The sequence below is a fragment of the Phaseolus vulgaris genome, chromosome 2 (genome assembly GCF_000499845.2).
Source record: "Phaseolus vulgaris cultivar G19833 chromosome 2, P. vulgaris v2.0, whole genome shotgun sequence".
Taxonomy (NCBI): Eukaryota; Viridiplantae; Streptophyta; class Magnoliopsida; order Fabales; family Fabaceae; genus Phaseolus; species Phaseolus vulgaris.
Window position 1 is genome coordinate 45,271,847 of NC_023758.2, and position 69,175 is coordinate 45,341,021.

The following is a 69,175-nucleotide window of genomic DNA, read 5'->3' on the forward strand; positions in this document are numbered from 1 at the left end:
GTTATTTGATTAAGTTGAGTGATGGATGAATGAATATGAATGAAAGATTGAAGCATTTAATTCCATGAAAGGAGTTTCCATGGTTGACAATGAAGGGAAGGTGGGTGTGAACTGTGGAGCGTGTCTCCTGGGCGGGTCCATCCCCCATCATTGCTCAACACAAAAAGAGACTTCAAGCCATCATAATTGGGGCTAGGGTTTCACTTCCTTAATTCACTTTCCAATCATTTTTTTAAATTGTGGCTTTCGATTTTCCTTTTTAATCAAACTCAATATCAATCAATATTTGTGAATTTAATTTTTTTATAGGTCATATCCTACGGCTAGGCTGTATAGGCCTCTTTGATATGAGAACATACAATACAAGTTAATAAATGACAGGACTATAAATCTATAAATACATAAGTTTGTTTGGATTGGGAAGTAAAAAGTTGTTTGGATTGGGTTGTAAAAAGTTGAGGGTCTGAAGAAGTGAAAGTGTGAAGATTTGATAAGAAAGTTGAGCCAATTTGGGTTGAGTTTGACTTGAGTTTGCATTGTGATATGTTAGACTGGGTGTGTGAAGAAAATTTATTGTAATACATGAATGATGTGATGATTGTAAGAATATTTTAAATTTTAATTTTTTTTTAATCGTGTAAATTGTAAAATTACAAATATACAGTTGTATATAAAAAAATAGAAAAAATTAAATATTAATTAATTTAAAACACATTTTAGTTAATTAAAATAATTTGTATTATATTATTTAATTTATATTATATATATATATATATGAAATATATATTTTTTATTCATATAAGAATATTAATATTAATGGTAATTTTTATGATTATTATTATTATAAAAAAGTTAATATATTTTAAAATTTAAATCATTAAAATGAATTCTCATTATTAATAAAGATTCATAAAAAGGAATTACATAAATACTTTCAATTTAAATTAGTATCTTAATTCAATAGTATAATATAAAAAAAAATATATAATTATTCTAAATTTTCGATATTAAAATCGACACTCATTAATAAAACAAAAAATTAATAATTACATTAATAAAATAATTATATTATTACTATTTCTATTTATAGAATTTGAATATTCAAATTCTCGTTAATAAATCAATATATGAATTATTATAATATGTGAATTTAATTCTATTATTTATAATTTTAAAATTTAAATATTCAAATTGATTTTATATTCTCATTAATAAATCAAAATCTGAATATTATAATATATCAATTGAATTCTATTATTTATATTTTTAGAATTTAAATATTTAAATAGATTATGTATTCTCATTAATAAATCAAATCTGAAATACTACAATATATTAATAATTCTATAATTTATATTTTAATAATTTAAATATTTAAATAAATTTTGTATTCTCATTAATAAATCAAATCCGAATTACTATAATACATTAATTGAATTCTATAATTTATATTTTTAGAATTTAAATATTTAAATAGATTTTATATTTTCATTAATAAATCAAATATGAATTACTATAATATATCAATTGAATTCTATTATTTATATTTTTAGAATTTAAATATTTAGATGAATATTGGATTCTTATTAATAAATCTTATTATAATATATAATTTAATTCTATTATTTATATTTTTAGAATTAAATATTTAAATAAATTTTCTATTCTCATTAATAAATCAAAATTTAGATTATTATAATATATAATTGAATTTTGAATAATATAATATAAATAAAATTACTATAATAATAGCCTATAATTTCAAATAATATATTTTATTAATTATGATTAATAAGATTTTTTTAATATTTCTAAAAATAAATACAAATAGAATATTAAATTAGAAAAAAAAACATAAAAAATCATAAAACACAAAAATTGTAAAATTTGGAAAAAAAAATATGATTATGCTTTACCTTAAAAGAACAGAATCGATTACCCACTATTTTTAGGAGTCTAATCGACTATTTCTTTACTTAAGAAAAGAACCTAATCAATTATGTTGAATATCTAAATAGCATAATTGATTAGGTCTGTTTTAACACACATCACATAATCGATTATGCTCCTAAAAATAGAGATTAACAATTATGTTATATGCTTAATCAATTATCAACTCTTTTTTAGAACATAATTGATTAAATCTTATGTGATTTTTTATGCATAATCGATTAAATTCTATGTTAATTTTTTTAGTATAATAATAAATAATTATCTGATTTTCATGCTACAAATATTATTCTGATTTTCATACTACTTTCAATATTTTTTTTGCAAAGTGAATAGGCCAATCAATTTTTAATCTGTATACACACGACTTTCTCTCTATTGCATTATTACAGTGATTTTAGGACTGCTAACACTCTGTTTTAGGACTACATTTCATGTGTAAGGTTAAATGTATGAAGGAACATTAAGACAAAGTTTATTGATTACAATTAGGCTAACCAATCTACGCTTTAATAATTGTTTGTATAGGTTCTCTTTGTAAGGTTATATTATAATTGGTGTATACAATTCTTTTTGTAATTCCCAATAAAATAGATATATCTCGAACTATTTGTATAAAAGTTGAAGCGGTTGAAGATCACACATCGACTAGAGATTAGAGTCTTTCATTGTATATAAGTGGGTGTAAACCTCATCCTCATGAACTGATTTTATGGGGTTGGGTTAGCCTTAAAGTCCACTTTGTAACATAAGCACCCTTAAAATACTCTAATTTATTCATTTTATTTTTTACTGATAAAAAAAATTATGTTATTAATATTTTTGTTTGGATGATTGAACTTGGTGTAAATAATAATGAGTACATAATTTTTTAGGGTATAGAATTTAAATTAATTCAACTTAAGAAAACCAAATTATTAAGGTTAAATGTTTTTCGTCTACATACAAAATAGTTTACTTTCTATACAAGTATTTTGGAAAATCTAAAATTTGGATTAGGAAAAAAACGAATTTGATAAAGAAATAAAAAACATATTTAACTAAATTATTAAATAATGATTGTTTTTACCATATATTTTTGAATATTTATTTATACCTTTTTTTCTGTATATCTCTCTGGTTTCTTTGTCTAAGGTGTCAAATTACATCATGTGTGGATGCATGTTTATCCATAATTTTTGGCGAACAGGTATCGAAAATAATTTAGCAATTGAGTGATTGAGAATGTGAAGGGTCGCATTCTTTCACAGCACAGGGGAGAGCAGAAGAGTTGGAGTATTATTGCTTTGGTCAATTTTCATTTAAACCAATTCGTCCTATCCTAATTCTTTCACTATTTTTCCACCATATTCCAGATACCTACCCATTTCTTTCAAATACAAAAATAAAACCTCACGTATAGATATACATTTATAGAATATTAAAAGAAAATTTTCAAATATTTTTTAAATAAATAAATAATCTTAATTAGTACTTTTACTAAACTTACTCACTGTCTAGATGATGTTGGCTCAAATTAAGAGAATAAACATCATTATGCAAATATTTGATACGACGCTAATTGAGTATTAAAGTTAGTGAATTGAATTAATCTAGGTTTCATCCATATAAAAACCATTAATAAATAAGGTTAGGTATAGTGTTTATTGATTATGTAATTATTATGGTTGGAGAATACTTTTATAGTTATATTTACTGTGTCTGTTTGTTTAAAGTAATTATTGAATGATATTATACACAATTATATGTAATTTTAATTTAATAATAATAGAATATTATGATTAGTGAATTTTTATTTAATTAGTTAGTAATTTGAAAAGATAAAATCTTTCTACAAATAATTTTTATATATGGAGTGATATAAATAAAAAAAAATATACGAAATATTTTTTTCTTACCATATTTTTATATATAAGTTGTGTGATCTTTGTTTTGTTTGATGATATTTGTGTTTTAGTTGATGGAACAATTGAAGAGTATGTATAGACCTTGTTAGATTGTGAATGTAGTGAGCCTTTGTCAACTAACTAACTTTATAATATATTATTGACATTTAAAACTTTTAGTCATGAATATAGTGAGCCTTGTCATCTAACTAATTTTATAATATATTTTTAACATTTAAAACTTTTAGTTATGAATATAGTGAACCCGTGACTGCTAACTATTTATAATGTTGTCTTTCTTAAAGATAATACGGGATTTTTAAAAGAATAATATTGTCTATTAAAAAAATTAATGAAGTTGTTTATTTAAAAAAGGGTGTGAATATAATTACTCTAAAGCCGAGAATTTCTTTTCACATCCTCGTTTTCGCCCATGAATAGTCCTTCAGAAGAACATCTTTAAGAACTATTTAGACAAACCTCTTTCAGTTCTTTCCCATCTTCATTAGTAGACAAATTTTCTAAGTTCATAGTAGCCTAAAGTCAAAGAATCCTTAAAAATTTTTTAAATGAAAGATACAATAAAACTATTAAACATAAAATAATTTTTTTTTAAAAATAATAATTAATCATTATATTAACTAAATTAACTATTATTTTAAAAATTTAAAAAATATTGTTATTTAAAATAATTTTTATTATTAATAAAAAATTTCATTTTACTTTTTGGTTACGGAAGTTTTTAAGTAACATACATGTTAAAAACATTAGATTAAAAAAAGAAAATGAAAAATGGAGAGTAATTATTATCACTATTATTATGTTATATTATTATATATACATACATCATTATTGAGTTATAAAAACATATTATAGGAATTGTTAAAAAAAGAATATAACTGTAAAGCAAATAGAATTGAGCCATTTATTAATTATATGAAACCGGTAGCCGCTTAATAGTTGTTCGTGAGCAGACCGCATGCTGACACATTTAGGTTAATCACGAGGATAACTTTGACTTCTTCCATCACGTGTGACAGTCACAAACTGTATCATCCATTAACATGCTTTATAGCTGCATTTACATGCAAATAACAATAAATCTTCTTCTTTTATGTAATCCAAATTATATTAATATATACACTCTAAGTTCTTGCAATGCAACAGTCCATGGTGATCACCTCATTGTGACACGTGTATCCTCATCTCTGACTCATGAAAGATTGGTGACCTACCTGTGGCAATAATGGTGGTGAATCAGCAAGGGTTATTTGGCGGCGGATTGAACATCATCAAAATATGAAGGTACCAAGTCCCAACACAGCAACAAAATGAGTGACACTTACTGAATGTGTGAGGAGAGAGCAAATAATAGAGATGAGTCACGTGAGGGAAGGTTTTGCATTGGAAAAGATACAATAATAAGTCAAGCTAAGGTTGGCCCAACTATTAATTAAAGAACCACATCACACCAACTAATTACAATAATGTGTTGAGTTGGCACAAAAATCAGATGCATGCCCTTCAAACTAACTTAGAACTTGGTAGAATGCAACCTCTTGGATCTTATTCATCAATATCACTGATTGAACTCATTCTTGCATAATGTGTTTCACTATCCCTTCATGCATGAAAAAACTCCTACCCTATATATATAAGTGCTTTCATTTCCCTTTTCCTCCGTGGCACTCAAAACTAGAGCTACCTTCCTTTCTTCTCTCTTTTTTTCAATCAAGGGAATACTTCTCAGCCATATTCCGAAACCATGGCTAACGATGCCCCTTATGTTTTTGCTGTTGGAATTCTAGGTATTAAGGCTAAAAATAATCCACTAGTGATCAAATTTAGTGGCAGAAAATTATTATGTTTAGTTTCAATCCTTTTCATTATTGATTTTCTATACATGTCTTAATCTTTTCAAGAGATGAACTGATATAACTTTCTGAATTTGTGAACGTTGGTTGTAGGTAACCTAGTCTCCTTCTGTTGCTTTCTAGCACCAGTGTAAGTAAAACACATGTTGGTTGGTTTACATTTGTCTGTGAATTTTGATGAAGCTATATATAGAACTAGTACTATAGTTCAGATAAAAATTGAATCATCACTTGCATATGGGTTTTGCAGACCAACATTTTATCGAGTTTGTAAGAAGAAAACCACCGAAAGTTTCCAATCACTTCCTTACGTTGCTGCACTCTTCACTTCAATGCTTTGGATTTTTTATGCTTACATAAAGACAGGAGAAATACTTCTTATCACCATCAACGCATTTGGTTGTTTCATAGAGACAGTTTACCTTATCATCTATATAACTTATTGTCCCAAGAAAGCTAGGGTGCGTATAAATATGTTATTACATTTATCCTTATCACACTTATTATGTCTCTGCCATTGATTCATTTGACACTATGATTGGACTTGCAGTATTTCACTTTCAAGATGATTTTCTTGTTCAACGTTGGAGTGATTTTCTTGGTTGTTCTTCTTACGCACGTCCTAGCAAAAGAACGAACAGCCCGTATTGAGCTTCTTGGATGGATTTGTGTAGTTCTTTCTACCAGTGTGTTTGCAGCACCTTTGAGCATCATTGTGAGTATATATATAGGATGATGAGTTTGATATTGTGAAATTTATTAGCTATAAAAAAAACAACTTTTCAAACATAGTTTAGTTATTTTCTGTCATGATTTACTGAATTCTTCTTTTCATTTGTATGTCTGTTATATACTTACTAGAAAAGAATAGTTATGACCATCTACTTATTTTTTTCCTTCGATTTCGTTCATACTTGATTTCATTAAAAAGTGTTTGTACAAATAGCAATGGTATACCTACTGATCAATCACAAACCATGCATGGTTGATCTTGCTGAATTCCAGAAAGTGGTTATTCGCACCAAAAGTGTAGAGTTCATGCCTATTACTCTGTCAGTGCTTCTCACAGTGAGTGCAATTATGTGGATGGCATACGGTATTCTCCTGAGGGACATCTATGTTACAGTAAGTACTCAAAAAATCCAACGTATAAAAATGACAACTCGTTCTGATTTCAGGGATATGCTGCATCTTTATTGATAAATAGTATTACTGTGTAACAATTCTTTCTTTTCTCTTATTTTATTTTTCTGCGACAGCTTCCGAACTTCGTGGGTATCACATTTGGAACAATTCAGATAGTGCTCTATTTTATATACAGAAAGCACAAGCCAGTTAAGGATCAAAAGCTGGCAGAACACAAAGACAATGTGACGAATGAAGAAAACGCCAACACAGCTGTGAGAAGTGTGAATCAGGGAGCAAACGCTGTTGCATTTGTTGACGTTGAGTTTGGAGAGAAGAAGGAAGTGAAGAAAGTTGAGGAAGCAGAGAAAAAACAGGACCAAGTTGGTAATTCTCGTGACAGAACAGAACACAACAACAATAGCAACAAAACAAGGGAAGCTAGCACTCAACTACAACACAGGGAGGGTTGAGAAGTTTAATGAAGGATACATGAGCACGTGTTATGCCTCTTTCTCTCTCTGCCACCATGTGTCGATGTTCAAACTGATGCAAAAAAACTTGAAGGGCTAATGGGAGCAGAAGATATAAGTCATACAATATACATCAATGTCTCTCTATATTTCTCTTTGCCTAGTTTCTGTTTTGTGTGATTTCTGTTCTGTTTTCTTTGTGTTACAATAATAAATAATAAAATAGAAGGTGTTCCCAAATGTTGTTCCAAGGAGATATTGCAGGAACCGATTGAATCTGCATACTGATTGATTACTGAATTTCTGTTTTTTCTTATTAGTGAATAAATTTTGTGGTGTTAAAGGGGCATTGGTGCAATAAATCAGCATAAGGATGCAGCAATGGCTAGAATAACTCATGATTGGAAGAATAGATTTAGTCCATGAAGAATTTGAAGCCCAGAATTCCAGCCACTAACCTTCCCAAGGAATCATTCAACATATTAGTATATCAGTGTGTGACTCACTATTAAACTTAAACCTTATTCATAGATATTAATAATGTTTGTTTGTTTACCTCATAGTGAGATATTTATAATAATAAACATTTTGTTTTTGTTAAATTAAAAATATTAATAAAAATAATAAAATAATTCATATTTTAGTATATATTTTCTTTAATCAGCAATAAAAATTTAATAAATAGGAGTACTCGGGTTACTCCAACCTATGTACAAAAATTTCGAGGTTTCCATATAAAATACCAAAACATAGCCGACATATAATTTTGATAAGCTTAAACCTCTTTAAAAAACATATGGATGTCAATACATAAATCAAATTATCTATCAAGGAATACAACAACTTAGTCCAATTCATATACATTAATACACCAATCAGAATTAGAGAAATTTGACTTTGGAAATTTATAACTTACCCATGTCCACGCCTTTACTTGGGCAAAGCAAACACGCCATATTTTAAAAGTTTATATTACTTTTTATTTATATAAATAAAGGCTCTATATATATATTTGTTTTTTTCTTGCAATATGTTAATATAAGGAGTGTGCCTTGGTAATTCCAGGACAATGCATGTAGATAATGTTACTAAAACAAACAATTATAGCGTAACATGTTAACATATTTAGTTTTTCTGTTTTAAGTTATTGGCCTTTGTTTGTTTGGCCCAATTTTCTTTTTCTGTTTCAGCTAGGTCTTAGTCTTTTCTTATATAAACACCATGTATTTTACTCTCTAATACATAAGTAAATAAGAATTTCTTTTGTATTTTTTTTTCTCTACTTTTTTCTCTTTTATGCTTAAGTCATTGTCTCTTTTTCATTTGCAATTAGGGTTCATCAGACCTTCCTTTCTCCATTGTGATTTCGTGTGATTACATGCGCTCCATTTGATGCACCACATCAGACAAGGAATATTCATCTTCATTAACTGTAATAGAACAAGTTAAAAAAAAATGAAAGAAAGGGTGAGTACTAAGCCTAAATTGTTTAGTAAGTTACCGACAAGAAAAATAAAGTAAAACAAATTTAGAATTAAACTTTGCCTTCCATCCCAAATATGATTACATTTTACAAGGGTATTTTTGCTTTTCCACATATGATGGAGGTGCATGTGAAAATTATGGGGTGCAAGAAGAAGAGCCCATAATGTATTGGATTTGAAAAGAAAATTTAAAATCAAAATAAAGTTACAATTTATGCTTAGTACTCAGGTGGTCTAAACTAGAAAAAGTAAATGAAATAAAATATAAAGAGAAGCAAAAAGTGTGAGTTGACCCAATCTAAATATGGATATGGTTCAAACAATGTTGAAGGAGATTAATAAGAGATCTTGTCATAATAACTCACTAAACTAAACTTTCGGGACACTTAAATTCAAACAATACCCTTAAAAATATTATTTAGTTAGTAATAAGTCAATTTATCTATAAAACGTGATTAAGGTATAATTGAGTCTTCTTTTGGACCTTATGCGGGGTTCATAATAACAAGGATTCAATCAAATATGTATAAATAATTATACACCCAAGTGACAGAGATAATTTTTTCACTCTTATGCCTACATATTCTACTCAAATTGATTTGAGCTTCGAAGTTTCTTTGTAGGTTCACTCCGTCATTTGGTAGAAGTGGAAGGACTAAAAAACTGAAAAACAAATAAAATTAAAACCGAGAAGACCAGAAACGGAAAGAAAAAAAGTTATTATAGAAAAAAATCCAGTTGTGAAATCAATTTTTTATGCTTTACAAAATAGTCAAAAAAAAATTATTTTGCATGTAATAAGTTATGTGGTATAGGAATAAGGATGAAAGATTATGGTGATAAAATAGTTGTTATATAGAGTAATTGAAGAGATGGAGGGGAAATGGATATGGATAAGAAGAGAGGATGGGAAAGGTGGTCCTTAGACTATTCATTCTCCTTCCAATTAAGTAAGCACAAGGATTTCTCCACCACAGACGTTTCATCTTCATCACCACCCTAAAAAGCTTCTGTGTGCAGTAGGATTTGGTCGCTATGTGAGTAGATGATATGATAAGATGAATAATCAGCAAACTTTATGCTGTGCCAACTATCGGATTTTGGTCTGATCATTGCTACAACTTTTAGGTTATTCTTTTACACATTCCACTTTCTACTTTTCAACTTCTACTATTTCGATATGTATACGTATGAGAACCACTTAGATTATACATATCAATTTTTTGTTTTATATTTAATATTCTTATTTATGATAAGGGACAAATCGTTATGAATAATAATATAAAGCATCTTTTTGTAGCTATTCTGCATCCAACTACTCTTTGTTATCTACCTTAACTTAAAAAGAGTGTACAATAATTTATAGACTAACATACACATATTGATATTCCAAGAGAGTAACATGACATTTTAAATAAGTTGTTTTATACCTTTGCAATCTATTCGGGGATACAAGTGTAACTTATTATTTAAATTTTTTAAAGAATTTAGTCCACACTTAATTTAATCCTTGAAATAAATAAAATGGGCACCATGTTTTCTAAAACTACAAATTATCAATAGATTTATTTTCTAAAATTATAATTGTCAATCAAATATTTTAGGATAATAAAGAGTGGCGAGTTGTGCGGGCTGGCTCGCAGCCAAAAGAGAAAAAATGTGGGACGAACTGTCTATTTCAACCCAGTGGTCCGTTTAGGGTCATTTTGCATAACCCACCGTTTGTGTTGGATAAGTGTGGGGCAGGCTAGCCCGCATAATCCCCATATTTTAAAACTTTAAAAGTTTCTTTCCCACCCTCATAATTTCTTCTTCATTCTCATATTCTCAAAATTTCTAAAGCTATTCATTTCAAATCCTATAATCTTGAATACAAATTTGTATTATGGATTATGCAATTTGAAAGATTCTGGAATTCATTTCGGGAATTCAAAACATTCTGGAATTAAAGAAAAAAATTCAATGAAAAATTTCGAAGGTTAATTTGAATATTTTTTGAAGTACGAGAAAAAGAAGAATAACTTGTTTTTATTTTTAGTGCAGAATAACTTGGTCTATATGGAGTCAATGTCTTGGCTTGGTGTGGCGTTAGTGAGTCACAATGATCCACTGTTAAATTTTTTTCAGTTTAGGCTGTGTAACGCCCTTGATTCTGTTAATGATGTTTGGAGAGCGATTTGGATTGCAGTAGTTAGTGAGATTTAGAAGCACAAGAATAATGTTATTTTCAAAGGGGGTGACTACAATATAGAATTGTTTGCTATGATTCAATTAAAGGTTTGATCTTGGGTTACCTCCAAGTCACACTCTGTTTTTTTTCTCTTACTCTGACTAGTGCTTTGATCCTTTGGTTTGTACGAGGTTGGTTAAGTGATGTAATTTTTGTTGGGTAGTACAAGAGTTGATTTTGTGAGGTTTGATAGGATCTGTATAAGGGTTGGACCACCCCTGAAGTGGTTTATATTTAATTTATTGTTTATTACTGATAAAAAAACGAGGGAAAAAAGAAATGGATGGAGGTGCAAGAAGAAACTATCCTCAATTTCTAACTCATAACACCTTCACGAGTCAATTTAAATGCAATAGTCAGACCTTAGTCTTTTCATACTAAAATTTAAATATTGTATTTTATATATATATATTATTTTTAAATTAAAAATAATAATAACATGTTTACATATATTATCTTAAAAAAAATATTTAATAAAATAATTTATTATTCAATTTATTAGTACGGTTAAAATTCTAATTATGGAAAATAAAAACATTATTATAATTTTTTTTAGTCATATCTTATTACTCATGTGTTTTTATTTCTAAAATTATTTTTTATTTAATATTTTTTTATTTATAAATATTTATGATACATAAATCTCAAAATTCCCTTGGATTTCAAAGGTGGGTGAATAAAAGAGATCTCACAATGATGGTTTAGAATGAGTTAATATATAGTAACCACACATTCAAAATGTGAAAATGATTTTGTAACCCTTTAAAACGATCATTATATACTTTTTCCCACTTTTTAAATTGTAGTAACTATTCTTTCTTACTGACTTTCCGCCTTGGTGACTTTACAGTGTGGTTAGTTCACACTCAAGACTTCAAGCTCTCCAAGTTTTCGAGATTTGTGTTTAAATAAAAATAAATATGAATAGAAATATTTTTTAGAACCATATAAAACAAATGTAGATAAATAGATAGAACGAACAATATTGATTTCATATCTTGTGTAAAAAAAATGTTATAGCTATATAATCAACTTTTTATATTATTTTGTTATTTTTATAAATAGACTAAACTTACTGATTAATTTTATTACATTTTTTTCAATTAAAAATGTCATTAAGTTACTTGTTAATTTTTTCCTATACGTTCTACTAATAAATCTGTTAAATAATTTTTAGTTTAATGTCGCACACTACTTAAAAAAAAATAATAAATAAAAAACAATTAAAAAAAAATAATTAATTGTTATATTGAATAAATTATATTTTATCTTAAAGATTATAAAAATTATTAATACCTAATATAGTTTTTGTTATTAATAAAATTTATAAAATAAACTATTTTTTAAATCGATATCTAATTAGCTGTCAAGTTTTAATTTTTTTTATAACACCAAGATTTTAGTTACCAATTAATTTAGATTATAAGATTGATAATTAAAATTGGTAGCTAATTAGATACCAATTTAAAAATTAATTGATAAACTAATTTTTATTATTAATAAATATTTTTTAAATTGATAAATTAATTATTTTGTGTTTTTAAAAATAGTCTCTATTTAATTATTTTTTAGTGAATATTTATTTATTTATTTTATGAAAAAAACATTTAGGAAAAAAATATTAAATATTAAAAACTATTAAAAATGATTATGTATATTTTTTGGATGCATCTTAAGTGGCAAAAAGATTGGTGGGACAAAATATGTTTGATATCTTTCTAAAAATTTTGAAGCCTTTAAATTGGGTAATACAATTTTGGAATGCATAACTTTAATTGCTTTAAATAAAACTTTATAAAATAGATAAATAATTTTTTAAGACAAGATGCAGAAGATAAAAAGTAATGCATTTGAAAATTAAAGGGAGACAAAATATATAATTTAAAAAATTAAATTAAATTTTAAATATTTTTTGAAAAGAAGAAAGATAGATATAAAATGAAAGATAAAATTTAGATGTAATATAAAGGAACACACGGAAACTTCTATTTATATAATTTTCTTTTTCAAATAAAAAGATAAAAAATAATTTGTATAAAATTAATATTTAAATTTATATATACATATGTCTGTGCTTTTTCTCTTTTTCTTTACATATATACAAATATTTATGTGTATATGATTTTTAAGGGAATTAAATGTTATCTTTTTGTAGATTTGCCAAAACTATATGTTATTTTTTTATAAAATATATTTTTTATGTTACTTAATGCCAGATAATCTTATTTATTGTCCCACTCCAAGATCATAAAAATCTTAGACTCGTTCCTTATATAAAGATAGAGCAAAAAACTGTAGAAGGATATCAAATGAAGATAATTGTCATCTTTTAAATACAAAAACTTTAAATACTAGTCTTATAACGTGTGAAATTTTTTAAATCTCGACTGTTCATATAGGATATAGTGATATATAATATATATTATAATATATATATATATATATATAATTTATCATATATTATTTTCTGTTAATCCAATAATCTAGTGGTAAAAATGAAGAAAATATTTAATTATTAGATAGAAACGTATATGAAAGGTGAAAATGTGAAATAACTCTTTCAAAGATATTTTTAGATTTATTTCATCATGCTTTATATACATAACATAACACAACATAATATAGTATAATAAAATATTATAAATTTAAATATTTAATTGTTGCTGTTTTGGATATGTAAGATCTCATTTTTTTTATTTTACTTTTTTTATTCGCATGTACATTTTGTTTGTTTTTTTTTTTTTAATTTTTCACTTTATCTTATCTGGATCTTCCCTTGAATTTTATTTTTGTTAAAAACTGGTAACGTTCACAGTACGTAGCTATTCTTGTGAAAAGTGTCGGTATCCAGTTAGTGATATGCAGTTTTGTGTTAGAGGGTGTGGCCACGGTAGGTATAACTGACAATAATGCTTCTAAATTGGGCTAAGCCTAGCTGGGTTTTTCGACGTAAATAAGAATTAGTGTCCAATAGTTTGTCTTGAAGGGGCAGTCTATTGGTGCTGTAATAGGTCTATGGGCAATGTGCTATATTTGTCTGTGTGTTTATGTATAATTTTATATACAAAAATTATTAATTTGTACGCTTGAATGACTATTGTTCTACGTGATTTATAATGTATACATATTGTGAATATTGTGAAGGTGAATGACATGTTATTTTATTGTATGTTGATTGATTTTGAGGTTACAAATTTGTGATGAAATATAAACTATGGAACGTTGGAATTAAGAAAAAAAAATCAATGTTGTAATAAAGATTTATAATTTTATTTTGATTTAAGTCAGGTCAACTAAGATATCGAGTGATGAGAAGTTAAAGAGAGGATTTATTGTATCATCATAACACATGTTGGATTTGAAAGAGTGAATTAGAATACATGTTGAGGTCTGGGTAGGGATAAATTTTAAACTCACCATAATCCATTTAAAAGAGACTTATATACCTGAGGTGTTAAAAGGGGTTAAGAGTTAAATTTTTTGTGGAGAATATTTAATATAAATCTTATGAAAGACGTCAATAGATATCAATGTGTTTAGCCTGTTTGAGGATTGAGAAATGACTAATCTTTAGAGAATCTGTAAAGAATTCAATGGTGGAAGAACTTTGAGATCAACTACTTTTTATTTTTTGCTTTAATAATTTATTTATGTTAAACAAATTAAAAAAACTCATTTTTATCTTTATTGTTATTGTTAACTTTCTTGCTTGCAGATAGATTATGAATATTGATTTACTGATTTCACTATTGGATTTATCGAGAGACAACTTGAAATCATATGACTACAATTATACTATCATCATTTTGAAGTTGGACGGTTTAGCACTGGTAAGATGGTGTATAGTGAAATCATTTTAATTTGACACAATACAAGACTAATTTTGGTTGGCTCTAAAAAAATGAGAAGATTATTGACAAAAAAATAACAAAGTTTAATGTGTTGATTTGATGATGCACGTCCCTCTTCATGATTGTTCCTCTCTTCATTGCTAATTATCTTAATATGATCAAAATGTAAAACATAAATCAATTTAAAATTTACATTGAAAAACTATTTTTTTTTAATCTTTGTAAACATAATAACCATAAATCCATTTCAAAATATTAAAAAGAAAAACATTCAAATTTTCTTATGAGATAACTAAGTGACTTTATCCAGAAGAGTTTTATGAGAGTATTATACATTGCATATTGGTTGAAAAAATTGTTCAATATTCATTAAAAAGAGGTATCAATAAATTTTTCACTATAATTATGTTACATTTTAACTAATATTTTCCTTTTCTTTTATAAATTATATTGTTGAACGAGTGTTGGATGTGTGTTGAAGTTAATTGAATGTTGTTAAATCTTCTTGAATTCAATAAATGGTTTGCTTGTATCATGAAATAAAAACCAATTTTTAGAGATAAAAAATAATTAATTGCTATAGTGACTAAATTAGAAATCGTTTAGAGACTACAAATATTTTGGTTTCTAAATTAATTTCTATGACTGATAAATGATAAATGGTTTCTAAATTTGTGTGTAATTAGCAACCAATGTTTTTGTTACCAAATTTAGAATATAAATAATTGGCAGCAAAAACCTTAGTTGCTAATTAGACACTAATTTAGAAATCATTTAACAATAATACAAACTCATTTAGAAACCAACATTTTTTTAGTATCTAAAGTGGTCTCTAATTTAGTCACTATAGCAACTAATTTATTTTTTGTCTCTAAAAAGTGTTTCATGTAATGGAATAATTCAAGATTTTTAATAGAAAAATTAATTAAAATCATTTGAATTAACTATAAATTTGAATAGAATCAAACTAGGATAAAATTTTATATCTTTAACTTTTATTGCTGTATCAAATTATAATTTAAGAAAAAAAGTTTAATGATTAAAAAGACATTTTCAAAACCATTTCATCCTTCATAATTGTATTATTAGCTATTAATTATTTAACATACTTGTTGATTCAAATATTAATTTCTATATATCCACATGAGGTTGGTTTGTCATTAACTTTTTGCTACATAAATATAACATACTTTATAATAAAATATTATTAAAATTAGTTATGTTCCTTAACTTTAAAATAAAAATAGATACTTTTATTTTTTAATTCGAAATAAATGATAAAATAATCCCTCAAGTTTCACGTACATTATAATGATAAGAACACTTTTGGGAATCATTGAATATTATGTTGCAATAATAATTCATATTTTCTTACATCATCGATGATCACGAATTAAAGCTAAACATGATCTTGTCTTCCACTCTTTTTTTGTTCTTTTAGCTGTTGCTTTGATAATTTTAAATGTGTCCTACCTCATAGAAGATTACATTCAATTAACTCTAGTGTAGGAACCACCCAACACTGTTTTTCACATGCTTCATATAACTTTGCAATGGCGATACACAAAAATGAAAAAAAAAAAAGTGTTTCTTTTTCTCCATTAAAATATTTTGCAGCCATGCACTCGTAGATAATATCATACCTTTCTTCATTATTGGTTCACTTAAAAACCAAGCTGACGTCATGAAAATTATTTCTGAAAATGAAAACCCTTACCAGTTCCATCGTACTGAACGCATAAACAGAGCAAAAAAAATCATCATTATCCTTTCCTTTTGGGGTGGAGGGTCTAACCCTACGTCACTTCCCTTCATCCATCAAAATTAACCCTTTATTCACACTTCCATTTCCCATTAGGAATAGAATCTAACACTAGCTTAAATTAAGTCTCTGGATTATTGAATTTTTTTCACCTAATTTAATTTATTTTATGCCGTGGCACTGTCCTTATCTTATATATTTTGTTGGGTATGATAACCATATATTTAATTATCCAAGAAAACTATAAGAAACCACAAAATCCCAAATATTGTACTTTAATTTTGCATTAATTAGTATATCTCTACACGTTTTTGAATTGGTCAGGAGTTAATTAATGTAGCTACTTTGATCCATGTTTTTGTGAAGGTGGAGAATATATAAAATGAGTGATATGGATAAGAGAGTGGAGCTTTTGGCACCAATATAATATCATTTATTTATTTATTATGAAAATATGAATAAATATAATAAAGAGGTAAATATATTTTTTATTGTTTTTAATTGTCTGATTCGTTTGAAACTATTGATATGATTGGTTAAAGTTGGCGTCGGTAGATCATCATGGTTCTTTTTCACATTTCCAACATTTCAAACTTGTTAATGTACATGTTTACGTCAATGTTGTTTGGAGAAGTGAGATTTAGAGACATAGGAATAAACATTTTTTTAAAGGTGGTGTAGTTGATCATCCTTAGTTCAATTAAAGATATGGTATTGGGTTACTTATAATTTTGCCTTCTGTGTTTTTTCTTATTTTGATTTGTGGGTTCTTGACTTGATCCTCTTGTTTGTATGTATTTGATCAAGAGACTTTGAAACTCTAGTCATTTGGTTTTTAGAAGGTTGGGATGAGGTGTTAGGTTATTTCTGATATGTCTTTATTTCGATATGTTGACTTGTTTTTTTTTTTTTGCTCAATTAGGATATTTGTGGTAAGCTTTAGGAAGGAGGGGTTGTACATTTCTCTCTTCTGTATAAGGATTTGATCATTCCTGAAGTGATTCATATTTATTTTTTTTCTTCCTAAAGTAACGTGAATGTTATAATATTCTAATATAATTTATGGCTAAAATTCATTTGTTATATAGAAAAAGATGATGGTTCATTTCTATAATTTTCTTACTACAAACATTTAGATTTGAATTAGGAAAAACAAATCTTGTATTATAGTCGCATAATAAAATATTTAATCCCATAATAAAATAGTAAGTTGAATTTACATTAAATTTGAATTTTGTGGGATTAATTTGAGAAGATGAGAAGTAGTAGTGTGCATTGCGGCTGATACCTAGGTCAACAAGCAAAGGCATTTCTGGTTTAAGTAAGACAGCATATTCTCCATAACAAAGCTGAGGTTATTTATGGACCGTTGAAATCCCTTCTTTATGCGAAAGGAGTGAAGATCTGAACTCTCAAATGTGATTACACATCAAAAAGAAGAAGATGCCCAATAGCTACTAAGCTAGTGCGCGCGATTCAAGATATTATGCCAATGGGAAGTATCTCTCAAACTTCTCCAGAATCCTTCAAAACACAAGGGGACATGCAAGTGGCTTCACTCTACATATAGTGCACACTTTCCTACAGTGCATTACAGTGCACCATCACAATTTTCCCTCTCTCAACTTGCCCATTTCTATATTGCCTTTTTTTTTTCTAAAATGGAAAGCTACAATTCATCCAATTTTCCAGTAATCATGCCTAATTTAACTGATAAAGGGTGATTTGCAGAGGACTTGGTGAAGAGAATTTGTTGCAGTAAAAGAAGATCGTGTAGTTATCTAAATAAGCAAGAGGAAGGTAAAGGGTTTTAAAAGAGAGTTGAATAATGTTACAAACTATGTTGGAAAGTGTGAGGAGTTTCTTTTTTAATTGTTGTGTCAATATTTAGTGACAGTGAGCATTGCGCTTTATCACTTCAGTTCACCCCCTAAAAGTTCAATCTTTAAGGTAGAAAGCTATGTAATAATGGTGATCAATAAGAAAAGAATAAAAAAACTGAGACTTCGTAGTAAAAGAATTAATATTTATATCCATTAAAAACATAAAAGGGTTATGTCAAATCCTTGAAATACGATTAATATCCCAACATATTAACCACCAAAGAACATAAAAAGTAAAAAGCAATATCTAAACTGAGCTATAATAAAAAGTTATTTATACTTTTTTTTTATTTATACTTTCATCCATAGAAAAAAAAAAGTTATAAGCTACTACAATATAATATAATATATAATTGATTTTCAACACACATCCTTATATTATATTGGTGATTCAACATTTCAAAGTATGAAACTATATTAGTAGATGAAAGACAAAACTTAACTCTTTATTAAAATAAATTCTAATATTATTTTAAAGTAATTGAATAAATCTAATTCATTCTTACAAAATTAAATTTTGAGAATATCAAGGATGAGAAAATACGTTGTAATAATAGATATCGTCAAATTATAATATATACACTGCAAGAAAACTATGAAATAGAAACTAATTTTTAAAGACAAAAAATAATTAGTTGTTATAGTGACTAAATTAAAGACCAATAGACTAAATTTTTTTTAAAAGGTTTATAAATTGGTATTTAATTAGCAACCAAGGTTTTTGCTACCAAATTTAGAAACTAAATAATTGGTAGTTATAACCTGGGTAGCTAATTAGATACCAATTTAGAAACCATTTAACCATAATACAAACTAAAAAAATTGGTTTCTATTTCATGTTTTTTTTGTAATGATATATATAGATACAATCATATTTCAATGAACAAAGTATATAAAATTGAATTAAAGTTAAACTTTTTTCACTCTAATAAGATAAAAGTAAAAAAAAAAAACATAAATTGATTCTTATGCATGCACACACCTGTGGGGTCAAACAACATACTCTTGGTATGGCACTTCCATGCAAGAAATTTCTCTTTACTAGTGTGCACCACACTTGGTGCTGTATTATTCTAGTTTCTATTTTCTTTATTTTCCAGTTTTGCCAATTGCTGGGATGCTTCCCACACCTTGGGTGTCAACTTTATCTTTCCCATCTCCTTTTCTCTTAGTCTAACTTCGCCATGTCTTCATAATTCAATCTCCAAAGCAAAACCACTCCCACAAATTTACTTTCCTCAAACTATAAGCACAGCAAGTAAAAACACCTAAAAAAGAAAAAAAAATTCTAATAGCAAAATCATTCACGTTGTTGGTGTTAAGATTCTTTCATGGATTACTTTCACTATTATTAGTTGTTGTAAAAAAATAGAATATATTGTCTAATATAGAATAATTTCGGTGAAGACACAAAAGGGTGAGGGTTTTATTCTTCTCAACAAGAAAAGTTATACTTTAAAGACGGGACACTACTTAATAAGAGATAATTTTTTTAACAATAAATAATTTTCAGTGAAAAAAAAAATATCACATTATTTTTTCAATCAAAAAATTATAATTGTAAAGTGATTTCAGATATAAAAGTATCTTTAGTCATGCACCTATTAAATTCCCAATTGTTTAATAATTTATTGAAAACACTTTTCACGTAATCATCAGCACCAAATTGTTGTTTTACAATAAAACTATTATTATTTTGGAAAAAGAACCTCAAAAGAAAGAAGAAAAAACGAATATTTATAAGGAAGGTGGCGTGGAGGACCAGACGCAGGCCAATAATAAGATAGTGCTGAGAATTTCAAACTTTTTAAATGAGGTTAATTAATTAATGAATAAATATACTAATTATAGTTGGTATCCGATTATTGGTGTTTTTATTTCAAAATTTTAGGTTTGGTCAAAACTTTAAATGCATTGCATTAACCAATATTTATGAATCAGCATCATAATTAATACATTCGTTAATTAATGCGTGATTTGAGATAGCTAACGTGGTTGAATGTTAGAAAATTAAGTGGACGGAGAGAAAATTATGACGATAATAATAATTATTGTTAGTGTTACATCATCTTTCAACCTTTTTTGTGGCTGGCTGCCCAATTATTGAGAAGAAAAAATAAAGAGAGAAACACGTTTATTATTATTAATATTAATATCCGCATAAAAGAGTAGTGCAAATTCAAATGGCTGTCACTGTAACTGTAGTTTGAAGGATGGACCCGGCATCATAACGCAAATACTGCCAAAGATGTTGATATAAGGGGTTATCACCCAAACATTTTTATGCTAAATTGTATATGATTTGCAAAAATAGATCCTGACCCTGGGATCAAGAACTTGGAGGAGGTACTAGTAAAAAAAAAAATTACATTTTTTTTTCTATTAACAGTTTTGACGTGGATGTGGGTAATTTAAATTTGTTAGAAACAAATCTTTTGATGTAAATTTTTATTTTATGTTAGATTAAAATACAGTTTTATTTAAATTTATATTTAAAATATATCAAAGTTACGTTGGATAAGTAATGTCTGACCTAAAATATATAAAAGTTTCATCATGATCACTCTTAATAGCATGTATTTCGTCGACTTTGTTGTCTACATTGATAAGAAGTGTTTTAATGAGAAAGTCGACATTTTCATATTTAGAGAGTCATATTAGTGAATGTTTCTTTCCTTCAGGACCATTGACCACTTGTCATTAGATGGATTGTTAACATAAAATATTTGTCGTCTTGCTTGATGTGTCAAAACAAATGGTTTGTTTGTATAACCCATCTTATTTAGAACCACCAAAGTAAAATTGTAGTCATTTGTCCTCATACCCATATTCTCATCTACCCATTTATACTTGAACATTGGCACTCTAAATGATCACATAAATCAATTTCTTATATGTCATATATGACTCCGAAGTAACTCGTAAATGCTGTAATGACATTTTTTTGTCTTTAGAACTAGCAAAGTGCATAACCTCAGCTAGAATAATAGCTCCCACTGTTCTTAACTTTGTTTTTCTCATCTTCTTTCTTGAAATAGAAACATAACTAGTTAATGTCATACCCACTATATGTAATGATATCATTATTAGGTCCACGAGAAAGTCTCAATAGTGTATCCGAAATATTAGGTTCACCATAAACCTTTTTCTGAAACCAAACTAAGAAAGTCTTGTTATGTTCATTCAATGTCAGTTTTTCATTTATCCGATGATGTGCTGTCTTGATTTCATTAATGTATTGTGAAATGTATGAGATAACCTCATCAGTTGAGAATCAGTAGGTTGTCGAAGAAGATTGACACATTTTCTTCCATTTGTATGCCACATTAGATTCTTTGCATCCTTTTTAATGGAAAAGAATCCTTTAAACTTAGGTATTTACCACAATACCTTAGCAACGAGACCCTTTATTTTTTCATCATCACTACTTCCATCAAGTTTCTTTTTAAACTGTGATAACTCACGTGTTGGACACTCCTTCAATGCAGCAAACTCATCTTTGTGAATACACAATCATTAGGCATCCATGTGTCTTCTTATACGCCAAATCCATCAAACATATTATCTTTTTCGCCTCATGGTTCTGGTTAGGTGACATGTTTTATTTTGGAAGAATCTCTTTCAATAAATACAATAAATTGGTGAAACTTTTATTAGTCAATCAATTCCTTACTTTTAAACTGAACAATTTTAAAGTTGTTTGTCATGTAAAGTTAGTTCAACATGGGTACAATTGTTGTTCTAAATGGACTTCAAATAACACATGAGCTCTTCCAAAATTTTCTTCACCTACATCATGTATCATGTGCCCTCAATGACCACTTATTTCTTTTATGTTGTTCTTGACATAGTAAGGTTGTCTAATATTTCTCTGTGTCAAGTACATATTGTATAACTCTTCACTATAACAAAAAAAGAACATATTTCCCTCAAATATTAACATATTTAATTTAGATCCCCAAAAGCAAACACAATATTAATTTTAAAAACAAATTGAAGGTTTAGACCACCAATATAAATGAAGAACAAAATTTTAATCTAATTAAATAGAAACGACCAATGTGCAAAACTAATCACAGAAAAACAAAAAAGAAAGTGAGTCAACCACTAAGAAATTTTTTACAACTTCGTCACAATTTCTGAGAAAAAATAGAAAAGACTCAACATTAGAAGATATAAACAACTTTGTGTCAAACTATATAGGATATAACTTAAATTTAAAGTTTATGTCGCAGGTGATTGAAGTAAATTTTGAATTTTACATAGCCACACTTTTTTTTATGTTGTGGTGAGAAAGGTTTGACATAAAAACTTTGATGTACATTTCTCTTTTTTTTCAGTAGTGAGATGGTTTTTAATTCAAGTATATGAAGCAAGATTCCAAAGTATGAATGAGTTGTAAGGCTTTAAGCCATTTGGTGGGTGACACATCAGAAAGAGCCATGGTGGGCCATGGGAATTTCGTGTATGTACCAGTAATAGTACTATGTTACATGATTTACCCCGTGTGAGGGTGCATGTGTGGGAGGTTTTTAACAAAAGAGGTTAGAGAGTGCAATAGGGTAAGAAAGGCGTTTGGATAGTGCTAAAGCAAATATAATGTTTGGGAGGAGCAACCGGAAACTATGCTAAAGCTAAATTGATGTTTTGCTATCCACGTTTGCAAGTTGACCAACTCTCCATGTTTTCGCCTCCTATAAATACTACCTCAATACTCATACATACTCGTGGAATATAGAGAGAAAGAGAGAGAAAACTTTAACTAAGGGTTTCACTTTGAAGGTCACACAAATCTCAAGAGAGAGCACTATTCCAAAAGTTCTATTAGATTCAATTCAAGACATGGCCATGCATCGCGAGTCTTGGGCTTTTGTATTCGGTCTTTTGGGTATATACTACATGCCTATAATCTCTTAGTTTATACTGTTTTCTTACTCTTTCAGTCTAAACGTTTGGCACTTCCATTATTATTCCCTTCCCTCTATATCACTCCACATTATTCATCTCAATGGGGCATATAGCTAGAACTTTATCCAGCATTAGGCAACGTGCATATTGCATGCATATTTCTAATTTCAACTTAATGCACTTAGGATCATAGGATTTCAACTAGAGCTAAATCAGAAAACCCTGCTATAACATTTGAAGTTTATCAACTCCAATCATGCAACACCAAAAAATATCAAATGAGCTAAAGAAAAGTTGTTGTTTGATACGATTTTTTCACAAGTATACTGATGTGTGTTTCTTTTGGGGTTTGTTTTTATAGGCAACATCATCTCCTTTGGAGTGTTCCTTGCTCCATTGTAAGTGGATTCCATTTTATTTTTGCTTTTGTTTTAGCATATGTACTCTTTGTCATGAATCTTTAAGCAAGCTATGAAATTGTTTCATCAACCATATAAATATCTGCGTGCAGGCCAACCTTTTACCAAATCTACAAGAAGAAATCCACTGAAGGGTTTCAGTCACTTCCTTATGTTGTTGCACTGTTCAGTGCAATGCTTTGGATTTACTATGCATTCGTGAAAAGAGAAGCTGCTCTCCTTCTCATTACCATTAACACGTTTGGAATTGTTGTGGAATCAATTTACCTTACAATCTTCCTAATTTATGCTCCAAGGAAGCCTAGGGTATTTACCTTGTATAACCTTCCTTTATAGTTTTCTTAATTTATTTTCTTTGTATATAAATTTTGAACTAAAGTTAAATGTTTTGATTTTTTTTTTGGGTGATCACAGCTTACAACCATCAAGCTTCTTCTCTTGCTGAATGTGTTTGGCTTCGGAGCCATGCTTCTGTCAACTCTCTACCTGACCAAGGGAGCAAAGCGTCTTGCTATCATAGGATGGATTTGCCTTGTTTTCAACATCTCTGTCTTTGCTGCACCTCTCTTCATTATTGTAAGCCTTTTACGAAAATTATTACTTTGTTTACGAAATTTGGAGCAAAAATTAACACATGAGCCAATGATTAATTCAATTGTTATGACGAATACATGCAGAGTCGAGTGATTAAGACAAGGAGCGTGGAATACATGCCATTTACCTTGTCCATGTTTTTAACCATCAATGCTGTCATGTGGTTTTTCTATGGCCTTCTTCTCAGGGATTACTATGTTGCTGTAAGTTCAATGTTGTAATACTTCTACGTACGGCTACCAGCATATTCATATTCATATTTGTTTACCTTTAAACTATTGTTGCATTATTATTCATACAAAGGTGCATACGTGTCTTGCTAACTTTGTCCATTAATTCCCTTTTTGGGTAAGCCCATTTGGTTTTTCGTTTCGCTTTAAAGGTGATAATGTCGAATCAATAATAGTGCAAAATTAAATGTTTGCGTGCTCCATTAACTTGGAGTTCCCATGGATAAATCCAAGTGCAACATGGACACCCCATATTCTTAAGTACATCATTCTTTAATCAGATCAACTTTTATGTGTAGGACAATGTAATTTGATTCTTCTCTTCTTTTTTAATAAAGAGTATATACATACACACACATGATAAATTAATTAATGTTTGCATTTTGTCGATGATGCAGCTCCCAAACACACTTGGGTTTGTGTTCGGCATAATTCAGATGGGGATGTATTTGATGTACAGAAACGCCACCCCAGTGGCACTAGAAGAGCCAGTGAAGGGTCAAGAATCGAATGGCCACATCGTTGGAGCTGTGAAGATGGGAACAATAGAGCCGAACCATGCAGGTGCTGGTCTTGGTGGTGTTGGCAAAGTCTGATTTCACCATTGAGGTTATATGAAACAAGGGATATCAATGACCAAAAAAAAAAAGTTAAAAAGAGAAAATAACCCAAACTTTCAATTACTTTACTGAGTGAGGTCACATCTAGTATCACTCATATCTACAATGCAAGAATAGTACGTAGTCTTTGGTATAAGTGTTTGGTTTGATTTATGTAAAGGTGTGGTTTAAATTTGCCTGTTCCGGTAGCTGTAACTGTTGGGCACTCATGTAAGCAAAAAAAAGCTTAATTAGCTCTTTAGCCACTCTTATATTGTACCACTACGTGTAACGTAGTGTATCAGTCAAACTCATTTCCATTCTCTTTTCCCTTGTATACGTAATTAATGTTCCAGTAATGAAAATTAATTATTTTAGTAGCTCCTCGTCTCTAGCTTCACTCTTTAACATTTGCAATCTACTTGATATGTTCATCAATCAATCATTATCCTAAGTGTGTCAAATTGCTCTGGTAATTGTCATATCACGTTTAATTAAATGCTTATTTACAAGTTATTAAAGCGATGAAGAAGTGGATTCTCTTTTCTTTTCATATGTGTCATGGTAGGGGGCAGATAAGTCTCCTAAAAGTTTATTTAAAAGAAAAACATTGTATATCTTGATGACAGCATTGTTCCTAGTTAAGGACAAAAATGCCAGACATTATGCATGATTAGGATACTAATCTAATCAGGCTCTTTTCCATTCCATCTTAAAAGGAAAGTGCTTAAAATAAAGCAATTCCAATAATTAGAAATTGCAAAAGCTTGGATCAGAACGCCAAACCTCTATTCACTCTTAATTAAAATTTACTCAGGAGCGTTCTCCAAGGATAAACCTAAGATACATAGGACAAAGTCAAAACAGAAAAAAAAAAAAAAACTGCTCATGATGAAACTTAAAAGTTAATGAGGCCAAGAAAACCCTCCCATTTCTTTCATTTACTCACTTTAATGTTATTAGTATACAATATCTACCAATTTTGTATGTTTTTTATTTATTATGCATTTATGTGTGTTTTGTAAGAAGAGTTAATGTATTCTTAAAATGTTTTATATTTTTTTTTCAATTAAAAAAATCTACCAGTTTTGTAGATAATAATCTTTATTGAAAATTTAATTTATTTTATTACAAGAAAAATATTAAATAACAACTAATTTTAAAGATAAAAAATAATTAGTTATATTAATTAAATTATATACTATTATATAAACTAAAAAATTATTAGTATATAAAGTTATTTCTATGTTTAATAAAAAATTATAAATAGATTTTTAGATTAGTATGTAACCAACTTTAGAATTGAAGTAAGTGGTATTTAACAACTTGATAAATAATTAGATACTAGTTTATAAATTAATTTATAATTCTTTATTAATAATATAAACTATTTAAGTACCAATAATTTTTTAATTTATAAAATAGTATCTAATTTAATTAATATAGTAACTAATTTTATTTTTTTTTCTAAAAATAGTTTGTTATTAATTAATCTTCGTTTAAAAAGCTTAAGCCGATCTAACAAAAAAATTGTAAATTTCAGCATTTTTAAATTAATAATATAAAATACTTTAAATATCATTTTTTTCTAATAATAAAAAATAAAAAATTATTGTTTATATTTATAAGATTTAATTTAATTTTATTTTGCTATATATGTTACAACTTTTTTACTAATTTATTGTGTCAAGAGTATCTAACTCACTATACTTATAATATTTGCATTCATTCATGTCTTTTTATTTTGTTTGCACCTTCTCCTTTTTTTCATTTTTTAAAGAGAAAAAAAAAACATTTTTGCCTTTTTTTTTTCACGTTGTCTGGTGTTACCGGTTAACTAACTACTTGTTCTCACTGAAATAGTAACTAGTTGGGATAGTGACTTGAAGAAGTGTACGGATCTAAGGTTAATTAGGTGCATGTGGATGGCATGGGAGATTGTTGCACTTTTTATAAACAGAAAAACAAAATTTGTTTAATTTTCTTAGAGAATCTCACATTCTTTAATCAAATGATGGAAAACAAACCGATTTATATTGTCCCACCACCTCATTTTTCCTGCTAACCTCTCTTGCCCGTCTCACAATTAAAGCTATACCTTTTTCTTCATAGCCAAACAAAATCATATTCATGACAAGGACAACTTTATATGCTCAAAATTATAATATCCTCTTCTTTAACCTAAATTATATTCAATTCTTAAATAATATGTACGTTTTAAAATATAAAATTAAATAATTAATAACACTTAATTACGTGACATAGATTAAACAAATTTATGAATAATATTGTAGAATCACATAATGCTTTTTTTTTTCTAATAAAGCAGGAAAATTTCTTCACCACACCAAACCTTATCTAAAATCATATTTATCGATCACTACCGAAAAGCAACATAAACTCATCCCCAACAAAACTATAATCAAAATAGATGATTGAGTAAGGTAATTAACACCTCACTTATATTATTTTAACATTATTTTGACAAAATGAGAAACCACCAAAATATTAATGCATCGAATATATACTAAAGCACCTAATTTTTTTTATCGGTAAAATAAATAAATAAGAACATTTAAGGATGTTTGAATTCATATACAATTAAAATTCACAAACATAAATATATACAAAAAAAAAACCTAAAACTTGGAACTTATAAGAAAAATACTTAATTCTCTAAGAAGTCTCGGACCAGATTTTAGGATCATTTTACTTTTTATTTTTCTTGGTGATAAAAGAAACTGCTTTTTATTTTTTATTTGTTATAAATAATGAATAAATAGGAGTATTTAGATATTCTAACTCAAAAAAAGACATATAGCGTTACAAACACATTTCTTGTTCAGAAAGAGTCACATCACTCGAACGTTTCAACCCTTCTCACCTAAAGATTTAACCACAATTAGTAAACCCTTCTATCATTACAAAATGTGCATTCCTAGTACTCAATAGGCCACATATGTTGACAGAAAACATATATGTTCTGAGAAAACAAACTGCTACGAAACAACGTAATTCTGTATGTTGGGGAGAAATCAAAACAAAACATAATATACATGCCTCTGCATCAAACTATGCTACCTACCCCCTCCAATCAATCACCATTTTGAACGCCAAATTTCTTTCTCCTAACATAGACTGTTAACTACAAAATCACCCTTAAACCATTCATTGTCTTTTACCCCATCTTTGCTTAGGCTGCAACGTTTACTTTATCCTACACATGGTAGCAAAGTTGTGATTTGTATTTTCTTTTTTTCAACTTTGTGTCAGTTTCTCCATAGCAAAAGATTAAACCTTTTTGCGTATGTGTCGTTAATTGGTGTCTGCTTTTAATCAAGTGTCGCGTTCTGATCTAGGGACGGAAACTATGACCGATTTGTTTCAAATGATTAATTGAATTTTTGGCAATTTGGAGAGTGGGGGATAAACACAACACAATTAAAGGGAAACGGCAGAAAAATGCACTAACTAAACGTGAAACGAAAAGAATGGGCCAAAGAGGGAGAGAGAGAGAGAGAGAGAGAGATAATGCACGAAAGGATGTTGATGAGTATGCGTCTGAAGATAAGCATTTGAAGGCTTTACGCAAATAAGTGAGGGAAGGTGTTGCCCTAAAAGTCACCCATGATTGTGTTGAAAGATATAATTGCCATGCACAATACTTGGTTGGCTTCTTCCCGTTTGCATATAGATCGATAAGGGTGTGATGCAATACACCACTTGTTGGGTATCTTTAAAGACCCTCAAACCCCATTACAATATTTGTCAACCATCAAATCCTACCTTCTTCGCTCGCTTTATCTTCTTTTCATTTATCCTAACCAATCAAATCACATCTCAACCAGAGGACTCCATCTTCATTTTTACTGTCGGTCAATTTTTCTTAATCACTCTCAGTCACAGTAATATGAACAAGATTCAGAAAAACTCCTGTAAAGATTCAAAAAAAAAAACATCCATTTTAAATTTTCATTCTATCCGATGGCTACAACCTAAATGAATGTCCCATAATGTTCTTCTAGATATGTATATACATGTATATATGATATATTATTTGGTTTTGGCTGTTTTGATTTATTAGTGACTGGACCTGTACCATGTGTCATGCATAAACTTTGTGGTGGACCTTGCTTAGCTCATACTTTAATTCAATCATATCTCACTCCTCCTACCTTTTCTTCTTTAATTTCTCTTTTCCCTGTTTGAACGTTTCAATCAGTTCAGTTACGGTGGTCGAAAATTTATCTCCAATATACGTGTTCCATTCGGCCCTGTCATTGTGTTCCACATGACCCATTTCAGATTTTATGTTCCTACTTTGCTGGGTTTCGCCTTCTCTCCAATGAATCTATGCATCTGACAAAGAAGATATATCTGCTGATTGTGTCACATGGTCGATTGTTTGTGTGTCTCATGCAGTTTACTTAAATCTTGTTTCTGCAATATGTTCTATCGTATCAAGTAAACTGTTTAAGATTTGGACGCAGTTCAATCGTGCATGCATCAGTATTAATTAACCTTCATATATCCTTAATGACTCATGCACAACTACGTATACTTTTTCAAAATTACGATCTTTCCCTAATTTAGTAAAGTTGAAGTGAAAACTTTAACAAACTTCCTTGTTCCAACGCCCCTCTCCCAACAATAAATACAAAAAATCATTGCCAACTAATTACGTAACAATTTCTACAAAGTAATAAGAGAAAGATTACCCTAAAATATATCATTTAATTTTAATTAATTCTTTATTGATAAAAATAAATAAATAAAAGAAAGATTAAAATAAATATGGGATTTTATCACAAATTTATCACTCATATTAAAATGCGTGAAAATAATCAATACTCAAATATTGGGATGCCTCCAATATACAAGTTCTTGAAATTCGAATTAAAATTTATTTTTTAAATGGAGGGAGGAGGTTTTACCAAATGGGTCAACAAAATTATTTTTTAACTAAATAGAGTTGTTTTTTAAAAAATTATGAATATGTAAGGTGAGACAATTTTGTTATGAAAAAATATATATAAAATCGTGTCAATCATAACTAGTATGAACTGAAACATTGTCATATTTGTACGATTTCATTTACCATATCCAACTAAATCGAGTTATTTTTACACGACTTTTTTACAATGAGATGATTTATATTATTTATTAGTAAAAAGGTAGCATGCAATTATTTTGACTTGTCATATTAGGAATCTTTGGAAAACGACATGATTTGTAAATTATACTGTTAATTAATGATTAATTAAGTCCAATGGTTATGATTGAAGCGACTTTTCACGACTTTCTGTTGTGACCGTAGAAAGAAACTTTAACGGGCTATTATACCATTTCAATCATTTTCAATCTTTGGCTATTTTTACAGTTACTGCTGGTGAAAATCGAAACACAAATAAAAAGCAGTTCTTTTGATGTAAATAAAGGAGATTCTTTGCTTGTGGATTCAGTTCGACTAAAATTGATGGACTCTAATTAAAAATGAAGAAGAAAAAAAGATGTGTTCTTTGGTCTATACTTGCTCTATGCAGTGGACCTCACATAAATTCTTTCTGCTTCATTTTTCAAAATTTATAGATCTAAATTATTTGGTCCACATGTAAACATTTTTTGGGCACACTCCTTTTGTGTAGATTATATGCACACAAAAAGTTTTTCTAAAAATTAACAGGTCCCTTTCCTTCGTTAGAAAAAAAAAAAGCCCAACACCAACAATAATTCTTTTTTAATATCAATATATATAGAGAGATAGATAGATAGATATAACCAGTTGTAGATTTATTTTTTCAATTTTAACTATTTAAAGAAATATAATAAATAAATTATATTTATTTGAGTAACTTTATATGTGTGTGTGCTTGAAGTTATTGAGCAGTCATCAATTTATATAGCAAACGGCCAAAATATCTCATGTTAATTGAAAAAAAACAATGTAAAACAAACTATATTCTATAGTATTAAATCGTTTGTCTTTGAAGGATGTGTAAGATAAAGGTGAAAGTAAACATATTGTTCTGGTTATTTTTTTATAATTTTATTTTTATCTTTTATATTTTCTCACTGGAATGAGAAAAAGTAATGAATAAAATAAAAATATTGTTGTATTAAAAATATTTTATTATTTTCCTAATTTTTATTCGTATTTTAAGATATTTATTTTAAAATCAAAAGTATAACACCAAATTTAGATTTAAGATCAGTATTTATATTATAAATGTAGGTCTAAAAAGGATACGATTTTAGGTTCAATTAAATTTTTATCACCTCATATAATTGCGTGGTTTTAACTTTCTAAGTATTTTAATTGTATAATTTTAATTTTCATTAATTTCTTTATTAAATACACAAAAGAATTTACTTTGAGAGATGATGATTCACTTAAGTTTAACTTTATCTTTCTTTTCTAATGTTTCAATGTGATTTTTTTTATCAGTACAAGAATAAATAAATTAATAGAAATATTTTAATCCTGTTATAAAAAATGGTTATGATTCTAACAAAAGTCATATCTATCACTCCAACACCTAATAATTACCTAGAAAGCAACCATACAAAATAATGATTTTAATGTGCATATTTGCCATAGTAACTAATTTCTTCAATTTTTTACATATATATGTGAATGTGACTTATTTACACTTTTATTTATGAAACAAGTGATTAAGGATACGTTAAATGTTAGATATTACGTCAATTCTCGTGTCATTGTCTAATGTGATATTAGAAAGATATGGAAAATATTAAATATAATTTTAATAAATGGTCCAAAATCTTATAATATTTAAATAACTCAATTTGTTTATTAGAACTTGTTAAACTAAAATCACATAATTCCAGTATTTACCATAGACGCTAAAACTTTGTTTAATACCGAGAAAAAGGATAGAGAGTAGAGAAACAAGTATAAATATATGATTTAACTACTATCTTCTTAATTATAATTTAATATATTTATTTAAATGATTAATTATGTATATTTATTTTATTTAAAATTAATAGTTTATTTACATCTTTTAATTTTTATTTAAATTAAAAAGCATGAATATAGGGTACATTACAAGTTCCTTTTACAGAAAGGATCAAATAAAAAAATTAAGATTTTTCCTTTTGCTTTTATAATTTTCTACAACTAAATTGTATTTAATATCTACATGATAAAAATAAACATAAATTTGTTTTCTATTAGAATATACTATCGCAACACTACTATGAATTATTATCCCTCCAACAGTATTATGAACAATGATTTTATGTTTTTATTTTTGTTTGATCTAAAACAGTATGTATTGATCGGGTGATTAGGTTTAAAAAATAAAATAAGATGTAACTACTCTAAGAACAAATAGGAGATGTTACTGAACAACATGTGAAATATAAAAGATGGAGCATAACTCACTACAAAAAAATTATTGAATAAAAATTAATTTTATAAACTAAAAATAATTAATTATTATATTGACTAAATTAAAAATTATTTGAAATAATAAAATAATAACTTTTGGTTTTTAAATTAATTTTAAAACCATTTGCAAAGTTGTGGTTTTTTATTTGCAATGAGAAAAGTGACATTTTTCTTTTGTTTGCAAGTTTTAAGGATGGTCCCATAGTCCATATAGTAGAGACATGTGTTTTTAGTAAGATGACTTATTAAACTTTGTCTTCCACGTTCACCAACCTATTGTTGGCAAATGCAAAGCATGTTAAATCAGGGATGAATTTGGTTTGACTAGGAAACCCTTGCACATCTTTTATATACAACATGCAATATGTATACACGTAGTCATCTTCAAATTGAAAACCTATCTTTTCCTCGTTCAAAAAGCAACCCCAAAAAATAAATCAAGAAGGTTGAAAACAACAGATTCATTATTGTGTATCCCTCCAATATTTGAACACCAGAATCATTGAACAAATGGAGTTGGTTCATATGGCATTCATGATAAAAAAAACACTTCCTTCATAAAGTTGGCCTGTTCATTGTTGTTGCTTAGGAATTTCCTTTTGTTGTGCAAGTATCATTGTGAAGACATGTCATACTAGTGAAGAAATATCCAACCCCCACAAACAAAATCTTATGTGGTGGACAATTATAGTCCAAACAAGTAGTTATAATAACATAAACTTGTGTTTAGTTTATTTGTTTTATCATAAAATTTTCAATCTATTGGATTTTTTTTATCATAAAATAATAAACAAATGAGAGAGATGTCACAGACCTTTTAAAAAAACTACTTGTATTAGTTTTTAAAAAACATATTCCAACAACAAACATAAATTATAGGGATCCACAAAATTCAAAAAGTACTCAAAATATAACTCTATCTTAGAGTCGTAAGCCATAAAATCAGCCAAAACTTTAAAAGAAAAAGAGACAACTAAGCAAAAATAAAGACAACAAATGAAACTGATAGGTTCAATCTATTGGATTGATGAATAATTTTGGTTGTGATATAAACTTTTACATATAACATGTACATAAACTAACTATTTATTTCAGATGTACAATGTAATTCTCTAAATAATTCTTTGTTTGGAACTTTCGTATAATGAACATACTCTAATATTAGAATTGTCTTATTAAAAAGGAAAAATGATAGTCTTAAAATTGAGTAGGCTATGATATAGAAGTATTTAGTGATCTCGGAGGTAAAGTTAAATCTAGAGTGCTATTGCATATTTGTTTGAAGACTGTCAGTGTAAAAATACAAGGTCAAGAATGCATTTTTTTAAATGGTAAGAAAAAAGATACTTTGGCCCATTATAAAATTTGGGTGTATAAGTGATGATTTTCATTGATTTCATGATCACAATGACAACCATACTAGAATCCTTGTAATCATATGAGAAAGTTAGTAGATGATTGCTATTGAATATGGACAAACCAAGTTCTCTCTTTTCAAAATAAGTTTTCTCGTATATGGAAAAAAAGTATTAATATAAAACTCATCTACTTTAGCAAATTGTCTTGTAATGGTAAATCTAGTTCCCAAAACAAGCATTAAATATATTCTTTTGAAACAAGGTAGCATCAAGAAGGTCGTTGTATCCATGCAGACAAAGCCTTTTGTAAACATCAACTTCAGCACGAACATTGATACATAGTATTTTTGTTTGTGTGTAACATTCAATCATTTATATATGAGCCTTCTCTTTACTTTCTCAACTTATGATCTTGTGGTACGAGAATGACAATCAACTTTATATGATGTCTGTGCTACTTCTGGCGACGGATCAAAGGCCTATAACATAACTAAAGGGACTCGTATAAAGGGTAAAAGAAAAAAGAAGCTATGATTCCCTCACAATTAACGTTATAAAATGAGAAGCAAATACTATAAAAGGTTGAAGAATTTGTACTTTGAAGATATAACAGAGTTGCGTATTCTCCTTTGGATTTATCTTCATAATTGATAAGTTTTGTGTCAAAACATAATGTCAAATCAAGAAGCGTCTAATTTGACCGTTTGTTAGTTTCATCAATGTACAACATGTCTCATTGGTAATTGAAGCTCCCAAATGCACTAGAATCAAGCATTCGTTAGCACTGTGAATAACAAGATTACATATCAATAAAAGCAAAAAAAGAAAAGAAACTATCATTGATGGCATTTGGCTTTGTACTTAATTATAGATTTTCAATTGCATATGTGGTTCTTATGCCATTTCCTTTATTTACATCTTTTTCGTGGGTTTTATAAATAGGACTATGACAACTAAAATGACCACAATATACTTAGATATGTTTCTATAGTGTACACAGTGACAACATGTCTAATATATAGTCTGCATCAACATGTCTAATATATATATTGTCAATTAATTGTTAAGAAATAATTATAAGTCTATTAACTCAATCTTACAAGTTCGTTATAAATATTAACTAGAAAATCTGTGATGAACTCTTTCATTAGTATTTTTAATTAAGTTGCACCTAACTCTTAGAAGCATATATCAGATCATGATAATTTCAGTTTTATTATATATATATATATATATATATATATAATGAAGTTACACCCAACTCTTAGAAGATAATATCAGGAAATGCAACAAAAATATTAACATATTTTTGTTTTTAGTATAATAAGGAAGAAAAAAAATTACATTTTAGTATAAAATTTTAGAACAAGTGATTCAAAAATTACTTTAAAGAAGGGTAAAAGAGTCATTTTGGAAAGGTATAGGCTGCAGATTTAAAAAAAGTGGGTGCAGTAAGTAAAAGCCTGAGAGCGAGCATGGTGTTAATTTAATTGAGCAATTCCATTTTTTTTATTTTTGGTATTTTGGGTTGTAATTTAATGTTTGCGTTGGTGTTGTTGTTGTTGAGTTGGTTCAGTGTTCACCAACAGAAGCAGCGGAAGAAAAAGGTGACTGCACAGCAAAGGTACCGAATAAAGTCAAAAGGCGGAATGGTTTTGAGTCTGATCAAACTGTGAAGGTAGTGTTCAATTTCTCTTTCATGGCTATAGATAATTCAATTACAGATCTCAGAAGATTCGATTTAGTGTGTGATAACGGAATCAAATAGAATCAATCTTCATTGGAATTTTAGGAATCAAGGAAGGAAGGGTTAGGGTAAGGGTAAGGGTAAGGGTTGAGAAGACATAGAAGAAGTCAATTCAAATGCCGGAAGAGGATTTGGTTGACATCAAGTTTAGGTTGTACGATGGCTCCGACATCGGACCCTTTAGGTATTCATCCGCCGCCACCGTCGATATGCTAAAGCAGAGGATTGTCTCCGATTGGCCCAGAGGTCACTCTCTTCACTTGCCTCGAAATCAATTTCAATTATTGTGCATCATAATTTTTACTTTTGTTTACTGATTCCTTTAGTTTTGATTGTTAATTTGTTAATCAGTCTTTGTGAGCTTTAAATTTTAATTGGATAGTTTGGTTTAGAGAGGTCAATTTATGCATGTATCTTTGGGTGTTAAATTCCGGGTTTCCACCGAGTGGGAGTGATTGTTGAAGTTTCAAAGGATCATTGATGGCTGTGGATTGTTTGATTTTTTAACGTCCTGGGAAAAGTGTTATCCAACTTATTTTATCTTAGAAATTGGCTAGCTTTCATTGAGAACTTTATGTATTGATATATTTGGAAGACTGTGATTGTGGTGTGTGAAGTAAAATTTGAATTGTACTTCCCAATTAAAGTGAAGCCCCATCTTTGGGTATCACTCACCTGTGTATAAAAGAGCATAGATTGGACGTCAAGTCGTAGGTTCATAACTGATGGTTATTATTACTATTATTATCAAAGTTGCAGAGTTGCTTACTTTTTCTGTTGTCATATCTGTGTTAGTTTCATGTATTTGAAAGTGGGCTTATTGGTGTGTGAAGTCTCGAGAATGAGGGCAAAAGATTTTGACCAAAATTTTCATTCATACAAGCATGCAACACTTGGTTTTGCTAAATGAAGTAAAATATTACTGGACTGCTATGGTTATTCTATTATGCTCACTATGATGAAGCATACACATTTTCTACCTTCCTCAATCACATATTAATAGAAGTTAAGGATTTGGTTATCAGTTCATTTGTCAATATTGGTAAATGGTATTGCACAAAATTTTTAACAAGAAACTCTTGCACTGTTGAAATCAATTATACCTCTAGTTAGAAGTTATAAGTTATGTTGAAATATGGAATAAGTTTATTCATGCAAAACAAGTATCAAATTGAAAGGACCAAAACTGAACAAAGACTGGAGTATAGTTTTCCATGATGTAATAACCAGTTCCAAATACGGATTGGATCTGTAATTCGTGGATGAATAGGGCCAGAAGACTTGAATTGAACCAAGGTAAACTTGGGAGTCTTGGCATAGCATGGCTACCTGTTTAAGGAGTGGCTAAAACCAGTGTCCAAGGCCAGCTTCTGCCAGAAAAGTTGAGGCAAGGAAATCTGAACTGGTCAACTGTGAAGATGGATGGGCTGCACTACCATCCCGTAAGACATGAGACTGAGGGTACTCTATATAGCTAGTACATGTTGGTATGCCATTGGGAGGTTTTGCACAATTCCTAATGAAAATCATTTGATTAGAATGGTGCCATTAGTTTGTTGAAAGGAGGACTAGATCTTGCATCAGTGACAGAGAGGAAAAAGCACACCAGAAAAGTGAACACAACCACTAGTGTTGATTGGAATTTGGAAAGCTGTATTGAAGCCTAAGTAGGAGGGAAAAGTAGATTGGTGCTCAACTTAACAGAAGTTTGTAGTCACTGTACAAAGTTCATATGGGAGAGTAGGACCAAACAAATTGAGTTCATATTTTGGAACTCAGATTCAGCAATGGAAACTGTGATGGAATTGGTCATGAAGGATGACACTGGTGCAATTCAATGTCGAAATTATTTAAAAAAGGTGTTAAAGAGAAAAATAATATATTCCACATATAATGAAAATGTTATGCTACGAAATCCTCACCCTCCTATTTATTTATATCAATATTCAAGGACTTCAAGGATTAAAACATAAGAGCTGTGCTAGTATTAAAAGTCCAACCAACCTGATTCCTAACATATTAAGTCTCCTATATAAGAACCCATATATTCCTACAAGTTGCATATAGGTCTTTGACTCCTGGCTTCTGAGAACAAATGCATTATGAGCTTTTTGCCTGTTTCTCTATCGCCCTTACTGTGAAATATAAAATGATTGGGAGATGCTTAGATGAACTAAAGAATCCCAACATGAATTTAGTCTTTAGATAATTTTAATATCTTATTTAAATTTCCAGTTTGCTTGATCTCATTTAATGTCATTGACAAAATTACAATATTTTTTTGTAAAATACCGATCACGACATTAAGTTAAGAAGCATTACATTAGAAAATTGTTGTCAAACTCTTTGCAAGGAAAATTTGGGCTCTTCACTTGTTCAATTTAAAAGGAAGTTTGGTGACATTTCCTGACTAAAATTAGGAATGGACTTTTATATATCATAGCCTTGTGGTGAATGTTATTATATTATTTCTCCAACTATTAAATCAACTTGTTATGATTATGCATTTCGCTTTGGGCCTTTTCTACAGCTTAATGAAGTTAGTTTATGACACAGGTTCTCTCTTGTCGTTTATTTATCTGTTGCTTTCCCCCTTGTGTAGGTAAAACGGTTGTGCCAAAGTCAGCTAATGAAGTGAAATTGATTAATTCTGGTAAAATCTTGGAAAACAACAAGACTGTTGGTCAATGTAAAGTACCATTTGGTGAAATTGCTGGGAGTATTATAATAATGCATGTTGTTGTACAGCCATCTCTAGCTAAAACTAAAGCTGGTAAGTTCCATGGATTTCTTGCTATAGAGAACATAACTATGTTTTAGTTAGATTAGTTTAAGTTGTTGCTATTTTTTACTTGGTATGAAAATTAAGTAGATCTCTGTCAGAATCAACTTCCATGAGTTTGCAGCTTTTAGACGACACTTTGGCTTGCTAATAACTGGTAGAGGGACATTTGTTGCTTAGTTAGGTTGACAGTTTTTGCCATTAGAGATTAATGTTTGAAAATTATATTGATGATTGAACTGGTGAAAGAAAACACTTGTTAATGGTTTGTTGGATCAACAATAACGAAACTGTGATAAAATATGTGAGAGTTATATATTATTAATTTTATACAACATATTTAGTTATAAACTTAAGATAAAACCATAATTAATCAAGTTAGAAAAAAATTAAGTATAAAATGATCATATTTTATGTCCTCAAAGATTACAATATAGTAATAACAGCCTATAAAATTCTATCTACTGGTGAACTCATATGCATTGTGATTTGGCATTTAGTTAGTTAGAATAATTGTGATTGAATAAAAATATGTAATATATATATATAACTTGTTCTTTATTACTGGATTTTTCAATAATTTTGATACCAAATTATAGGATTTAATTGCTTTGAGTAGCTAAATAAGCTGTATAATTATTTTTGGAAAGTGAAAACCAATAGGCTTGAAGATGATCAGATTTAGATTTTTTTCTTAGACATATCTAACTTTTTCTTTCATGTATTGAGCACTGGTTTTAGGTCTGATTAGCTAGCAGCATTTAACGTAGAGAGCATCTTGCGTTCAAATTGGCACATTTGTAGACTAGACCAATAAGTAATTAGGCATATATTCGTTTGAAATGTAAAATATGGAACAGAGATTTTGACAATAGCTTAACATAAACTTATTGTGTGTTTTGTATTATATTTCGTTATACAAATTGCCTAGAAGCATGTTGTATAATTGATGCTAAAAATTCTTGTGTTTGGTTCATGTGTTTTCCAAGCATCATTATTTGGTTCAAATATGAAAACCTTACTTATGTATGATAAGCATATGAATAAGGGACTGTAACGTCATTTAGTGTTATATTTGCTTGGAAAAAAAATGCGTTTCTAGTCTTAATACTTTCAGTCCAATGTAGTTAAGGCCCTTGTACTTTCATGATGATGAATTTGGTCTTCAAACTCAAAAAATGTGAATTTAATGTCTCTTAACTTTAAAAAACATAATGGATTCTTAGAAAGGAAGGACTAAATCCACATTTTTTTAAGCTTGAGAACCAAATTAATCAATATGAAAGTATAACAACCAAACATATTTTGGAAAATAGATGTTTTCCATTGCATATTGTTCTTTCATAATTTGGACCTCACAATTCTTTAGTGAGGATATATGCAAGTCGACCTTGTGAAGGTACACATGGAGTACAAATCAAACTGCTCTCCAGCTTTTCTTTAATAAAATGTCTATCATTTCAATTTTTTTTGTTCCATCATGCTGAATACAATTATGAGCTAAGTTGATTGCTCACTTGTTATCACAATAGAGCAGCATCACAGGTCCATCCCATTTAGTTTTCAAGTCTTTAAAGATAATTTTCAGCCAAAAAAGCAATTAAAAAATACCTTGTGTCAGCTCAGAATTCGAATTTAGCACCAAGATCAAGCTACAACATTTTGTTTTTTACTTCTATACAAGATACTAACTTTCCTCTTAGAAAGGTGCAATATCCAATAGTGGATCTCCTAACAATTAATGACCCTATAAAGTCAGCATCAGTATAGGCTTCAAGAATTGTATGTCCATTTATTTTTTTTATAAAAATCCTCTTCTTAGTACCATCTTAAAGTATTGCAAAATTCTGTGTGGACTTCTCTTGGATAGTGTAGAAACTGACTAACCAAACTAACAACAAATGCAATATTTGGCCTTATCAACCTGATGTTGTTAAGGCACGTAAACTAATTTTCCAACCTGATGTTGTTACCTCTTCTTATCAACCACTACACCATCATTTGCATAACAAAATTTAAAGTTCGAATCCATGGGAGTACTTATATGTTTACAGGCTTCCCTATCAGTCTCCTTAAGAAAATCAGTTACATTTTTTGTTTGGATATGATAATACCTTTTGGAGCTGTCCACTTCTATCCCAAAAAGGTATTTCCACTTCTCAAGAGCTTTTATCTCAAACTCCTTTGCTAGGTGTTGACTCAAGTTATTGTTCCTTCCAATCATTACCAGTAATACTAATGTCATCTAAATACACTAAGAAGACAATCACTCCTCTCGAATACGAGTCTCCTTGAAGAAAGTCTGGTCCCTTTGGCTTTGTATCCAGAGACTACCATGGCTTTAGTAAATCTCCTAAGCCATAAGTTTTTCTCAACCTGTAAACAAAATTGGCAGCAACTTAATATTCTGGGGGACCTTCATATAGATTTCTTCCTTGAGCTTCCCATATTAGAAACCATAATTTGTAGCAAGAGGTAATATTATTTTAATTGTATTCATTTGCAACTGGAGCAAAGGTCTAGTAATCCATTCCATTGGTTTGAGTGAAATCCTTAGCAACCAATCTTGCTTTGTATCTCATAGTCAATCCATTAGCGTTACACTGTACTGTACACACTTATTTACAACCAACTCGGTTCTTTCCTTTCAGCAAAAGAAACCAACTCCGTTCTTTTTTTGTTCTTCAATGCCTCCATCTCTCTATCCATTGCCAACTTCCAGTTTTTATCTGCTAATTCCTCAAAAACATTAGTGAGAATTGAGATAGAGTTTTAGTTTTGCATGAAATGTTTGTGGGTGAGAGAAATTTTGAAATGAGACATAAAATGGCGAGTTTAGAAGTGATTCAACAAGCTCTGTTAGATATTAGGAAAAAGCCAAGGGAAAATTTCATGGTTTACTGGTTCTCTCTTGGAAGTTTTTGTTTTGGGGGTTTGTGTTGGGTTCTCTTATTGCAGCAATGGATCTCTATTAACTCAACTCCGCTCCACCCCCGCTTTGTTTGTGTATCTGATCCTTTTGACACTTTGCCTTCTCACAACTCCCATCTCCTTTCTCTTGTCCAGCCAGCTTCAAATATAAGGCCGGTGGCACAAGCTAAAAAGTAGAAGGTTAAGTCATATTAGGGTTTTGGCTTTTTATTTACTCCTCTCTTGCTATGTTGAAGGGCCTCCATTTGAGTCCAACAACTTCTTTATGTAAAGCATAATACATCATATAATCAACTAGAATAATGATAAAAGGATAATAATATTAGAAAAATATTTAAAAATACATATAATATGATAAACTGATAATAATAACAATATTAAAGTAAAAAAAATATAAAATTTATTTATAGCATTATACGATATTAAATTATCATGTTATCTATAGATATTTTAATGTTTTTAGTTTGACAAACTTGTTTCAAAAGGGAATTGGAAGATAGAGATTTATGTTACATTTTGAATGATTATTTCATTTTGTTCATTATCATGTAAGATAGAAATATCTTTACTATTTTGTAAAATAGTAAGGTTGGAATTTGTTACCTAACGTGGAAGAGTTGGATTGTGCTCTTAATTTGTTGTACGGAGTGATAATTGCTGAAGGAGATATCTAGGTTGGACCTTGGGTGAAGAATCGAACCTCAAACATGAAGCATATGACCAGCTTCGAAGATTATGTTTTCTTTTTGCACCAATTATTCTTTAGCTTTGATTTGAAAGTTGAATAAACAATACAGTTTGATTGTTGAATTTCTACTTTTCCTTAACAGAAAAGAAGGTTGATGATTCGCCCAAGAAGGTTGTCTGTTCTTGTTCCATATTATGAGGACAGTCTGTGAGCTGGATATGCGTATCCTTATACATCATCAATGACTCGTGAAATGTAGAAATCATGTGCCTGAAAACCTATTTCAGCATTCCTGTGTAAAGTACGTATACGGGCAACTATATATCCATAGAAAAGTTTGTGTTAATGGTGACTTCCGAAGATGCTGTCATTCTTTTATTACAAATTCTACAGGCTTGACATTGTAACCATTACTGTTGTGCATCAAGTTGTGGTTTTGAATTGCAATGACCTGCGTGATATCTTATGTATCTCAGTGCCTAAGCATTTGTGCAGTGTTCACATTCTCATTCTATTTCTCATCCACATCACATGGATATTTCACTCTCAATTAACTTAAAGCTCGGAATGAATCTCTCTAGGAACCTCCCTGTCGTCGTATAATGACAAAAATAACTTTAAAATTCGTATACTTTTTAGAAAATGTTTTTCGAAATCTGTTATAAAGCTTTTGGATTATGTATTTTAGAGGGAGGATTTTGTATATCATTTGGATTTATATAATTTGGAATTGGCTTTAAATATTTTAAATTGATTATTTCAAAACACCTCACGATGAACATTTTCATTATGAAGTAACGCTTTTTTGAGTAATTTAAAATACATTTTATAATACATGTTTTGGAACATAATTTTTAAACATTCCAGAATGGCACTTTTGGAAAGTTTTATTAAAAAAAGCTTTCTGAATGGAATTTAGAATTTGGAACAATATAATCTTTTAATTCTCACTTATTTTTCATCATTTGCTTTGCTCTACTTTTTCCTTCCATCATTTCTGCCCCCGTTCTATTTTCTTTCAACTCTTTTTTTTCCATTCTCTAATTCAGAACTAATTTTAATTTTGTTTTAATCAAGATTCTAATCAATTATTTTTGCGAATATACCGCGTGCTTCATGAACAATTTCTTTTATTGAATAATGAAACAAATAAGAAGAAATCATATCGCTAAACATTTTCTAAACAATCAGTTTAGTTTTAATAATTTGTTTTTAAGAATTATAAACCCTTCTGTTAATCCCCAGTATTCATACTGCTCTTATTAAAGGCACATATGTTGGGGTATATATAAAAATGATCTATGTTAACTCCTTTAAATAATATTTTCTATAAAATTATAAATATACTTTGTTCATTATTACTGACAAATTTACTAGCTTGGAATTCCTGAACAGCATTAATTAAATCTGTATTAAGAAATAATTAATAAACAAATACTACAGTTCAATGCTTTACCTTTTCCTTACTTATCAAATGAAATAATATCATCCAAAGCTATATATAATTTACACTATTATAAAAACTTATATTTAATCAAATAAAATATTTAATTCTCGAATTTGACATAATTCTGATTTTTTTCTTTAAAATTTAGAGATAATAATTAATCCCACTAAATTTTATAAATTTCGTCTCATTTCTTTTGTATTTAATCCCTCAAATTAAATATTTAAAAACTAAAATTACATTTTGAGAGATTAAAATAAAATTTTAAGCTCGAAAAATTAAATCTTCATCCAAATTTCAAGAATAAACATATTAAATATATATAATATAATCAAAACTTAAACTTTATTTATACATCTCGTTTCATTTTATTCTCCATTCATTGAGATATCAAAATCAACTTTTCATTTTAGTCTCTGCTAATAAGAAATAAAGCCTCGGGTGAACCATGGATAGGTGGAAGTGACATTCAAAGGTATCAATGGCACCCTTGCCTATCGGGGTCATAAGACAATTTTGCTAAGACATATTTCAATAGTCAAGAGGAATGCGATACATCTTGCATCATTTCTCTACTATTTGCCCACAATCTTCAACATCATTTCTCTACTACTTGCCCACAATCTTCAATTACTACCGTTTCCGATGTCTTGCCACTTCCAGAACCCACCTTCTCCATCTCCTTCACCACGCTGTATCCATCAACAACTTTTCCAAACACAACATGCTTTCCATCAAGCCACGGGGTCTTTGTAGTACATATGAAGAACTGAGAACCGTTTGTATGGGGTCCAGAATTAGCCATAGATAGAATACCAGGGGCAGTATGCTTCAACTTGAAATTCTCATCTTGAAATTTGGAACCGTAGATCGACTCTCCTCCTGTCCCATTCCCTCTCGTAAAATCACCTCCCTGACACATAAATTCTGGTATAATACGATGAAATGAGGACCCCTTGTAGTGCAAAGGTTTCCCAGATTGCCCAATCCCCTTTTCCCCAGTGCAGAGAGCCCTGAAGTTTTCAGCTGTTTTAGGGGTTGTGTCGGCAAACAACTCCATCACTACTCGCCCAGCTTTCATCTTTCCAATTAGAATATCAAAGAAAACTTTTGGATTTTTCGACATATTGATCACCACTTTCTCTGGCCACAAGGTAATTTCTTAGTTCCTACACAGATAAGATATAATCATAATGTACACAGATAAAGTTGGAAGACATCACAATTTGATAGCACAGCCATGTCTTAGTTTTTAAGCTAAGAAATAACCATAATGATACTCATACTAAATGCTGCTAATTCAGAAATACTAAAACGGGGTTGGATTTTCTTTTGGCTTGTGATACCAGAAAGAATTACTGTTACTGTATTTGCCACAACGCGTAAATGTTATTCCATAGGAATTGCAAAACACCAAATGACATTCACGGCGGCAATATTAGATGTAGCTTAGGTTTATGTTTTGTGCTGACGGCATAACTAATCAGCACAAGACCGTCCATAAGCACAGCAACTAAAAAACATCATTCAAAAGGAACAGGCTTTCACTAGCAAATGTTGTTTGTTTCAAAAGGAAAGGGAAACAAAAAAGGGATTTAAGCCCTAATCAATGAAAAACAGATAGTAATTGGGCTAATTAGAGAATGTTTATCATCCTGCACAAAATCATCGAGACAGGCACAGCAAGAGGATTTGAATTATAAAGAGGATGACATGCGATTTAGCACATGCTTTGAACTCACAAACTATAATAGTGCTGCAAATCTTCGAAATGTGCAATGCCAATGAAAGGGCACACCAATGACATAAATATAGAACATACAGGCACATGAGATTCAAGATAACCACATAACTAACATGCTGAAATGTAAATATTCACCCAGGTCACTGGAATATTTTAAAAAGAAAAGTTTGTGGAATTATTCATCAGTATGAAAAAACATTCTTAAACCAAAAACACAACTTTAAACAGATCTGAATCCACGGATTTGAGTATAGCAATCACACAAATCCCCAAAATCAAATCAATAATCGATAGTTCATGCAAACACACAATAGTAAAGAAAAAACAACTTCTTTCAAAACATGGTGGTACCCGTTATAACCAACAACTTGAACGATAATTGAAAAAACGAAAGAATGATATTGAATACGAAAAATAGATATGCAGAAAATGAATAAATTTGAGAGAGAAAAAAAACATAGAAAAAAATAAAATCATAAGTTGCAGGAAACACAATCAAATAAAATGCGCTGCAGAAAACACAATCAAATAAAATGCACATTAATACGAGGATTAAAAGTGAGAACAGTGGAAGAAACCTTACTTGTAAGAAGCTGCGGCTTAAACCCTAGTCACAAGTCAAAAAGATGTGAAGATAAGTGAGGCAAAGAGGGTTTATATAGACCTACAAGTTTTTCCTTCCGTTTACTAAAATACCCTTTTTATCTTATGTAACTAGTATGTGAGCCGTGCATTTTACAGCAAAATTTCATTTTTCAATTACAATATTATAAAAAGTAAAATATTATAATTTTTTAGTATTATATTAAATTTGGCATTACAAAACATAATATAAGTTGAGAGTTAGTAAGAATTTAAAATAGGTAGAAGAAATAAAAATTTGATGCAAGAAAATAATAAATATGAAATTAACAAATTTTTTTAAAAAATACAATAAAACATGGTAAATAATAATATTTTATTATAGTTAACTTATTTTGAATTTTAATCATGTGAAAAATAAATCAACACATTCTTAATAGGAAGTCGGAAAAAAAATATAACTCGTTTTTATCTTTCTTTTTCTTTAAGATCTTTTACATTTGTTTAATAATAATTAGTATAATTCAAGTTGTGTGTATATGTAACTAAAATGTAAATATAAAAATTATATTAAAAAATTATGAAATATATTAAACAAACATGAAAAAAAGTGTTCTTAAGTGTTTCTCACATTTTAATTCTGAATATATTTATCCATTTCATTATTGTTTTGCTTTCTAGATTAACTAAATTTTAACATCACTATTGGAGAACCATCGCTAGGGAAATTTTTAGTTTCTCATGAATTTGAAGATGTAAAAATATATTTTCTCATGTTAATTTATCTTTAAAAATATCTTCTTAAGAAAATCACATATGTGTATTGCCAGGTTTCTCAAAATCACATAATAAGTAATTTTATTACCTCTTTTAAAAATAATTTATCTAATGTACTTATAAACGCAATTCTTCAAAAATTAAGTATGGTTCCATCGTCATAAATAAAATTAAAATCTAATCTATCTATTAACGAAAAGATAATACAATAACCACGGTGAAAAAAAAATCATAAAGGAAACTAGAAAGAAAGGAAAATACTATCATATTTTAATTTTTCAAAATATTTTGTCACTTTTAATTTTTACATTTTAGTTTTCTTTTTTAATCTTTAATATTGATTATAATTAGTTTATTTAACAATATAAATTAATTAAATTACATTTACAATTCAATCAAGTAAATATTTAATACTATTTATAATTCAGATAATAACACTTAATTTTATTATATTTTTAAAAAAATAACAATTACGTATTTACATATGAATAGTATTTAAATAAAACTATTACATATATTTTTAATTATATTAATGTATTATATAAGAATTGTTTTATATTAGTTTTAAGTTATATAAAAAAGAAAAAATTAGATTTTGTATCACGCATAGTTTTAATATATTATAACCAGTAATTCTAAAAAATATAAAGCATATTTTATTTATGATTTTTTACTTTTAAAAATAAAATATTTATTTATAATATATTACAAAAAAAAATATACATTGATTCAAAATAATAATATAAACATATATTATTCCACGAGGATTTTATTTAAGATTTTACATCAACTACATATAAAAAAAATACACATATATTATCACAGGAGAATTTATTTAAGATTTTACATCAATTACGTGATTTTGTTTAAGATTTTACATCGATATAAAAATCATAATACATTAATTAATTTTATAAAATTAAGTTAAATTTTTTTTTTTTTAAATATACGACAATTAATTCACAAGAAAACAAAATATATAAGTGTATTGTGAAAATGAAATATTGAAACTGAGAAGAATGTCGAATTAAAATTGAGATTATGTCTTATATACTGACATTAAAGATGGAAGGTCAAGCACAGACTACAGAAGAAACAGAGAGAGGAAAAGAAAAGGATTGTGCGTATCTAAAGGAAACAATGGCACCACTGTTTAAGGGTTTCCCATCATTAACCAAACAATCATTGTTGGCAAGGCGTCTGAAGATTTTAGGGTCTATGAGAGTAGCAGAAGAGAACATGCCACAGTTCACATGAATGCCAGAAATTTTGCAGTTGCTGCAAGTATTTGCGATATCAACTGTGAATTGTGGAATTCCACTCGGAAGTGGACTCGTTTGACTTTGACTTACTCTTATGCTGTTCTTGCTGCACTGCTCTTCTGTTATCACTCCTTTGCTGCTAGATTCACCCATGGCACAACCTGAATCAACCCAACACAATAAATTTTCGTTCAAGTTTTTATTGGAAACCTTCTTTCTCTATATTCATTGACGGTTCATTGGAACAAAATTAGTAAAGAACAAAAACATGAATCTGCAAAACGCACCTGCAACAAAAGCGAGGACTCCCAGGATGAACAAAGATGAGGTTACTGTCAAACGTAGTACTGCCATTGGATTAACACAGAAAGCACTGAAAAACACACACAAAAATATTATCGTTTAGGTAAAAAGAAAATGAAAATAAAAATAAAAATCCGTATTATCTCATTCTCCAAGATTATACACCAAAGGGTTATACAGTGACAAAAGTGCAGAAAAAAAAATGGTGGAAGGAGAATGTAGGAACTTGGATGGGACAAAACAAGGCAAAATATGATAAATAGGTAATTAAATCCTACTAAACAAAACATTTTGTGTATAAGTGCTCATGTTTCATAATAGTTGTTGCAAATATTAATTCGTAAGCATAATCTGAATCATATTCATGAACAAAGATTAACAATAGAAATACTCTCTAAACAAATAGCATGAATCAAAAAATCATAATTCATAAGAAGCACACCTTTGAAAGTATGGAAGATAGAGAGGATTTTCCTGTGTTTGATAGTGTGTTGTGTCATGAGACCCAAAAATATATATAAAGACAAATAAATTATACAAATGAAAAAAAAAATATTTTGATAAAATCATTAATAGAAGATAATTTTTATATACCAAAAATAATTAGTCACTATATTAACTATATTAAAGATTATTTTATAAACTAAAAAATATTGATATTTAAAATAGTTTCTATTATTAATAAAATATTGTAAATCAATTTCTAAATTGGTATGTAACTATTACCTATCAAGATTTTAGCTATTAATTACTTATATTATAAATTAGATACTAATTTATAAATTATTTATCAATAATAGAAACTAATTTAGAAATCAATAATTTTTTTAGTATATAAAATGATATTTAATTTAGTCACTATAACAACTAATTATTTTTTTCTCTAAAATTTCTATTTATTGATTTTCTTGTAGTGTTTACAACCTTTTCTATATTTTTTAAAAAGTTTAATACATTTTAATTGATTATTTTCTTCAAGTTCTTATTTTCACTCGTATTGAGAATATTTATATTTATAAACTATATTTACAAATATTTATTATTTTTATAATTAAGAATATCAAGATCAAATATGTATTAACCATTAATATATGTACTAAAAATATTTTATATATATATATATATATATATATATATATTACTTAGTTTCACTCGTTCAATTGAGAATATTTATATTTATAAACTATATTTACAAATATTTATAAAATAAACACTATTTTTATAATTAAGAATATAAAGATCAAGATTATATATATTAACCATTAATATATATATTATTTAGTTTCACTCTGTTCAACTGAGAATATTTATATTTATAAACTGTATTTACAAATTTTTTTATTTCCATAATTAAGAATATCAACATCAAGATTATATGTATTAACCATTAATATATGAACTAAAAATATTATATATATATATATATATTATTTAGTTTCACTCGTTCAATTGAGAATATTTATATTTATAAACGATATTTACAAATATTTATAAAATAAACACTATTTTCATAATTAAGAATATCAAGATCAAGATTATATGTATTAATCATTAATATATGTACTAAAAATGTTAATATATATATATATATATATATATATTACTTAGTTTCACTCGTTCAATTGATAATGTTTATGTTTATAAACTATATTTATAAATATGTATCAAATAAACACTATTTTCATAATTAAGAATATCAAGATCAAGATTATATGTATTAACCATTAATATATCTACTAAAAATATTATTACTATTATTATTATTACTATTATTATTATTACTAGCGGTCCACATTTTTTATTTTTGTTTCTTTAGTATTTTTTTTATTTTTCAAAAATAATTTCTCTTAATAAAATTAAAATGAGAAGTTAGAGAGTATACAATTAAATAGTAGCGTGTATCCGCATTTTTTATTTCTTTTTCTTTAGTATTTTTTTATTCTTCAAAAACAATTTCTCTTAATAACATTAAAATGAGAAGTTAAAGAGTATACTGTTAAAGAGTAGGTTAATAAAATAGTGGAACGGTAATTAAAAGAATGAATGAATTTATTTATTTACATGAAAGTGAAAAGGAAAGAGAAAAGAAAGTGAGAAGTATGGTAAAAAAAGAATGTGTTATGTGTAGTGGAGTGAGAAAGTGAGGAGTAGGTACCTATATATGAGAGAGAAAGTGGGAAGTAGGATACGTGAGTTATGTGTAGTGGTAAAATTTTAAAATTATTTTATAAATAAATTAATACAATAAATTACTAAGTAAGGATAAAATGGAAAAAAAATTAAGAGCAGTTAAGAAGAGAATAAGAAATGACACAATGACCATAATACAATAATAAAATTAAATATTAATATAAGGATAAAATAGGAAAAAAAATTAAGAGCAGTTAAGGAGAATCCCCTTTATATATAGGTATAGATGATTATTATTATTATTATTATATTACTTAGTTTCACTGGTTCAATTGAGAATATTTATATTAGTAAACTATATTTACAAAAATTTATAAAATAAACACTATTTTAATAATTAAGAATATAAGATAAGATTATATGTATTAACCATTAATATATGTACTAAAAATGTTATTGATTACTTTAATATCATATCTTAAAATTGTTAGAGGATATTAAATATTCATTATTTTTTGAAAAATATTTTTTTATAAACAAAAAATATAATATCATTTTATTATGGTAGAAAAAGACATTAAGATTTCTTTAAAAAAAAACAATTTTCATTTACAATATTATAAAAAATTATAATTTTTTTGTATTATATTAAACTAGGCATTAAGTTCTGAGAGTTATTCAGAATTTAAAATAGTTAGAAGAAATAAAAATTAGATAAAGAAAGATAATTGAAATTAAAGATTTAACTTGTCTAGTGGGTAATTCGTCTAAAGTTTCAATGAAGAATGATATGTTCGATTTCAATGTGCTCAAGTTTTTTTGGTATTAACACTCGTACTGTTAAAGTTCTACGTCCTCTTCCTGTTAGATGGGAGTTTCCTTCACCAGGATGAGTTAAAATTAACACTGATGGGGTTGTTAGGGGTTATCCAGGTCTTGCCGCTTGTGGAAGTATTTTTCGTTGGAGTATAGAGGAGTTTATTGGAACTTTCTCTGCATTTCTTGACGTTCAAACTGCTTTGGTTGCTAAATTTTATGGAGTTATATATGTTTTGGAGAAAGCTCAAAAGTTGAGTCTTACTAATGTCTGGCTGGAATGTGTCTCTGTCTTGGTTTGTGCTGTTTTTATTGCTAGGACAAATGTTCCTTGAATATTTCGTAATCAATGAAATATTTGTCTTAATTATTGTGGAAAAATCATATTTATGGTTACTCATAATTTTCGTGAAGGGAATACATGTGCTGATAAGTTGGCTAATTTAGGATTTATTCATAGAGAATCCTTTCATTGGTATAATAAGGTTCCATCTAGTCTGTTCTTAAAAATCTTTATTAACATGTATAGTCTACCTATGTATTGTTTTTGTTAACATATGAATTTTGGTTTAGTCCTCCCATATTTTTGTATTTTTTTTAATAATATTTTTTTCATGTGATGACAAATGATTGTTGTTACTTGAGGTGTCATACTAGCTGAGATGTCAAGTAGCATAATAATGTCTAACATGAAAGCTTTTTATAAAAAAAATGAATAAATATGAAATTTGACAAAAAATTTTAAAAAATAATAAGACATGATAAATAATAATATTTTATTGTAATTATCATGTTTTGAATTTTAATCAAATGAAAAAAATAAAGTCAATAGTTTTTTAATAAGACAACAAGTCAGAACAGAATAAAAAAACAAATATATATATATATATATATATATATATATATATATAAATGAAAAATATATGTTTAAACAACTGAGGTTATTGAATAAAGAGAAATTCATTAGTTACGGACAACTACAAATAACAGGAACCTATGCAACACAAATTTACAATAAGTGGCATTAAATAACATAATTATTGGTAGAATAACAATTTGTATAAATCATTAAGATCACAGATCAGCCAAATATATTAGTAACTGTTTGAATTAATTATATATAATCATTATTAAATGTTAGATTAATGTTTCTCAACTTTACTTATAAATAAACATAAATATAAATGGATTAATAATCAATCAATGTAAGCATACATTTATTATACTTTTTACATAAAAATTTATTAAGTATTGATTAGTGGGAAGAGATCTAAAGTAACCATAAAAAAAATTTAAATAACTAGCAGTTTCATAAAATTTTGTTTAAACATTTAAATTATATATTAACTGATAATAAATGCACATTTATTATGTATTTATTATGTGCATTTATTCAACTTGATGGTAGAAGAAGAAGGCATAGGATGGGGTTTGGAATGACATAAATGATCTATATTTCTCTTCAAAAAGTCAAGAAACTTAATAAGGCAGATCATATTGGCTGACCCTATATAAAATATAGGGGTTCATATTGTTGTAATCTACGAGGCAATTTCTACAAAAAAATATTTTTTTTAAATAAAGTTTTGAATAATTTTAATTCTTTTTTATTTAGATATATTAGATAAATAATTTTAACATATATGTATAATAGGATAAAAATTTCGAAATATAAAATAAAGATTGCATGTCAATTCTACAAAAGATGTGAGTGCGCCACGTGAGTACTCAATTCTACCCCCATACTCTATTTCACGCTCAACCTACTTTTACCCCTTTACATTAAAAAAATGTAAATTTAATTGTATAAAAAAATAATTAATTTGGGGTAATTATATATAGTAGAGTCTTATTCTTCATCACCTTAAATAATATTTTTATTATTTTTAATATTACTATTTTATAAATATATTAATTTAACTCATAATAATAATAATTTGTTTGCTTTTAAATTAACATATAATTACTTTAATGAAACACTAACCGATGATATTTAGAAAAAATAATATATCAATATTATTAATTTAAAAATTAGGATATTATAAAAGAATTATGAAAGTAAGAATTTCAATGAAAACTCATTCTTGTCGATAAAAAAAAATAAAAACTCATTTTCAAAGTACAAGAATTCAACAATTTAATAAATATTTTTTATTTATTTTCAAAATATATTATTTTAATAATAAAATAAAACATTAATATTATAAATTTTATTAAAAAATATATTAAAATAAAAAACTATAATTTTTAAAAAAATTAATGTAGTGCAGTAAAACCCATAAAAATTAAATTAAGCTTTAATTTCATAACTATACTTAGATGAGTGTGCTGCGTCTACACTGGTGAGGTAAATATGAGAGAGTGTGTTAAAAGTAAATAATAAATAAAAAGATTAAAGGGTGAAGAAAAAGAAGAACTGAGTCTTGTATTTATTTGGCTTAATTGTCTACTAATGCTCAATTTGTTTGTGTATATAACTAAAATGTGCCGATCAACAAAAAAAACTAAAATGTATATATAAAAATTATATTAAAAAATTATGAAATATATATTAAACAAACATGCAAAAAAAAATGTTCTTAAGTGTTTCTCACACTTATTAAATTACATTATTTCTTTTTTATTGTTTCTTTCATATTCTATTTTTTAAACTTAAATCAATTTGATTAAATTTTAATTCTGAATATATTTATCCATTTCAGTATTCTTTTGCTTTCTAGATAAACTAAATTTTAACATCACTATTGGAGAACGTTCGCTTGGGAAAATTTTTAGTTTCTCAGGAATTTGAAGATGTAAAAATACATTTCCTCATGTTAATTTATCTTTAAAAATATATTCATAAAAAAAAATCACGAATGTGTTTGCCAGGTTTCTCAAAATTATTAACAACCTACTTATATTTTGATATATTATAAATATATTAAGTAATTTGCTTACCTCTCGAACACGTTTAAAAAGAATTTATCTAATTCCTAAAAAATTAAGTATGGTTTTCATCGTCATAAATAATGAACTACACATTTATAAAAAAAAATAAAATCTGATCTATCTATTAATTAATGAAAGGATAATACAATAACCACGGTGGAAAAAAAAATCATAAAGGAAAAACTAGGAAGGAACGAAAATACTGTCATATTTTAATTTTTCAAAATATTTTATCACTTTTTTTTACATTTTAGTTTTCTTTTTTAACTGTAATATTTATTATAATTAGTTTAATCCAAAAATATAAAATGAATTAAAATAATTAAATTACTTTTGAAGTTTACAATTCAATTAAAGCAAATATTTAATACTGTTTATAATTAAGATAATCACACTTAAATTTATTATACTATTTTTAAAATAACGATTACGTATTTATCTATGAAATAGTATTTGAATAAAACTACGTGATAGGAAGCAGCAAGGAAGATACAAGATGTGATGAGATGAAATGCTTTGTTTGAACTGCTAACCTTGTTAACTCAATAACGCCATACACCGGAAGCAGCATAGGTCACCTGTAAATCAAGCTCAAAGCCTAAAAAATCAAGGCAAAAGTTTTGTAATGGAAAAAATTCTAATGTAAGAGTAAAATCATCATCTTCTTTGGTATTATCATCGTCATTACTTAAACTTTTTCACCAACTTTCGTAATGACCAGGATGAAAGAGATATTTGGAAAAATTTTCAGAGAAGGGATAGAATCGAAGACATATAACTCATTTCAAAGAAATTAAACATTAGAAATCAAAGGTTTGGGTTTGTTAGATTTCAAGAGGTTGTTAATGAAGAAGTGTTAAACTTGATATATCGATAGAGACTTGGAAACTGGGGTCAACAGGTCAAAAATATAGGAGGAGTGGACTGGTGCAACAAAGAAAGGTGTGGAGGATGAAGGGACAATGACAAACTTACGCACAAGCAATGGAGAAGGGGAAGGAAAGGAGGGAGTAGGGCGGTGTGATTACAAATGTTATTCGTGTTACGATTAAGGACAACGTTCTTTGGGAGGGTTGGGAATAGGAGAGAGATTAATTTGTACGAGGATAAATGAGTGGGAAATGAAACTCTTAAAGATAAATTCCAGAGGTTGTTTTCTATTTGTTCTTGTAGGAAAACCAAGCTGAGACAAGGAGGGGATTGAAATAACAATATTGAGTGGACATGGAAGATAGGATGGAGAAGGAATTTGTTTGATTGGGAAAAGCAACAAGAGCAACAACTGACAACGTTGTTCGGTAGGAAGAGCTTAAATGAAGAAAAGGAAGATTTGTGGGCATGGAAAGATAGTGACTCTACAAAGCATACAATCCAATCTGCTTACGGGGTTTTAAAAGATCAAGTTGACTGCGCGCGCTATGTATGAGGGGTTTTGGAGGATTAAGACAACCTTCAGCTCATTTTACAGCTTGGAGGGTGTTGGAGGATAAAATAACATCTAAAGTCAATTTGGTGAAAAGGGGGGATAACTGTGGAAAATACCGATTGTAATATGTGTGGGGAGGGGGCGGAAACAATATCTCACCTATTTTGTACATGTCGGGTAGCTTGGCTTGTTTGGTCTAAGTGTTATGAGTGAGTGAATATGGCATGAATGGTTCACCAGGATTCGAAAATGCACTTCTCTCAGTTCAAAATGATTAAGGAAAGTGAAGTTGTTAACTAGATTTGGTTGTGTAGTGGATAGTAATAATTGGAGAATTGTGAAAACCAAGGAACAAGAATATCTTTAAAAATGGACGAATTGATCACACCGAAATCTTCACGATGACGCAGTTGAAAATTTGGTTATGGGTAACATCAAAGGTACGTTTCACATGTTTTTCTTACTCTGATTGGTGCCTGAAACCATTGGTATGTATGAGATCTATTAAAAATAATGATGGTTAGAGGTGCAAGGGTCAAAACAGATGGGTTTACAAGAGATTAGAGATAAGGTAGGGAAGAGTAGGCGTGCTCAAGGTTAGAGGTCTGTTATGTTCTCGTCTTTTGAATAAGGGTTGAGGTATCCTGAAATACCTCAATTTTATATATATATATATATATATATATATATATTTTGTGGATAAAAAAAAGTTTTTGAATAAAACTATTACATATACTTTTTTTTAATATATATTAATGTATTATATAAGAGTTGTTTTGTTTCGATTTTAAGCTATATAAAAAGAAAAAAAAAATTGTATCACGCATTGTTGGAGATCCCACATCGACTAGAGATTAGAGTCTTTTATTGTATATAAGTGGGTGCAAACCTCAACCCTATGAGCCGGTTTTATGGGGTTGAGTTAGGCTTAAAGTTCACTTTGTAATACGCATTTAATATATTATAATCAGTAATTCTAAAAAATATAAAACATATTTTATTTATGGTTTTTATTTTTAGATATAAAATATTTATTTATATAAAAAAAATAAAATATTTATTTATATAAAAAAAATAAAATATTATACACTTATTCAAGATGATAATATCTGATGAAAATCTCTCATACTATAGATAAAGATATTTTGTAGTATACAAGCGGGTGTAACTCTCATCTTATAAGTTTTATAAGCCGATTTTATAAGAATGAGTTAGATTTAAATATGATATTAAAGTTATTTAGAGTATATCTCAGTGAGAATTTATTAACCAGTCACCCGCTATTGACCACCTATAATATATAGTCACACATGAGTTAACAGTTTCGACAGAGAAAATATGTTCGAAATCTCACATTGACTAAGGATAAAGATCATAATATATAAATAAGTGTAAATCTTACCTTATAAATAATCAGTTTTATAAATCATCAATTTTATAACATAATTTTATAAGGTTGAGTTATAATTAAAATCTTCTTTAATATCATAATTAATTTACAGAAAACAAAATATAAGTGTAGAGTGAAAGCAAAATATTGAGAGTGACAAGTATCTGGAATGAGAATTGATATTATCCTCTTATATAGTGTCATAGCAGTTAAAGATGGAGGGTCAACCACAGACCACAGAGGAAACAGAGAGAGGATAAAGGAAGGTTGTAGAATATCTAAAGGAAACAATGGCACCACTGTTTAAGGGTTTCCCATCATTAACCAAACAATCATAGTAGGCAAGGCGTCTGAAGATTTTAGGGTTTATGAGAGTAGCAGAAGAGAACATGCCACAGTTCACATGAATGCCAGAAATTTTGCAGTTGCTGCAAGTATTTGCGATCTCAACTGTGTATTGTGGAATTCCACTCGGAAGTGGACTCGTTTGACTTTGACTTACACTTATGCAGTTCTTGCTGCACTGCTCTTCTGTTCTCACTCCTTTGCTGCTAGATTCACCCATGGCACAACCTGCATCAACCCATTACTATCACAATAAATTTTCATTCAAATCTTTATTGTAAATCTTCTTTCTCTATATTCATTGACGGTTGATTGGAAAAACAAAAAAAATAGTAAACAAGAACCACGCAAGAACAAAATTATGAATATGAAAAACGCACCTGCAACAAAAGCGAGGACTCCGAAGATGAACAACGATGAGACTACCGTCGAACGTAGTACTGCCATTGCATTAACACAGAAAGCACTGAGTAACACAAAAAAATAATTAGTATCATCTAGTTAATAATAAAATGAAAAAAAAAATCCACATTAATTATCTCATTCTCTAATATTATACACCAAAGGGTTATACAGTGACAAGAGTGCAGGAAAAAAAAATGGTAGAAGGAGAATGTAGGAACTTGGAAGGGACAAAAAACGGCAAAATATGACAAATAGGTAATTAAATCCTACAAAACAAAACATTTTGTGTATGAGTGCTCGTGTTTCATAATTATAAGCATGTGGTTGTTGCAAATATTAACTCATAGAGCATAATGTGAATCACATTCTTGAACAAAGATTAACAATAGGAATACTCTCTAAACAAATAGCATGATAGAAAAAAGGACTCATAATTCATAAGAAGCACACCTTTGAAAGTATGGAAGATAGCGAAGATTTTCCTGGGGTTTTACAATGTGTTGTGTCATGAGACCCAACAAATATATATATATATATATATATATATATTTTTATATATATATATATATATATATTTTTATTTAAGACGTATTAAAATGAAATGTTAAGTAGACAAATATGTAAATAATCAATTAGATTTTATATTGAATAATTATTAAATTATAAACTGATTGTAAACTAATATTATTAAATTAAATATTACATTATTATTATTATTATTATTTTTTCTTATTAAATGAATAGTTTAGATACATTAATTATTTATTGATTTTAATTAATAAATAATAATTAAAAAATAACATTAATTTATTAATTACTTAACTAGTAATATATTAATATTTGAGATGTCTTAAAATGGAATGATAAGTAGACAAATATTTAAATAATAAATTTTAAAAAGTATTATTTTTTACTAATTAATAATGTTTACTAAATTCAACAATTTGTTAAAATATTTTATTTAAATAATCTGTTAATTATAATCAAATTATTAAACGATTATAGGCTGAGAGACTACTTTAATATTTAAATTATTTTTTATATTGAATAATTATTATTTTTATTGTCTATAAAAGAGTAAAAAATATTTTTTAATTAAAATTTTAAAACAAATATTATATATCACATTTACATATTTATATATTTTATGCAAATAATAACCATTTTTACTTTTTTATTTGAAACTAAATGTAAATATATATTCATAAACATAAATGGAAAAATGATTAAATTTAGTATAAAAGTAGTATTTTTAGTAATAGTTTAATTAATGAATTTATATTTCACATATATTAGTTCTTAGTTGATCTTTAGTTAATAAATATTAATTTATTGGTTATTTAACTAGAAAGATATCAATAATTGTAATATTGGAGAATGCACCCTTGTACAAATATAACAAAATTATTATCAACTAATTTGGAAAAAATAAATTAATTATTATATTAACTAAATTAGATATTATTTTATAAAATAAAAAATTATTAGTATTTAAAATAATTTTTATTACTAAAAGAAATTATAAAATATTTTTTAAATTAATATTTAACTTATTTATTAAAGCTTTAACTACTAATCAAAATAATATTATAAATTATTGAATAATTTAAAATATTAATTATGGGTCATATTGTATATATTCATTTTTATACCACAAATGAAGGTTATGTGGAGAATAGATACCAAATTAAAAAAAAAAAAAACACACTCCAACTATGATTTAGGAATACACCCCTTTTGTTCATGCATTAATTTGTTTTATGAATAATGTCTAACTGATATTGATTAAACATTGTCTTTATTCTATTAACAAAGGATTTTTAAACTAGACTTTCGCAAACTATATATGTTTAAGACTAAAACTGGATCTAGTGCGGAACAATTATATTCTTGTGCTCTTAATCTTGATATTCTTTTTTTTTATAAAGTTTTTGTGTTAGGCATCACTATGCAACTTGACATCTCAGCTAAGCTGACACCTCAAGTAACAACAATCATCTGCCATCAGATGAAAAAATATTATTAAAAAAAGAAAAAAGAAAGAAAATACAAAAATATGGGGGGACTAGACCAAAACCCATATGTTAACACAAACGATACATAGGTAGATTATACCTATCCATAAAGAATTCTAAGAACAGACTAGCAGGGAGTCTATTATACCAATGAAAAGATTCTCTATGAATAAATCATAAATTAGCCAACTTATCAGCACACGCATTCCCTTCACGAAAAATATGAGTTACCCTAAACCTGATTGTCCCACAAAAATTAAGACAAGTATTCCATCGATTCTGAAGCATCCACGGAACATTAGTCCTAGCAGTAAACGCAGCACAAACCAAGGCAGAATCACATTCAAGCCAGACATTAGTAAGTCCCATTTTTTGAGTTTCCTCCATAGCATGTATAACTCCATAAAACTCAGCAACCAAAGCAGTTTGAACTTCAAGAAACGCTGAAAAAGCACCAATAAATTCTCCCATACTCCCACGAAAAATACCTCCACAAGTAGCAAGACCAGGATACCCCCTAGCAGCCCCATCAGTATTAATTTTGACCCAGCCTGGTGAAGGAAATTCCCATCTAATAGGAAGAGGACGAAGAACTTTACCGCTACGAGTCTTAATACCGAAAAACTTAATCACGTTGAAGTCCAACATATCATTCTTCATTGAAGCTTTAGACGAATTTCCCACTAGACAAGTTAAATCTTTAATTATCGAAATAGCCTTAGAAACCCCAATCTTATCCTGAAATCTAGCATAATTCCTCATACGCCATATCATCCATAAAGAAAAGGTTATCACCGCAAGCTTAATCAATTTAACCAGAGGACTACCATCACTCTTAATAAAAGAAAGTATATCCTCCTTATTAGAGAAATGAGAAGGAAGAAAAATTTGTCGTACCCAACTCCAAATATGCAATGCGTTAGAACATTCAAAAAATAGATGTTGAATAGATTCCTCTTGCTTTTCACAAAGCGAACACATAGAACATATATGCAAACCCTTATTCTGAATATGTTGATCTGTAGGAAGTCGCCCATGAAAATTTTTCCAGAGTACTAGAGTTTTGGAAGGCGGAATAGATGCAGACCAAATGAATTTACCCCAACCACCTGGAACTCCTGGTTCCAAGAAAAAAGTCCTAGCCGATTTAAGAGTGAAACGACCAGACTCATTTAGAATCCAATTAGGAATATCCTGTTCCTCTCTAATCACGATATGATTAAAAAAAAGAGGCATCTGCTGTAAAGAGAAGGGAATATTCCAATCACAACCTGTCCAAAATTGAGAGACTGTATCCGGAATGCTAACACCTTTAAATAACCCTGCAATATTTGCTAAAGAAGTAGTAGAGCACCATTTATCATTCCAGAAATTAATAAAAGAACCTGTACCAACAGTCCAATAAGTATAGTCAAGTATGGTAGAATAAAATTGCTTAATTCCAGGCCAAAGAGAGGAAGATCTATAAACCGTTCGAAATTCATATTTTGATTTAAGAACCCTGGCTTTCAAGAGTAAAGACCAAGGTTTGTCGCTATAAGCAAAGTTCCAAGCAAGCTTAAGAAGATATGCATTATTTTCATGATGAAGATTAATGATATTCAAGCCTCCATCCTCAAGAGGTGAACAAATTTTCCCCCAATTAACGGTAGCAATACCTTTTTTCAGAATATCACCAGTCCAAATAAAATTCCGACACCACTGCTCAACTTGCTTAATAAGTGAAACAGGCCACTTATACATATTAAAACTATAAGCTAGAGATCCAGTAATCACTGTATTGACCAGCTGAATTCGACCCATCATGCTAAGAGATTTACCTTTCCAAGATGCGAGCTTCAATTTAACTTTATCAGCCAAAGGTTGAAGAAACCGACACTTTGGAGCACCAACAAAGATAGACACTCCTAAATAATGGAAAGGCAAACAACCATGACTACAGGAAAGAATATTTTGAATTTTGGTGACAAATCTTGGAGAATTATCCATGGTGAAGAAACTACTTTTAGAGTTATTTATATATTGACCAGAAAAATCACCATATGTTTTAAGAAAAGAACTCAAATTTTTAAGAGACTTAATATCCCCCCTACAAAAAATAAATATGTCATCAGCATACAAAATATGAGAGGGAGTGAGATAACCGTGCGGACTGGCCATATTTAAAATCTTCTTATCATCCACAAGCTTAGAGAGACCTCTACTAAGAACTTCCTCTGGAAGACAAAAAAGTAAAGGAGACAATGGATCACCTTGTCTTACCCCTCGACTGCAAGGAAAAAAATCCACCAAACTACCACTTATTCTTATAGAAAGCATAGCTGAACGGAGAATTGTACTAATCCAACCGACAAATGAGGGGTGAAAACCAAAGCGTTTTAAAACTAATAATAAGAACTTCCAACTTAGAGTGTCAAAAGCTTTATGAATATCAACTTTGTAAGCCACATTACCTCCTCTAACCTTTTTAGAAAGAAGGTTAATAGCTTCAGAAGCAATACCAATGCAATCCTGAATCTGTCTACCCTGCACAAATCCATATTGATTAGGAGAAATGATTCTAGCAGCCACAAGTGCAAGCCTATCCGCCAGTATCTTGGAAATAATCTTAAACTTGAAATTAGCAACAGCAATTGGCCTGTAATCTTTAATGGAATCAGCACCCTGAACCTTTGGAATAAGAGATACCACATTACTATTCATTCCAAGGAGAACCCAGTTTTGTTTAAAAAAACTGTTGAACAGCATTGCAAACATCTGTCCCAATAATTTCCCAGCAAGAATGATAGAAAACACCACCAAAACCATCAGGACCAGGAGCACTATTACCGTTAAGATTAAAAACAGCATTTTTAATTTCAGAGAAATCAGGACACTTAATCAACATCATATTCTCCTTAGAGGAAACCAACGCAGGAATATAAGTGCCAATAAAATCTTCCATATTATCAGTATCCAGAACATTAGAAATAGACTCAGCATAAATTTTTTTATAAAAGTCCAAAATATGATCCTCAATGATTTTAGGATCCTCTGTAACCTCATTATCAATCCGTAGACGATGAATCCCACTAGAATTATATCTCCTTTTGACCACCGCATGGAAAAAAGCAGTATTTCGATCTCCATCCTTGAACCATAACATCCTAGCTCTTTCTTTCCAAAACAAATATTGACAGTGAAGAGCATGATCAAGCTCCTCCTTAGCAATCTTTTCTTGACAGAGAAGTCCATCACTATCAGACAAACTAGCAGTCTCTAAGCTTTTTTGAATACCAAGAAGGATGTCCTGCTTAAGAAGAACTCCATTATGAACATTACCAAAAGAATTTTTATTCCAGTCTCGGAGCTCAAGTTTCAACCTTTTTAACTTATGTTGCAAGATAAACATAGGACAACCAACAACCTGATTAGCCCAAGAATCATGAATAAGCTTTAGACACGAAGTGTCCTGAAGCCACATCGAAAAGAAACGAAAAGTGCTAACCTTCCGCAAAGAATTACTAGCAAGACTAGCAAGAATAGGGGAATGATCAGAACAATTTTTAACAAGAACCTGATAAGAACAAGATTCTCATTCATCCAGACACACTCCATTACATAAAGCCCTATCTAGTCTTCTGTGAATTCTATGCAACCCTTTCCTTCCGTTACACCAAGTATAACAAGATCCAGTAAAAGGCATACAAGAAATATCATTAGTATTAATCCAGTCCAGGAATTCATTACAAGAAACCTGATTAGGAGCCACCCCCCCTTTACAATCATCCGCCGAGAGCACAGCATTAAAATCTCTCAGAATACACCAAGGCCCTGTGAAGAAACTAAGATCCCTCCATAAAAATCGTCTAGACAAGTATGTGTTAGCACCATAAACACCTGCAAAGCTAAAACTCTTATCCTGCAGACGACAAGTTACAGAGATAAATTGATCATTAACCAAGAAATTTTGGACAAGATTAGGAACCGACAAACACCAAAGCTTAGCAACTTTATTAACAATAGGAGACGTAGCCACCAAATGCATATTAACAGATTTGAAAAGGACGTCGAAAGCATTAGTGTACGACATCATGGGTTCAACAAGAAAAACCAGGAGAGGTTTATGTAGGTTAAGTAAACTAAGCAACATCTCCACAGTTTTGTGGTTCCCCAATCCTCTTACATTCCAAAAAAATGAAGAGACCTTCATTGCGACGTTGTAGAGAGAACTGCCTTAGCAGTTTTCCTGGATTTACCAGTCCCCTTAGGTGGTCTCCCTGGTTTTCTTTTAGTGCGAACTGTTTCCTCCCCATTATCACTGTCATCCTCCTCCATGTCATTAGAGTCAGTCCAAAATTTTGAAACAACCTGATTTTCAATATGATCAGAATTAATTCCAACAATGGTAGGCGGAATAGTTGACGCTCCAATATGAGAATCAACTCCCACATCTGTAGTTTCCAAACCATCAAGAGAAGAAAAGTGATTTTGAAGGACCAACGATATTGCTTTAACATCCCCAAGATATTTAGCCTTTCGAGGGGAGGGATGAGGCGACTGAGATGGTACAATCACAATAGCAGAGACCTCCACATTAGGAACTAGAGCATTAGTATCCGCATGTGATTTAACCCTCTGAGGAGAGGTAGTACGCAACGGAGATGGTACAATCACAGGAACAGATACCTCCACATGATGATCATCAATAAAAGTTGTTGAATTTGACTCTGAGTCCTTAGCTTGCATAACAGCAAGTGAGTCCAAAGTGGGAGTGGACAACCCCTGCTTGGGTGAGGACCTATCATGATCTGAAGCATCCTCCAGAGGAGGCATATCTGCAAAAACATCCTCCCCTCCACCTGTTTCATCAACTTTCAACTTATCAATGAGGCCTTCCACGAGTTTTGTCTCCGGATCTTTTTTCCTATATTCTTTACGTTGTTTAGGAATCACGGTCCTCCCTTGGTCCCGTTCATCAGAAGATGCCTTCTGAGAAGGTTTATGTTGAGGCCCAAGAACACGACCCTGGTCATGGATCGCCCGACACTGAGCAAGCTCGTGCCCAATCATCTTACAATGAGAGCAAAAAGGAGGGAGCCATTCATATTCCACACCAGCTACAAAAGCAAAGTCTGGACGTTCAACCAAAAGTTGATCGGAGAGAGGGGACAAAAGATCAATATCCACCAACACTCTAGCAAACATACCCCTATTCTTTCTCATAGTATGCTCATCCAAAGACAAAGGAGTACCAAGGCCTCTAACGTGGAATATATTGTATTTGGTTTCCAATACTCCAAAGGCAAATGGTAGATTCTAACCCATGTCTGAGTTTTGGTATTCTTCATGGTAGCTGGGACAAAGTCTTTTGTCCAGGCAAACAATCTCAATAAACCAGGAGATAACTTGAGGGAACCCATTCCGAGGGCCCATCTCATGTCTTCTATAGAAGCGAACTCAAACTCATAGAAACCCTTTCCAAGAGGAATTGCTTTCCATGGTCCAAGAGCTTTCCACACCGGCTGCAACTTTTTAGTTAAATCCAGGTGTGTGAGAGGTTTATCCCCCTTAGATAGAATAACCCGACCATGGAGATGGGTTTTGCAATCCTCAAGACCAGCCAAGTAATCTGCCTCATCAATCTGGACAGCAATCATGTCACCCTTAATACAAGGGGTAGGTAGTTGGGACAAAGGAATATCACATGTATTTCCCAAAGCCTGAGCAAAAGTCTTCCTTTGACCGGACATGGAATATACTTTATTATCAGGACAGACTTTTCGATCGATCAAACAAGTCCATGGAATGAAGAAACCCGCAGAGCCATCCGCCATGTTAAAAGGCTAACAAGTCCGAACCTATAGTAGGAAACCCTAAAACCCCCAAATCTTCAATTTAGGGTTTCAGTTTCGTTAGTTTACGTAACCTGGACCTGCTGCTATTAGGGTTCGTCTGGTTTCACGGTGGTTGGGTCTATGCGGCGGCGCTCGTTTGACAGTGGTGCGGCCCGCTCTGCAGTGTGGCAGCGTCGTTTGGTGTGGCCAGAGCACAACGGTGGAAGAATGATGTTAGAGGACGATGGTGGAGGGTGCCGTCGGAGTTGCAGGAAGCTAGAAGGAGAGCGTGCGGAACGTGCGCAGAGGCAAACCTAATAGGTTTTCCAGCGGTGGTGGAGCGCCTCCGGAGTGAGGGTCGGAAGAAGGTACGCAGTGGAAGCGATTGTGAGGAGAGAGGGCGAAGACCTAAAGGAACCCTAACACGTACCTTGTCCTTCGACTGTCTGCAGTGTCGTTTTGCATAACCGAATGGCATTCGCAAAACGCACGGTGAAAAGATTTTCACGCAGCTTCTTAATTCCTTCAACGAAAAATCTTGCTCTCACGGTCACGGAGAGAAAAAGAAGCTCTGCGTCTTGGGGAGCAAAAGTCACGTAATTCTCCTTTATTCCTATTCAATAAAGTGTTTTTTTCTGGTAGTACTTAAATTATTAAAAACAAACACACTTATTACTCTTACATTTTTTCTAAAGTATTAAAAACAAATAACTTTATTTCATATATTTATGTTTTTTTAAACTTAGTTATTTCCAAACTCCATATAATTAACAGTAAAAGTTACAGGATACTATTTCAAGTTTTATAATAGTTTATTGATTTAGATAAAGTAGGAATCGGTTAATTTTTTCAATGATATTAACTAAAAGATTCTGATCAACTTAAAAATAAAAACATTTGCATCGTCAAAAAATAATGCAACAAATCTTGGTACAAAAATATAGACATATATCAATCAACAAAAACGGGATTCATAAAAAAAAATAAAAATTGTCAACTCTTGTAAAAAAAAATCTCTGAATGTAGATAAAAAAAATAATTATAAGTTACAACTGAAAAAAACTTAGTCCTAACTGAAAAATAACCCGTGTAAAAAAAAGTGATATCTTTTTAGGTTAACATGGATTAAAGTTATTTCCTAATTGAAAAGGAAACATTTCCATAGATATACATAAAATTGGTGACCTATTCATTTCCATAGACATTCATAGAAATTTGAATATGAATAAAATGGTAGACGTGAAAGTATAGAAACGATTAACAGTATAAATGATGAAAGTGAAGACTTGTTTTCTTTGCATCCGTGTCTTGTTAAGCAGCTCTAATTGGATAGTTTTTTATGCCTCCTACAGGAGAAGCACACACGTCTTCATTGCAACCACTGGTTTTGGATTAAAAGAAAAACAACATAACCCTTTCTTTCATTTATATTGATCACGATGCCTACCCCTCTTCAGAAAATGCTCCAATGACAGTTTCTTGGTCTCTGTTCAACTCTTCAATCTCTTTTTCTGCTTCATCCAGCTGGTGTGGTGAAGAAAAGAAATAAGAAACTTGCAACTGAGTTTAAAGTAGGACAAAACAAATTGTACTGCTTCCATAAATTCAGAAACTACTATCATATTCACTGTCCTCAAATTTTGATCAATTCAGTAGTCTACATTTTCTTTATTTTTCATTCACTTTGGCCATGATCTTGATATGAAATGTGCTAATGAGATAATATATTAAGGATCGAAAAATGTCATATAGACTTCAAATCACATCTGTATAGTTTCCCTGGAACTCAAAACATCAAACAACAGCAGCTTAATTTTTCTTTCTTTAGGGAATATTTTCAAACAACAGCAAGAAAACAATTCTATATATAGAAAGCATTTTAATTAGACTCTTAGTCATCTTCACCATAAGATTTTAGAGGCAGTTTTTCTCAGTCAATTATACAATTAAAATCAATTCTAAAAATAGAGAATTTAGATCAAATTGAAATAAAGATGACGATGATGTGACTACCTTTAGCTTGGATCCTCGTATGTAATACTGCGAGGCTTTTCCACTCGATGCAGTATCTTCAAAATATACATTCTCATCATTTTTAGTTGACTTTTCAACCCTCAATATGTTTTGAGTTTTTCTCTTGGGTAAGAAATTACCACTGGCATCATCATCATCAGAGGATGAGTGTTCAAACGAACTTTGTATTCCAGCAAGCTCAGCCATCTTAAAAGCTTTAGAAATCCCATGAACCACGAACTTCTCCGAAGTGATCATGTCAGGTGCCACAATCTCAACACCGTTAACGAGCATGCACGGCGCCAAATCCAGTACCCCGTCAATTTCGAGAAGCTCATCAGGCACGAGCGTCTTCAAGAGAGTCCTAACCGGCAGAGAAGTGAGTTCTTCGTAACGAAGCCTCTGAGGAAGAATATGAAGCCTCACAGCTCTATCAAGCAAAGTCGAAGGGTTGGGGCCAAGCAACATGAAATCAGGAGGAGCAAAGATGGTAGCAAAACCCAAACTACCCCGATAATCTTTCTTTGTCCCTTCAAGAACTGAATGCAGTGCAACTGAGAATGAAGCGTACCCTTTTAAACGGAGCAAGTGAAGAATGCGGTTCCACTGAACGCCGTCCTTGGAAAGGGAGGCGTTGGAAGAACAAGTGGGGGAGCGAATGAAGAAATCCAAACCCCGTTGAAGAAGGTCTTGGGGGTGCAAGGGAGAGAAGGGTGCAAGAACGCCATGCACGGCGAGTTGGTCTCCGAGGAAAATGTTAGGGTTCGATATCAACACGTTGTTGATCTCGAGGGAGTTTCGTGCACGGTCGACCTTGGTGAGGGAAATGTTTTTGTGGCGAAGGAGGGTGGTGAGGCAGGTTCCTTGGGACATGTTGAGGAGATCGTGGAAGGAGAAGGGGTTGGAGGAGGTGGCGGCGGCGGTGTGATAGAGGAGGAGGGTTTTGAGGAACCAAAGAGGGTGTGAGGTGTTTCTGATGGCGGAGTCTTTGATGGCGAAGATGGTTGAGTTTTGGGGCGGTTTGAAGAATGAAGGGGAGTGGTGGAGAAGGTCTGCCATGAGAAGGAACCCTGCTCTTCGAAGAGCGTTGGAAGCATTGAGTGAGAGGTCATGGGGTATGGGTTTGGCTTCTTGGGTTGAGTTCTTGGAATCAGATGAATGAATTGCTGAGGATATGGCGATGATTCCAAGACCTACTGAGGCTGCAATGTACAGTGGGAACCAACACCAATGGGAATAAGCCATGCATACCACTGCAAGAAAGAATGTGGAGTGCTTCTTTTGGAGGGAGAATTCTCTTTCCCACAAACTACAATAAATATGATTTTTGTCAACAAAATTTATTAATCAATATAATATTGTTCCTATTTATATGTTGTTCCTTATTAATTTTTATTTTTCCATAAATATTAAAATTATTGTGATGTTCTGGTTGGGTGGAGTTCCTTATTTCTATATATTCTTGAGTAGATAAATAGCTAACGTTGGATTATCTTGTTTATTTCTATATTGATAACTGGTTATTATATAAGTAGATTATAATTTATTATCATAATTAATAACTATTAACTTTGTTTCCCGAAAA

The 69,175-nt window shown here is 29.4% G+C and overlaps 6 protein-coding genes and 1 long non-coding RNA gene across 8 annotated transcripts; 3 read left to right on the forward strand and 4 right to left on the reverse strand.

Annotated features, from left to right (window-relative positions):
• Nucleotides 1-5,269: 5,269 nt before the first annotated feature.
• Nucleotides 5,270-7,548, forward strand: LOC137812587 (bidirectional sugar transporter N3-like). The gene is made up of 6 exons (XM_068614674.1): nucleotides 5,270-5,644; nucleotides 5,804-5,840; nucleotides 5,961-6,171; nucleotides 6,261-6,425; nucleotides 6,716-6,835; nucleotides 6,970-7,548. Exons 1-6 carry the CDS (start codon nucleotides 5,602-5,604, stop codon nucleotides 7,306-7,308), a joined length of 915 nt encoding a protein of 304 aa, XP_068470775.1. The 5' UTR covers nucleotides 5,270-5,601; the 3' UTR covers nucleotides 7,309-7,548.
• A 15,682-nt stretch (nucleotides 7,549-23,230) lies between these two features.
• LOC137812588 (bidirectional sugar transporter SWEET13-like) lies at nucleotides 23,231-25,648 on the forward strand. The gene is made up of 6 exons (XM_068614675.1): nucleotides 23,231-23,406; nucleotides 23,788-23,824; nucleotides 23,938-24,151; nucleotides 24,260-24,421; nucleotides 24,523-24,642; nucleotides 25,068-25,648. The coding sequence occupies exons 1-6, from the start codon at nucleotides 23,361-23,363 to the stop codon at nucleotides 25,263-25,265; spliced, it is 777 nt and encodes a 258-aa protein (XP_068470776.1). The 5' UTR covers nucleotides 23,231-23,360; the 3' UTR covers nucleotides 25,266-25,648.
• Nucleotides 25,649-35,557: 9,909 nt separating this feature from the next.
• LOC137812591 (membrane-anchored ubiquitin-fold protein 3) lies at nucleotides 35,558-42,635 on the forward strand. Of its 2 annotated transcripts, none has more exons than XM_068614679.1 (4): nucleotides 35,558-35,718; nucleotides 35,833-36,033; nucleotides 38,390-38,560; nucleotides 42,331-42,635. In XM_068614679.1, the coding sequence occupies exons 2-4, from the start codon at nucleotides 35,904-35,906 to the stop codon at nucleotides 42,384-42,386; spliced, it is 357 nt and encodes a 118-aa protein (XP_068470780.1). In that variant the 5' UTR covers nucleotides 35,558-35,718; nucleotides 35,833-35,903; the 3' UTR covers nucleotides 42,387-42,635. The 2 variants fall into 2 exon arrangements, with proteins under 2 accessions (XP_068470780.1, XP_068470781.1); XM_068614680.1 differs by having other exon boundaries at nucleotides 35,562-35,718; nucleotides 35,809-36,033.
• A 1,295-nt stretch (nucleotides 42,636-43,930) lies between these two features.
• On the reverse strand, nucleotides 43,931-46,085 carry LOC137812590 (peptidyl-prolyl cis-trans isomerase CYP19-3). The gene is made up of 2 exons (XM_068614678.1): nucleotides 45,963-46,085; nucleotides 43,931-44,804 (listed from the first exon to the last, which is right to left on the reverse strand). The coding sequence occupies exon 2, from the start codon at nucleotides 44,759-44,761 to the stop codon at nucleotides 44,234-44,236; it is 528 nt and encodes a 175-aa protein (XP_068470779.1). The 5' UTR covers nucleotides 44,762-44,804; nucleotides 45,963-46,085; the 3' UTR covers nucleotides 43,931-44,233.
• Nucleotides 46,086-47,811: 1,726 nt separating this feature from the next.
• Nucleotides 47,812-48,354, reverse strand: LOC137809534 (TPD1 protein homolog 1-like). Its single transcript, XM_068610642.1, has 2 exons — nucleotides 48,288-48,354; nucleotides 47,812-48,161 (listed from the first exon to the last, which is right to left on the reverse strand). Exons 1-2 carry the CDS (start codon nucleotides 48,352-48,354, stop codon nucleotides 47,812-47,814), a joined length of 417 nt encoding a protein of 138 aa, XP_068466743.1.
• A 9,081-nt stretch (nucleotides 48,355-57,435) lies between these two features.
• On the reverse strand, nucleotides 57,436-58,240 carry LOC137809810 (uncharacterized). Its single transcript, XR_011080816.1, has 3 exons — nucleotides 58,197-58,240; nucleotides 57,722-57,807; nucleotides 57,436-57,569 (listed from the first exon to the last, which is right to left on the reverse strand). It is a non-coding gene; the product is annotated as an uncharacterized lncRNA (long non-coding RNA).
• Nucleotides 58,241-65,716: 7,476 nt separating this feature from the next.
• Nucleotides 65,717-68,897, reverse strand: LOC137809536 (fasciclin-like arabinogalactan protein 21). Its single transcript, XM_068610643.1, has 3 exons — nucleotides 67,591-68,897; nucleotides 67,025-67,101; nucleotides 65,717-66,023 (listed from the first exon to the last, which is right to left on the reverse strand). Exons 1-3 carry the CDS (start codon nucleotides 68,833-68,835, stop codon nucleotides 65,717-65,719), a joined length of 1,629 nt encoding a protein of 542 aa, XP_068466744.1. The 5' UTR covers nucleotides 68,836-68,897.
• Between the last annotated feature and the right edge of the window lie 278 nt (nucleotides 68,898-69,175).

Bases quoted from the DNA above. Each gene is read 5' to 3' on its own strand.
- LOC137812587 (XM_068614674.1), top strand. From the start codon at position 5,602: ATGGCTAACGATGCCCCTTATGTTTTTGCTGTTGGAATTCTAG. The intron at 5,645-5,803 runs GTATTAAGGCTA...CGTTGGTTGTAG, and splicing joins TTTTGCTGTTGGAATTCTAG to GTAACCTAGTCTCCTTCTGT. The intron at 5,841-5,960 runs GTAAGTAAAACA...TGGGTTTTGCAG, and splicing joins TGTTGCTTTCTAGCACCAGT to ACCAACATTTTATCGAGTTT.
- LOC137812588 (XM_068614675.1), top strand. From the start codon at position 23,361: ATGGCCATGCATCGCGAGTCTTGGGCTTTTGTATTCGGTCTTTTGG. The intron at 24,152-24,259 runs GTATTTACCTTG...GGGTGATCACAG, and splicing joins ATGCTCCAAGGAAGCCTAGG to CTTACAACCATCAAGCTTCT. The intron at 24,422-24,522 runs GTAAGCCTTTTA...GAATACATGCAG, and splicing joins CTGCACCTCTCTTCATTATT to AGTCGAGTGATTAAGACAAG.
- LOC137812591 (XM_068614679.1), top strand. From the start codon at position 35,904: ATGCCGGAAGAGGATTTGGTTGACATCAAGTTTAGGTTGTACGATGGC. The intron at 36,034-38,389 runs GTCACTCTCTTC...CCCCTTGTGTAG, and splicing joins TGTCTCCGATTGGCCCAGAG to GTAAAACGGTTGTGCCAAAG. The intron at 38,561-42,330 runs GTAAGTTCCATG...TTTCCTTAACAG, and splicing joins TCTAGCTAAAACTAAAGCTG to AAAAGAAGGTTGATGATTCG.
- LOC137812590 (XM_068614678.1), bottom strand. From the start codon at position 44,761: ATGTCGAAAAATCCAAAAGTTTTCTTTGATATTCTAATTGGAAAGATG.
- LOC137809534 (XM_068610642.1), bottom strand. From the start codon at position 48,354: ATGGCAGTACTACGTTTGACAGTAACCTCATCTTTGTTCATCCTGGGA. The intron at 48,162-48,287 runs GTGCGTTTTGCA...GGGTTGATTCAG, and splicing joins AGTCCTCGCTTTTGTTGCAG to GTTGTGCCATGGGTGAATCT.
- LOC137809536 (XM_068610643.1), bottom strand. From the start codon at position 68,835: ATGGCTTATTCCCATTGGTGTTGGTTCCCACTGTACATTGCAGCCTCA. The intron at 67,102-67,590 runs GTAGTCACATCA...TCACCACACCAG, and splicing joins TACGAGGATCCAAGCTAAAG to CTGGATGAAGCAGAAAAAGA. The intron at 66,024-67,024 runs GTAGGCATCGTG...ACGACACTGCAG, and splicing joins GGAGCATTTTCTGAAGAGGG to ACAGTCGAAGGACAAGGTAC.